At 34.6% G+C, this 70,655-nt stretch overlaps 4 protein-coding genes, 1 long non-coding RNA gene and 3 pseudogenes across 6 annotated transcripts; 6 read left to right on the top strand and 2 right to left on the bottom strand.

Annotated features, from left to right (window-relative positions):
• The first annotated feature begins 988 nt into the window (after window positions 1-988).
• Window positions 989-3,297, top strand: LOC130048695 (uncharacterized; annotated as a pseudogene).
• LOC130048185 (uncharacterized) lies at window positions 3,191-6,204 on the top strand. Its single transcript, XM_056144541.1, has 6 exons — window positions 3,191-3,282; window positions 3,442-3,629; window positions 4,098-4,355; window positions 4,514-4,685; window positions 4,831-4,979; window positions 5,547-6,204. Exons 2-6 carry the CDS (start codon window positions 3,464-3,466, stop codon window positions 5,726-5,728), a joined length of 927 nt encoding a protein of 308 aa, XP_056000516.1. The 5' UTR covers window positions 3,191-3,282; window positions 3,442-3,463; the 3' UTR covers window positions 5,729-6,204.
• A 303-nt stretch (window positions 6,205-6,507) lies between these two features.
• LOC130048186 (P2X purinoceptor 7-like) lies at window positions 6,508-7,829 on the bottom strand (annotated as a pseudogene).
• Window positions 7,830-16,401: 8,572 nt separating this feature from the next.
• LOC125662833 (uncharacterized) lies at window positions 16,402-19,210 on the top strand. The gene is made up of 2 exons (XR_008797026.1): window positions 16,402-17,037; window positions 18,193-19,210. It is a non-coding gene; the product is annotated as an uncharacterized LOC125662833 (long non-coding RNA).
• A 1,054-nt stretch (window positions 19,211-20,264) lies between these two features.
• Window positions 20,265-28,166, bottom strand: LOC130048694 (multiple epidermal growth factor-like domains protein 10). Its single transcript, XM_056145713.1, has 5 exons — window positions 28,076-28,166; window positions 27,314-27,502; window positions 24,454-24,702; window positions 22,720-22,935; window positions 20,265-20,329 (listed from the first exon to the last, which is right to left on the bottom strand). Exons 1-5 carry the CDS (start codon window positions 28,164-28,166, stop codon window positions 20,265-20,267), a joined length of 810 nt encoding a protein of 269 aa, XP_056001688.1.
• An 11,817-nt stretch (window positions 28,167-39,983) lies between these two features.
• LOC125656024 (uncharacterized) lies at window positions 39,984-57,566 on the top strand. Of its 2 annotated transcripts, XM_056144542.1 has the most exons (6): window positions 39,984-40,375; window positions 48,294-48,344; window positions 52,486-52,747; window positions 53,142-53,249; window positions 55,123-55,252; window positions 55,455-57,566. In XM_056144542.1, the coding sequence occupies exons 2-6, from the start codon at window positions 48,312-48,314 to the stop codon at window positions 55,681-55,683; spliced, it is 762 nt and encodes a 253-aa protein (XP_056000517.1). In that variant the 5' UTR covers window positions 39,984-40,375; window positions 48,294-48,311; the 3' UTR covers window positions 55,684-57,566. The 2 variants fall into 2 exon arrangements, with proteins under 2 accessions (XP_056000517.1, XP_056000518.1); XM_056144543.1 differs by having other exon boundaries at window positions 55,123-57,566.
• On the top strand, window positions 56,944-59,195 carry LOC130048693 (uncharacterized; annotated as a pseudogene).
• A 2,024-nt stretch (window positions 59,196-61,219) lies between these two features.
• On the top strand, window positions 61,220-70,448 carry LOC130048184 (G2/M phase-specific E3 ubiquitin-protein ligase-like). Its single transcript, XM_056144539.1, has 8 exons — window positions 61,220-61,278; window positions 62,228-62,290; window positions 62,405-62,457; window positions 64,009-64,301; window positions 65,052-65,233; window positions 65,792-65,964; window positions 68,302-68,519; window positions 69,675-70,448. The coding sequence occupies exons 1-8, from the start codon at window positions 61,276-61,278 to the stop codon at window positions 69,926-69,928; spliced, it is 1,239 nt and encodes a 412-aa protein (XP_056000514.1). The 5' UTR covers window positions 61,220-61,275; the 3' UTR covers window positions 69,929-70,448.
• Window positions 70,449-70,655: the final 207 nt, after the last annotated feature.

Here is a 70,655-nt window from a genome sequence, read left to right as displayed (position 1 = left end):
TTCTATTTAACGTCCTATTCGAGATTTTCTTCATTCATATAAAGGGGTCACCAGCTGTAGGTGAAGTGCCAGAAATGTTCACGTTTGCATCGTGCTCAGGGATTTGACAGTGAGGTCTCGATAACTTGTAAACACCTACATTTACTTGGTATTTTTGCCTTCAAGTTCTATTCGAAAGACGATGGCTTTCTTTTCTCATGCTAGACGCTTTATGAATGAGCAATTCAACGTCAGGCTTGATGTAATGTCAGACTCGAGAATAAAACCCGGTCACCGGATGGTGAAACTAGATGCAATAAACTAGACAACCTCGACTTCTAGTTTTCATATATATGTCTGTGATATTTGTTCATGAATCATAAAATCAACATAAGAAATCGTTAATTTGAATTATCATTGACATAAAAGTACTAGTATACCACTATTTCGTGACGTCATAATCGAATAAAACGTTATGATGCATGCATAATTCACTGCTTTAATGTAAACTAGAAATTAGACATTGCATATGTTTTAAAGTGTATATGAAGTCAAAATACAAGTGTATGTTTTTTGACGCAGTTTAATAAATAAAAACGATATGTCGAAAAATTACGTTGATTTTCTGTTTAGTAAGCGAGCTATAGGTCAAAAAGTGATCTTCGCTCGAATGCACACCTTTACGACATCTATAATGAGGCTGTTGCTGGTATTCCGGACGTGACGTCACAACACATGTTTGGCGCAATTCTGAGTTTGTTTATATCGTGGAGGTAATCGTGGAAGAATGACTGCTAAAGTATCTGGACGTATGTGTGTTGTTGCAGGCTGCAACAATAGACCATCAGACAGTGTTTCTGTGCACGTTTTCCCATAGGAAGAGCGACAGCGTGCTTCGTGGACTCGTTTCATAAAACCTACACGTGCTGAATGGAGTGGTCCGTCCAATTACACCGTGATTTGTTCCGCACATTTCAACCCCGATTGCTTTGAACCCCAGTATTCCTTGATGAGGGAGTTTGGTATGACGGCCAAGAGACGTTTGTGTGCAGGATCGGTACCGTCCATCTACCCCAAAAGAAAACGGGACAACCTCAACGAGGCATTCTTGTCGTCCCCAACCCCAGAGTGCTCGGTTGTAGCCAAACGAGAAAGAAACAGGGTTTTCTTTACTGATACAATTTTCAAACTATCAAAGATATCATTACAAGAGAAGCTTTACCATGATTAATCTTTAAATACAGGCCAATAGAAACTGGGGGCATCTTTTTTGCTATATAGCATTAAAGCAGTATATACATTATGATTACAATTGAAAACCATAATTAGAGTTAGACTTGCAACACATCATGGGAAAATTAGGAATATGAAGTACATTCTGGCAAATGTTCAGTATATATACATGTAATATTCCTCTGTCAAATTAATGGTATATTTACTATTGATTCCTAACATTTGTATTGTATATTTTAGGTTCTAGCTGAATTACTTGGTCCTGATCAAGCCACTGAGGAAAGCGAAAATGAGGGCATGGATACAGGATGTATGATGGTAGCCGCAGACACTCTGGGTCCATCTGGTCCAGATCCAGCTACATGTGTAAGTAATAACTAAAGGGATGGGGAGAGGGGTTAAAGTCAGTATTTTAAAATGAGTATGTGTTGATCTCTATATGATTTAATGAACAACACTACTATATACTAAATTGATATTTCCGATATCAGTTCATGTACATTTGGTACCATTACTCGATTAGGTATTGTGTGCATTTATGATCGGGTTCGGGATCTTACAATCTCGACACCATGAATACACAACCCAGACAAAGCAAGATGTTTGTGTTGAGGTGTATTTACTAAGGTTTATTTGCGTGCGTTGACAATTAGACATTGTCATTCATCTGCCTTATCACTCGTCTCATGAAATATATTTTCTTTTATCAGAATCAACATGAAGAAAAAAAAACAACCCACATCATGCCAGACAACAGGCCCTCGTACAAGAAGTGTCAGAGTGCAAGTATCTGCAAATTTGAAAGAGAAAGGTATGTTTCTGTTTTGATAGCGTTTGTTTTCAAGTTATTAAACTGGATCTTTATGTTTAAATTTTTAGCAGCAATTTTCATAAATATATTGTCAAATATAATACAGTACATTAAAAAAAATATGAATATGATTAATAAGAGGTGATCATTTAATTAAAAGATGCATGCAAATCTGATTATAAACCAATTAAAATGTTAGAGAATGTGTAGGTCACAGACAGTAAACTCATTCTCTCTGTTTTTTATCAAGGTGTTCAAGCAGAGCTACAACCAAGAATGAGGAGTATCGGAGTGCAGTTTAATGGGAGAGATGATATCCCAGACTCGTAATCAGCACAAGAACCTGCTTTGACACATGACTCCTCTAGTAGTGACCAATCTATGTCTACTCCTTGTGACAGTGAAGCTGCCTCCATGTATGAACCATCAGGCTCCAGTTCAGATGAATCACGGCTTGATATGGAGTGAGTTTAGTTATTTATTGATAGAGACAGGGCAATTACCATTACATTTAGGGCAAAGTTTTGGTAGTTAAATTTTTGCTTTAAATTTTGTGGTCAATATCCTCTCCTCATGAACACGTTTAGTTTAATTCTTTCAAATTCAAATTTTCAATGAGAGTATTTGATATTCTAAAATATTCTTAGTTTGTTAAATAATATACATATAATTTTAGAAAACGAAGCTAGAAATTGGTTTGAATGGAATATCTATGAAATTATTGAATATCTCGTGTGTTTTATTTATCTTAGGAGTGAAGTACCACACAACCCTTTAGAAGAAAGGAAGTTCATTGTGAACGAATCTCAGCTACTTGATCTGTTCAACTGCTGCAAGATGTGCCATCGGTTTGCCAGAGCAGATGTGCAGCAGGTAGTTGGGACCATGGTCCGGATTGTTACGGAGTGTATGTTTTGTGGATACTCCTGGCAGTGGTGCAGTCAGCCATCCATTGGAACCATACCAGCTGGGAACCTTGCCCTGTCTGCCAGCATCCTGTTGTCCTGCAGTGTATGGGGGTTGCCACCATTTCACGGACAACCTTCGCCACCCATCAGTCCTCCATTTTGTTCCCTTCCATTGCCCGTGTATGGAACAGCCAACAGATGGAGTATGTTAAACGATGTCAGCAGAAGGGACAGCCCCTTGTCATTGGTGGGGATGGTCGAGCTGATTATCCTGGTCACTCTGCCAAGTATGGCTCATACAGCACCATTGACTTAGAGGAAGGCATTGTCATCGACATACAGCTAGTTCAAGTAAGAGTGAAATAATGTATCACATTCCTATAATTCAAGTTTATGTATCATATATTTTGTGCAGTTCAGTTCTTAATAGTTTGTTAAAATGTACTTATTACAAATTTAACACACTTCTTTTATTGTTATTTGATTCATAAAGTTGATCTTGATTTACAGAGCAATGAAGTGAAGAACAGCAATGGCATGGGGAAAAAAGGGACTGGAACGGGCTCTTCAATGGCTACAAGTCCACGAGTTACAAGTTGGGACCATCGTCACAGACAGACATCTCGAAATCCAGAAATGGATCAGAGAGAACTTGCCCAACACTGTGCATTATTATGATGTCTGGCATGTAGCTAAAGGTATACCACAGTTATCATTATGATAATGAATTTGATATAATTATGTTCCCCAAACAAAGTTTGGGAACATATTGAATTTGATTTGATTTTGGCATTGTTTTTCACTTATTCAGTTTTACTTATATTGTTCAATTGTCCTGTGTTGGAGATAAAGATTGTAATTGTAATTAAAATATTTGTATAGCGCCCTATCATCATTTATTTAGTTCTCTAAAGTGCTTTACGATGTGCACATACATATGAATAAGATATGCATAGTGTCAGAATTAAAATGCATATTTATTGTTATTAATATATAGCGCCTACTGTAATGATATAATTAATGATATAATTGCCATTTGAAATAGCAACTGAAGTTGTTTTTTTTTAAATGGGGTTTAGCTGGAATTAAAATTCTCTGCTTTATTGTTTGTTCATTTATATAAAAAATTCAAGACATCTTTTCACATTTTAATTAAAATATTTCAGGCCTTAAGAAGAAAATTGTTGAATCATCCAAGCTTAAGGACTGTGCAGAGCTGGTCAAGTGGTGCAAGAGTCTGACCAACCACATGTACTGGGTTGCGGCCTCCACACCAGATGGGAATGGAGAGGTGATGTGGGCCAAATGGAAGTCAGTCCAAAACCACATCCACAATGTCCACACCGGCCACAACACTTTATTTCCAACATGTGCCCACAACACCCTTGAAGGCAATGAGGAGAAGAAGAAGTGGTTGAAAGCAGGTAAAATATTCTACTCATTTGATTTATACTTCCAATTGATAAAGAATACAAAGATATTCTATGGATTGATCCAAAGCTACCTATTCACTATGTAATATTACAACTGAGTAAATACGTTTTTAGCTTTTAAAATAATTTGTTTTCTTCTTTCTGGATAGGATCAAAAGCCAGTGAGAAGATGTCAGATATGATACTCTCCAAACAGATGAAGAAGGACATCCCAAAGCTTTCCCCCCTCTTCCAGACTTCCCAGATTGAGGCGTTCCACAGCACCATCAACCATTTTGCCCCAAAGATGGTTTCATTTTCATACCATGGCATGTATTGTAGGTGAGCATGCATAATAACAAATATCCATAATATTATTTGAAACAAGAAATGACCCCCCCCATTCCCCGCTATATTATTTTGTACCTGGTAAATCATAAAAATTATGATTAGATTTTTACTACCAAAAATATACATTATATTATAGGCTAATGATGGCTGCCATTCACTACAACGAGAATGCATCCAGGTCACAAGCTACTACTAGAGATGGTGACCTGCAGTACAAGATAAGTTTCCCAACATTTAAGCAGGGTGACTATAGTGTTCGGAAGGTTACAGTGGAGCCTGCATACGGTACCTATCACAATCAGTTTCTTATGGTCACTTAGGCCAATATATATATATGTTGGTTTCCACTTTCACCTCAACATTTTTAACGGTAGGTAGGTTGTTATCATATGTTGAATTATTCCTATGCCCCAGAGATTGAAGATCGATGAACCTTCGTGCATTGAAATTCAGTCAACTTCAGCCGGTGCTAGTAATATGCAATTCCGAGTTGCCCAATAGTTCTATCCCTTTGTGCAACTCTTACGCACAGTGAGATGCAAAAGCATGAACGTAGACTTAATACAAAATTTATGTTGTTAAGGTAAATTAGGGTTTTTGAAAGTTCAGGTAGGTAGTGCGTCCCAATATACTGTCATGGATAATCCGATGAATCCATCTTTAGGGTTGGCCAGGAAAGTGGAAACCAACATACATTTTTTTAGCCTTATCAAGACAAGTAGAAATGAAATCATGACTAACAATTGTTTACTGATACATAACAGTATTGTACAGTACAATGGAAAAAAATAACATCAAAAGCAAAATAACTTTAAATATGTAGAATGTTTCTGATCTTCTTTAACATTTCAGAATACACATCAACACTGATGAAGGAAACCCTAAAATCAGCTACTGCGACAATGCATGAACCCATTGCCTGCCTGCCATCAGTGAAGCCACCTCCTCTGTGCAGCGCATTCATGCACCCTGAAAAAGAAGAGGCAGTGTGTAATTTCAAGTCACGGTTTTGTAGGAAGGAGACAAGTGTGTGACAGTTTCGATCTGTAGTAACTAGTTGGACTTGATAGGAAATGACATTGTATATATTGCTATAGATAGATTTGTTGTAAACATTCCTAATATATATACAGTGCTTAGTTATTGTAAATTGATAAGTTAGCATATTGTGTATTTTACTCTAGTGACATTTTGTAGATACTTTGCTTGTATATAAACTCCTGTCCCCTCTTACCCTATCCCTTGACTCTTTAATGGGAACATGAAAGCAGGGTCCACATCCCATTCCATGGTTCAAATTTATTTTTGTAGACGATACTTTCCTTTTCATAACTTTACAGTGAAAATGTTTCCTTTTTCAGTTTGTCAATATTTTAGTAGCATCTTAAATGATGATTAATAACAGTAGGCGTAATTAGCTTTTCATATCCCAATCACATGTACTGTGAATTTTATTGTTTTTTCTCGAATAATGATTACTACAAAATTTAGTTTGTTTTGTTTTTTGCTGTTTTCCGCCACACTCAACAATATTTCGGTTATCTGGTGACGCCCAGGTTTTATTGAAGAGACCACCGACCTTCCGAAAGTAAACTGGGAAACTTTCTCACTTATCGGCGCGAGCAGGATTCGAACTCGCGCCGACTAGAGGCTGTGTGATTTTGAATGTGATGCTCTAACCACTCGGTCACGGAGACCTCCAAAATTGAGTAATTTCAAGGACATGGATTTTGATTTTTCAGTTGTATCAAAGTGTAAGTAGAGAACTAGGGCTGAATTTAAAATGAAAATGCATTTCTTGCACATACCTGCATTATTGTGGGTCCCTGAAACCCTCATAGTCCTCAGATGGAAATGCAGATCTTATCTTTTAAACAGCACAAGATGGTAAGGGGACTCTGACATTTTTCCCAAGGTAACCCCAGCACCAGGCACAAGTTGTCGATATGATGTATATCTGTTCCTTCCGTGAAAGTTTGTATACATTAGAAAACCACTTATTTGTATAAACACTTATGAATGTGTTCATGTACACCTTTGTTTCCTGACTATTTAAAATGAAGCAAAGGTAGGATGATTATAAAATGAAATACAGTAAAAGTTCTTACTCTTCAATGCTGGTCTGTAATTCTCCATACTGGGAGCGGTACTGATAGTAGGCAGTCTCAAGCACATACACATCTAGGCACACTGATGAGAATCCAGGATGCTGAGTGATGCACGAAAGCTTTCGGTCGGATGAATCCTTTTTGCTATTCACTCTGTCAATTTCACAACAACAGATGCTCTCCCTCTGTGTAGGCATTAGTACACAGTATCCACAAGTACACCTACAAATCATATAGTTATACACAAATTCCGTGTCTATGCAAGTCTAAATATTTATCTTTATTTACAAGATTCTATTATTAACGGTATTTAGTATTTTTGTTACTGTTGTTATGGACGTAACTCACAAATCTGAAGCCAATAAACAATATATATTAGAAAATATACGGCTTGGATACACGACTATCCGCTTGTCCATTAGATATATACTGTATACCCTAGAGAGAATGTTCTATCGTTAAAATGATTTAAGCAGTTAAAAACAGATAAAGAAACGAAGTTTTATATTCGTTTATTTAGAATGTACCACTTTTTGAAAACTAATAAAGTTTTGGGTAGAAAAAATTGTAAGCAGGCTATATCAAAGTCAATTTCAATAAACCAATCAGTTTTGTCCAGTCTCGGTTGATCTTCGTCGCTTACCCCAAGCGAGGAATCTTGCTCGCTTTCATTCGATTCAGAAGCCTCAGGTTCAAACTGGTAAGGAACAATGTCCTGCAGGTCTTCTCCGTCGCTATCGTCACAAGATGAGACTTCAAACGACATGTGAAGTCCGATGTCGGAGGAAGTTGACGATCTGCTATCTCTATGTCTTACGTTGGCCATTTTGAAACTGATGTGTTGTGACGTCACAGACCCCAATCGCTATATATAGTAAAACCGGAAGTGCCGCTGATTGGTTTTGAGCAGGTGCGAAAATCGGCAATTTTAACCGTGGATATCTCGCTTATAAAGGCACTTAGAAGCGTGAGACTTTCGAATCTCTATTTTATTAATAAAGATACATCAGTTCAGACTAACTTATATTTTGACTTCATGGACACTTTAAGCTTTTTAAATGTTTGCAATCTCCAGATTCATAAATTTTGTATACTATATACATATGACTTGATATAATTCCAAAAGACCATAATTACGCTAAATATAAACTCCTTTAGAAATGCTGTTTTCTTGAAGGTATCATTGGAACGTTAATTTAGAATTTAGTGATAAAAGTTTGCATTTTACTTTCTACTTTTTGTATTAATATACTTGATAGTTTATGATTGAAATAAGAATTCATTTCACATTGTGTGTAGTTATGAGTTTTATCTACAAAGCGATTTTATAAAAATGTACCTCAAAGGAACTACTAATAATGTTTATACTGTGAACACAAACATGATTATCGTGGTAAACGTGTGATATACGCTTTCGTACTTTGAATTGTCGAGGTAACAATTATCTCAATTTTGTATTTTTTTTTAATGGTAATTAGGTTTTTAACACGATTTTACGATTTTTCAATAGCCTCGTTTAAAGTTAGCACTTTGCAAATTTTATGTTAGTTATAAAAATCTAATCTAAAAATACTACCTGTCATTAGGTTAAGTGCTGTCTGGTGTGTTTGATACCAATCATTAGGCCATTGTCTATATGCTGATCGTAAGTACGGATTTCTGAGTTTACCATTTAAAGATATCGTGCTCAATGCTCATGGGGTTGTGATCGAGCACACATCCCATTAATGGTGTGTACAGTGGTCCGTATTTGCCCTACTCTTAATTTGGTATTCTATTTAGGAAATATGAGATTGATTACTGTTATCTTCACTTCTTTTATTGATCTTCAATATCCTTACCAAATTGTACTTACATTGTATTTGAAAATACATGTATATCTTCCTCTCGAATATTTAAAAAAAGCAACACACCCAAATGTTTGATGCTTACTCCTCCCAGGATACTGGTCCCACCTCTGGTACATACGTATATTCAGGTGTCCGTGTTTACCCAACTGTCTATTTTGTATTCTTTATAGGATTTATGAGATTGATCACTTTTCGTTATCTTTACCTTTCATTCACCAAAACAGACATACTGGTACTTTGATACACTACAGGAAATTGTTTAAAATCTTTAATATTAGTTGTAGAATTACTGTAAATGTGAGGACAAAGAGTTAATAGAATAAAGGTTGTTGTATTACACGTTAATCAGCTGTGTAAGTAGTAATGAAAAGAAAGTATATAATACCTATTGGTTTTAATTCAAACACCTTTGTTCTTCCACTTTGTGTTCGAGTTATGCTAATTCTATTTCCTTTCCTGTAGGTAGCAATAGCATATTCACATGTAATCAGTTGCTGAAACGGCGTAGGTTTCATGTCTTCAGATTGTCTAATATCCATACACTTCATTGGTAAACTCCCAATCAGTTCTACATAAATGCTGTAGGTACCTCTCCAAAAAAAAAAGAAGCACCATATATGGAAAGGTAAAAGTGGTAAAGTTGTATAAAATAACAATTCAGTGTGGAATCACAATTTTACCAGCACCAATGGAAAGAAAGATCCAATCGACTGTATAAACATTGTCTAAATCAAGAGACCAGGACTGATTAACTCCATCACTGGTTAGAGAGAAGGTCTCCATGTCGTCATCACAACCAAGATTGGCAGACAGAGAACCATTGGTTGATGTCTGCTGAGGCCGTGCACATACGGTATATGGCGATGTTTCTAGAGAACGAGTATAAGATTTAAAATACGTATATTGCGATAAGATGTGTACGTGTTAATGCATATTTCCCCCACCTCTGTACATTCAGTCAATGAAATATAATATGAACATAGAATTACAAGATTCAAATTCAATGTAATCAGGAAAAGGTATCTGTAAACCAGTTTATATGAGATATAAAATTTATGTCATTTACCGAAGATGAATTTACGAAATTATGAGAGAATTCTTACCTAAAATTTTAGATGAAAATATAGGAACAACTGCATATAGATATTTCATCAATACGATGTAGTGTTGATTAAAGTTCATAATTTCCATTGACAATCATATAGAACGAATTAATCGTGGTTCCGAGAGAATCACAAAATCCTTATGAGAGTATACATTAACGTTCTGGTATTAATCCTCCCTCCGTTCTCAACGACCTTTGTTGATACTTCCGTCCGCCTTTCTTTACCTAACGTGACAGGAAAATATGTTGTGTGTTAGTACTACTCTGTGAAAAATACTAACATCGTGTGATATACTATGTAGACAATTATGGATATGAATATAAAATTTGATCGGAAACTATCATACATTTTGGAATGTTCAGATATAAAAGTAAATTCACTGCAAACTTAGGGACAGTGAATGTAAAAGACATGGATTCTAGAAATTTATTAAATCTACGTTGAATTTTTCTCTGGGTCTCTAAACGATGCAATAAATTGTAAAGGAGAATGAGGATGATTACAATTTTACTTAAATTTGAAAAAAGACTCAAAACGCAATAAAAGTTATTTGAAGACAGCGTCTTCGTAAATACATACAATCATGGTCATGAATGTAAGCTTTCTCAACACATTTAAGAAATGAACATCACTTTTGAGCTGTTCATGGTGAGTACGAACGGGTTTGGATTTGAGGCAATTCTGTGAATTGCCTCAAATCCAAATCCGTTCATATTGACCATTGAAATATTCATTTACTAAAACACCGTTTGCTTACATTGCTTCTATTTTGTCGCATAAAACGAACTCCCACTAGCCTTTGTCACAGTAGTTATTGTGACATACGTCAACACATAGACATGGCGTCACAGTTCGTTTCACCCTGCCTTTTATCAACATTGTAAGGTGCACTGTATTTTGGAGGTAGGAGACCGCAATATTGGGATGATAATCCACTTAAGTTTACAATCTTCATCCAAAGGTTTGACTTGCGATATGTTTGTAACAGATGTTCTATTTTTTCAAATCATTAAGGTCTCTCAGTCACGTGCTTTAAGCTATTTCATAATCCGTTCATAGGCGATGTGACCGGATTGTGTCGCGCGCTGACATTGGTTGGTTCATAGAGGAACATGCGATTTGTAATATAGATATATGATTGTCACAGATTTAAGACATTTGAAGTTTCTGAAGAAAATGTTATATATATTTGAATGTTGTACGGATTTCGGTTTTGAAAACAAAAAGCATACGTCTATCTACGATTTTCATTATTGATTCCGGTCTACAAAATATGCAGAATTGAGGGTGTTGTATATTTTTGAAGCAGTACATGTCAGTTTGCAAATAAACACGACGGAAATCGTTATTTACATCAATTTTGAGGTATCCTGCAGTTTTTTCTCACCAACTTCAAAAGTTACAGTACGACCTCTTGATTTTGGAAAAATCATCGACAGTTTTGGATATTGAGCATTTTTCATTTTTAAATTCTTTCATGTATGAAACATTAGAGACATATACATGTACTGTATATAAGATACAGCTAATGACTTTTGTATTCATACTTTTGTTTACAGTCTATCCACATAATCACGTTATCTTTTCCTTTCATGCAACAAGGAATACACATAAAATTCTCAGTATACAAATTCTAAAAATGTTTGACTAAATGACGAATATTTTCCTTATCAAGATGCTAATTTAAATACAAAAAATGTAAATAAAGAGTTAATCATTTAATCGCTTTGGGAACTTTGGGACAGTTTTTTGTAAAGGGAGCTACCTGAATAAGGTAATAATTCTTATGTACGAAAAGCATTGCCATGTGAAGTTGGAATACAGCAAATGTTAAGTTTGATACCAATTTTGAAATAAGAATGATCTGGATACTGTAAACGTATTATATTTGGCGTGTACGATAGTTGGCGGAAATCGTTTGTTCAACAAGTTAGCGTATATTTGATTTAGCGCATTCCTGAATTACTTTAAACATCTAGATTTACGGATGGCATTTAGCGATGTACTTGATTTAGCGGAAGCTGCGTTCCGCCAAAGGCGCTAAATAGAATACACAGCCAAATGTAATACATTTACAGTAATCTACTGTTTAAAATATTTTCATTAAATTGATCAATTTTGTGATTTTAAGATTCACTATATCCTCTGAACATTGATTTCAGGACAACTCAAACTGGCTTGATTTTGTCTACATCATGTAAAACCTATTCGGTACCAATTTCTATGCATCAGATGCGGATTTCGACAAATAATGTCCCTTCAGAGATGCTGAAGCTGAAATTTTGGAAATTCGAAAGAACAATAAAGTTGTAAGAGCTAAAAGAAAAACTGGTGTGCCAAAATACTGAAGCCAAATTCATCCAAGGATGAGAGCTATGCATGAGGGAGATAATCCTTAATTTTGAAATGAATTTTTAAATTTTATCCCAGCAATTAGATAAACATCCGTATTTTCAAGCTAGTTACGAAGGACTTAGCTACTAGGCTGTAGAGACCCTCGGGAACTAACAGTCCACCAGGAGAGGCCTCGACACAGGGGTCGTAATGTAAAAATTATACGGTAATAATTTTGATGCACCAGATGCACATTTCGACAAATAATGTCTCTTCAGTGATGCTCAAGCCGAAATTTTGAAAATTAGAAATAACAATAAACTTGTAAGAGCTAATAGGAAATCTAGAGTGCAAAAAAAAAAAAAAAAAAAAAAAAAAAAAAAAAAAAAAACAACAACAACAAAACAAACAAACCTGGAGCCAGAACTTCCCAGTTTTCAATCCTCTGCATCACATCAATATCATAGGTTACATCTATGTTTTTCTCTAACTGCATGGCCAGTAGGTTCACAACCAATACTATGAGTTAGAAATGGTGAAAACATATTACATGCATGTGAATGAAAGTCAATTAGCTACTTTTGTCTTATATCCCCTTCATAGATACATGAGTGCAGATAATGTGGAAAAGAAATTGATATGTCATTTTTTGACGATTAAAAAGAATATTTCTGAATTCAATATAGCATTTACTTTAAAGTATATAAAATTATTGCATTTCTTGGACAATTCTGCATTGTTTTAATATGATATGTATCCATTATCAGCAAGAATATCAAAGTCCGATAGTTGGCTTGCTTTTGTAGGCAATCAATTTCATGCATAAAGCATGAAACTGAAATAATGCGGAACATCGGAAAGTGGGTTGCGAGATCGTCGAGGAAATCAAACAAGTTTAACTGAAAAGTATACATGAATTTCAATGAAATGTATACGATTCGTGAAAGCTTTAGGGGTTTCACCGTTAGATATACTTCATTTCCATAATTGTTTGGATGTACAAGAGAATAAAATGATATAATTTTGTGAAGTTGTAGCTTAACTACCAGGTTCAGTCGTTCAATAGTTGAGATATACAAAAGATATACAAAAACTCAAAATTCTACAAACTGCAGTAATGACAGTAATTAATAAATGTTTTAATTTGCATAACAACAAAAGCATTTAAGTAGCAGTCCACGTAAGAATCATGCAGAATGAAAAAAAAGTGCCACAGCTATAAATTTAAAATCTCTTGGAAAATGGCTAATTTTGAAGAAAATCATGTTTTGAACATGATCCAATAAAAAAATTCACCTTGAATCCTTCTTAAGATTTTTAATCGGCTGAAAGGATATTCGGTTTCAAAAATATTTTCCCGTTGTTTTCTTTATAAAGAGCACTAATGAAAATGGTCATAAAAATTAATTATCGGACACTCTGTCATTAAAGATTAATAGATACATAAAGTCAATAGTATGGACAGTAAAAGAAATAACAAACATCATTTGGAAACATGTTTACAAATTAGTTACAGATTTTTAAAAACTACGTACGATCTAGCAGATTGACGATTTTATTATCTCCCTTTGCTAACTCTTTAGAGTTAAAGATACGATTGTTTGGGGAAACATGACAACATGTCATACGAGTTGGCGGTTTGAAGACAGACGATGCCGTTTTGTAACATTCTTTATGGACAAATACTCCATGTGAAGAAGTTTCAAAGACAATTTATGTGAATGACTATAAGAAATCGGTAGCTAGATATTTATGCTCCTTAAACAAATCACATTGCGGGAAATCCATGACACAAGGCCCGCCTGCGCCTGTGTCTATTTTCACAATCACACGTTGGAACGGTTATTTCATATCATCAGAGTTCTTTGGAGTGGATGAGGAATACTACATGTGTTTTCCCAGATCACTCGGTCAGTTGTATTGGATATACGAACCGGATATGGGCACATATCATTAACATTTGGGATGAGCAACATCCTTGTGGAAAAATGCTATGGCCAGTATGGGTGGTGGTGCAGGTAAGTTTGTGTGAATAAATCATAAATATGTATTGGTTACTTAAGCTAATTTCACCATACTTTATTTTAATAATTATTTTGCTTTGTACCATAAATAAGCTGTCGACTAATGAATAAATAGTATCAGTTGGGGGGGGGGGAACTATGTAAAAATATTATACTTTAAAATGTAGGTCATTTTAGAAACACTTCTGTTTTCCCTCTGCCAACCAGTGGTTGAAAGTAACTTTTTCTTCCACAGGCTAAAATCAAAACACATCAGCTAAAATGAAACTAATGAATCATTGCTCTTTTTTCATGTTATTTCAATGAATGATTCAACAACCCCACCCCCACCCCATGATTACTGAACCTGGTGGGTCAACAGTTACACATTGTTTAGACAAGTCAATGACATATGCCATATGGTGATATGTTGGGGTATCTTGATCCTCATAACTCTTAATCTAACACATGTACCGCAGGTTCAAATTTCATAACACATCAGGGTTGTTACTAGGGCTTTTAAAGATAAGACCCAGACTCATGGTTTATGAGCAGCCTCAATCCCATGAAAATTCACAAGTCCCATGAATTTTCATGAGTCTTTTTGTATCTGATTTTTGAGAAAAGTACAAATGTTGATTCCACATAGTTGTTAATCATGATGTCATCACAGTGGAAATTCAAAATTAATGATTTTTGATTTTCTTAGCCATGGAATAATAATTAAAATAGGAAACACTATTTGTGACACCTGATTCTATATCAAAATCATTTTAATTTTCTTATAACCAGTATAGGTGCATTTTTTAAAATCCAATCACAACCCACATAGTTGAAAATACATATTAAAAGTGCTCTTCATTAGCTAATTTTTATCACATCAAATATGAAGACCTTAAGAATCTATTTTAGTTAATTTTGCATAAGATGAACAATTTCAAACATAATTTTTAATCAAATGAATATTTCTTATCAGCAAAAATGTATCGGATGTAATGATTTAGCACGGGTCTTTTAACCAAAAGTCTGTATAGCTTACCTGATCACCATTTTTCTGTGATCATAATGTCTGTTATACTTGTTGTCTACAGAATTTGGTAACTTGATTGAAAATTGAATTATTGACACCTCTGCAGGTATCGAGATCATTGCTATCACCACAAATTGATAGTTGGTAGTTCAGCTTCATTGAATGAAATATATTTACTTAAATTTCAGTATACAAGGAATCTATTCACTGAAATTCCAAGAAGATTCCATGATTTGCTTGCCATACAACAAACAACAGCATATGGACGTGATTCCTAGAATTAGAACTTGAATGGGTCAGACTTGAATGCATGCAAAGTCATATAGCAATATCAAACTAAAGGTATACATCATGATATCTGCTTTGCATGTATGAAAATGAAAAACCGTTGTCATTGTAAATATACACATGTATATATTTACATGTAATATATGTATTGTTCAGGTTGTTATATTGTCCTGTTTATGCGAGTTGGAATATTAATTAAGTTTGCACCCGTCAGTCACACCAATTGCTTGGTTGACAACAAACTTGGTATACTGATAAACCACAGAGCATATTATCCTATTTACCTCACCTGAGTTGAACATTTTAGTGAGCTTTTGTCTGTCTGTCCATCTGTTTGTAGACTTTTCAAAATTTAATCTTTTCTACAACCACTGAGCCATTGTCAGTCAATCTAGCAAAAATCATCCTTGAGAAAAGGGGATTCAAGCTTGTTCAAATTAAATGAAGGGTCATGCTCCCTTCAAAGGGGAGATAATCAAGAAATATGGCATATTTACATGACTAAGTAACATGTTATCTATGTCTCTGATCTCATATCTGATTTTATATCACATAGATGAAATTTAAAATGTTTACCTAAAGACCTTTCTTAACATAGTGTAGATTCAATCACCATAGGGGCTCTAAGTATACTGGACATTTTTTAAATAAATCTTCATAAAAGACAGGTATTACTAGTAGTCAGGTTCAACTCACAGATATTGCAAAATTTAAGTTTGTTCAAATTGTGGTCCTAGAAAGTAGAGTATGGCACAATAATTGACCTATTAAGTTTTATTTGGGTATATGTATGGAAGATCTTTAAAAATATTCATCTCAATAACAGATGACCATGATTAGACTAGCCATTTCAATATGCATGCATGAACAGGTTTTCAAATTTCTGTGTGTTCAATTCTGGGCCCTAGGGGTAGGTGTGAAACACAATTGGAGATTTATATTAGACTATTCATAAAATTGATTGAAACAAATGTTTAAGACAGTGTAAGTGTCACAGAGCCACACTAAATCCTATCATAATACCAACATTCCTAAGTTCATTTGAAGTTTTTTCCCTCAGTAAAATGAACCCTTGGTTTATGGTTACTCAATGAATCATAATTTACATTTATAGGACATATATGCTTGAAAGAAGATCTTTTAAAAAGATGTTTTTTCAATAACAGCAAGATCATGTTAGTCATATTGGTTTTGAGGCATCCCCATATGTGAATTCAAGTAGGCTATATCGCAACTTTTTGGGCTAGATTTGGGTCGCAATATAGGGTTAAAAATTTTCATGGGAATAAAGATTGGAAACAAATCTTTTAAAAATCACTACAGCAGGGTCAACATGACTCGGGTGAGCAATGCAACCCATGAGCCTCTTGATGGTATTTGAGGCCACAAAATCAAGACAAAGGTCAAATCAATAATGATATTAGAAATATTGTTCAATGTCTTTAGACCCCTTTGTTTGACAACAAATGATGAGTTGTAATTAATTTCGAAATATGTTATATATTTTCTTCTTCTTCAAAATAGGTGTTGTACTTCAGGAAAAGGGGAAGCGTATTTGTTGGAAGATGGATAAAGAAAAATTGGAGCATGCACTAGACTTCTTTAAATCCTGCTTTTTTATCAGGTACACAATAAATTATCAACAATGCCAAATTATGTCTTCATCCAATGGATATGATTAACATTCATTTAAATAACTCGCACTGCACTCTGAAAAAATACATCCCATGATTACCCAATGTAAAATGAATTTTTAATAGCAACTGACATACATTTATGGAAAATATCTGTTTCAATGAATAGGCATTTTTAACATTGTGCAATTTTTAGCTCACCTGAGCTGAAAGCTCAAGTGAGCTTTTCTGATCACATTTGTCCGTCGTCTGTCTGTCTGTTAAACTTTTCATATTTTCGACTTCTTCTCCAGAACCACAGGGCCAATTTCAACCAAACGTGGCCAAAAGCATCCTTGGGTGAAGGGCTTTCAAGTTTGTTCAAAGAAGGGCCATGTCCCTTTTAAAGGGGAGATAATCACAAAAATGTAAAAATAGGGTGGGGTCATTTAAAAATCTTCTTCTCAAGAACCACTGGGCCAGAAGAGCTGACATTTACCTGAAAACTTCCTGACATATTTCAGATTCAAGTTTATACAAATCATGGCCCCTGGTGGTAGGATGGGGCCACAAGGGGGGATCAAAGTTTTACATACAAATATATAGGGAAAAACTTTAAAAATCTTCTTCTCAAGAACCACTAAGCTGGAAAAGCTGATATTTACATGAAAGCTTCCTGACATAATGTAGATTCAAGTTTATTCAAATCATGGGCCCCGGGGGTTGGATGGGGCCACAAGGGGAATCAAAGTTTTACATACAGATATATAGTTAAAATCTTTTTCTAAATAACCACTGAATCAGAAAAGCTGATATATACAAGAAAACTTTCTGACATAGTGTAGATTCAAGTTTGTTCAAATCATGGCCCACCGGGGGGGGGGGGGTGTCAAGGTTTTACATACAAATATAGGAAAAATCTTTACAAATCTTCTTCTCAAGAACCATTGGGCCAAAGAAGTTGACATTCACATGAAAGCTTTCTGACATAGTGTAGATTCAAGTTTGCAAAGGGTAGTTTGGGCCATAATAGGGACTAAAGTTTTACATGCAAATATATATGGAAAGTCTTCAGATATGGGCCAAGGTGACTCAGGTGAGCGATGTGGCCCATGGGCCTCTTGTTTTTAAAAACAATGTCTCTGAACCAACAAAACTATTTTCAGGTAACATCATTGAGTACAAAAGAAATGTACCTTCACAGCAGACAACTTATAACCTTTCGACACAAAAATTGGGACTGCCTGCCATTCAACCATTGTACATATATGAATTTACCAGTCCTGTTGTGAAGAAACTTATTTCATCATCTTTCAAGGGCCATGTTATTTAGGATTTTAACTACTTGTCCTGCATCACAAGCTTAAAAAGACTTCACAATCTGGCTGCAGATGGAACTGCATGGTTTGAAATCCTCATAGGAATTCTGAGAAGCATGGAGGCCTATTAACCAGATAATGAGATTGTTATGAGATTGATCACTGTTCGTTATCTTCACCTTGGATAATGACAAGATTTCATAGCTTGAGGAGTACCAGGAAAATTTACTTGCAGCAAAATTGTACATAAATAGAGACTCACTCAAGCATGAATGTAGAATAATTATAAAGATACAGTAGAGAGAGAGAAAGAGAGAGAGAGAGAGAGAGAGAATTATATGGTGATATAATTAAACTCATTGTCTTCAATGGGTATGTCATGTCAGTAGAGAATCATGATTCATATGGTGATATTTTTCAATTATATACTCGTTTCAGTGCAATGGCATTGTACAAATAAATATTTTAAGTGTTGTTAGGGAAAGTGGTTGCTATGGTGATATGTGTAAACATATTGTCTTCCATGGGTCCGACATGTCAGTAAATAATTACATGTTGATATATTTGTATTATATTCTCATTTGAAGGCAATTGGAATTGTACAGTTTGAAATGTTTGCTTGTTGCTAGGGAAAATTGGTTGCTATGGTGATATAGTTAAACCTGATGTCTTAATTGGATTCAACATATCAGTAGAAAATCATATATTGGTATATTTGCATTAGGTTCTCATTCCAGTGCAATTTAATCATACAACTTTAAATTTTATGTGCGTTGCTAAGGAAAATCAGTTGCTACGGTGATATGGTTGAAGTCTGATTTCTCTAATTGGTCTGAAATGTCAATAAATTAAAGTGAACCCAGATGATTTGTATTTATTTTCAGTTAATGGAATCATTTTAATGCATATATTGCAGATATTCTTGTTTTATTGTGTTGGAAATGGGCCTGAAAGAGTTGCCTAGCAACCGTTACTATGTGCATTTCCGACTCTTTTGATTTTTATTTTGAGTACACTTAGTATTGATTGTTTAGAAAATATGTATCAAAATTTGGCACTTTTCGGATAACTAAAGTAATATGTATTTAAAATACCTTAAAATTGTCGAATTTACAGAAAATTGATAAATATTAAAACAATGCCTATGCCTAAGTCCTCTACAGATACCATATAATAGTATTTCATTAGTATTGTACATTTTTATATTGAAGTAACCTTTACCTCGCCTAAATAAATTATCATTATGTTTGAAAAATTATTATTTTCATTTTTATACAAATTTTAAGAAGTATGTATTTCTGCACTTTACAAAACCCAATACAGTGGTTGCTATGGAAACACAAATGCTTTAATTTCCATAGCAACAATTGATGCACAATTTTTTTACTCTGCATGTCTTCATATATCATTATTATGAAAAGTTATGGAAAGTTTCATGAAAATCCAAGATTATCAGTATGCCACCTTCTGCATGATTCTTACGTGGACTGCTACTTAAATATACTACCACGTTCCTTTCCTGAACTATATGACTAGAGAAATCTGGCACCCAAGATTAAATTTATCATTTCGATATCTGAAAATGAAGAAATATGCATGAAAAGATAAGGGACACTCATAAATACCATACAGAACAAAAAATTGAGTGGGACAAAAACCAACCACCAGAACAATCAGAGGTGGGATCAGTTGTCTATAGCTAGGACGAGTAAGCATCCCTGTTGACCACTCAAACCCGTCGTGTTTGATCAGATAAATAAAATAGAGCAATCCGTGGTCAAAATTACCATATAAAGCAATATCTTTGAAATAGTTTGACCAACATAAACCCAGTAGTTAAGTACATCGTTACTAACTTGAAAATACGAATGTATATGATATTTAATTGCTGTGATAAAATTTAGAAATTCATTTCAAAATTAAGGATCATCTACCTGAAGATAGCACTGATCCTTAGACGAATTTGACTCCAGTCTTCTGTACTCTGTTTTATTAAATGTTTTTATTTAAACATACATACAGTATATATATACATATATTCTGCCAAGAAACTTGTAGAAAATGTTTCTAAGAAGCTATCAAAGGTATATGTATATATTCTTTTCTGAGAGAGAGAGAGAGAGAGAGAGAGAGAGAGACAGAGAGAGAGAGAGAGAGAGAGAGAGAGAGAGAGAGAGAGAGAGATGCATTCAGTCATTATCTAATATATTAAATGTATTTATTTTTCATTTTTAGTTCTTACAAGTTTATTGTTATTTTGCATTTCTAATATTTCGGCTTGAGGATCACCGACAAATTATTTGTCTAAATGCGCATCTGGTACATCAAAATTGGTACCGTATAAATTTTACATACTGCTCCCCTGCTCTTTATCTCTTGAAAACGTATACATCATTTAAAAGTTATTTGAAAGGCAATTTCTCCATCGACGCCTTCCCATATGTATGTAGCAATATTTCAATATCACCTGCATATCATATTTATATATCTCAACTGATGTGATACGCAAAGGATAGTTCTGAGTATGATCAGAGTTTAAATCAATGCAAGCTACTGGCAACAAAGTTGATGTCACAGGGGTTTCAAGTCTCGTTTAAAATCAGCATTTCGTAAATTATATTGTCATTAGAATGCTTTAGATTACCAATACTACCTATCATTAGGTCGAATACTGTCTGACATGTTGCATACCGATTGCTAGACCACTCTCGTCAAACTGATTTTAACTACGTTTTACTCCATTTACCTGATTGAGACATAGGGCTTACCGTGTGTGTGACCGGTCGACAGGGAATGCTTACTCCTTGTAGGCATCCAATCCAACCTTTGGTATATCCAGGAGTGCGTATTTGCCCAATTCTTTATTTTGTATTCCTTACAGGAGTTATGATATTGGTCACTGTTCGTGATCTTCCTTTTTCATTTGGCATATATAGGAAGATGTAAAAATTTCACGGCTTGAGCTTTAATGTTCATTTTTTGAATAATTGTATCACATGCACGATGAGCGGGTGATCAGCGTAACATGAACTCTTGCTAGTTATACAAAATAATAAAGTACAAAAATAAATGTAAATAGGTTCATTATTTGAAAATAGTATCCTGTGCATGCGGAATGTTAGGTAACGGATTTAATTATAGTATTTATGAAAATTGTTTTAGACATACGGTGATTTTCTGAGAGGTATGAAAAGCACAGATGAGGTATGTGTCATTAAATTACACAGTGTATAGAATCAAAAAATCCAAACCAGTGTTACATTAGACATCTTGTTATGTCGTATCCAGTCACTCGCAAAAGCTCTTGTTTCGTTATGTGATGATTTTGAGTTTGAATCCCACCCGCTCCCAACTCGATATGTGAAAACGTAACGACCATTAATTCCTTCGCCAAACTATTTGCAATGACAATGAAAATCGTGAATTTACAGTTGACACTTCAAAGATAATATATATGTTAACATTATACACATCACGTAATGAATTAGTTGTAATTGATAATTTTGAAGAGGGTTTTAACCATGCAAAATTTTATAGACTGATTGTTTTTATATGGTATGATGTTAGATAATTTTGAGTATCATATAACGTAATATCTTATCATCCCGACGATTATCAAAATGCAAATTGGGTTATTTATATTTTTTCCATTTCAGAAAGTAGTTGTAGAAAATGATTACATACCTTCTTTCTAGAAATCTTACCGTTGTTGTAAGTCAGGAAAATGCAGGAAAAATAACGCGGGGCATTTTATATCACACGTTTTGTATACAATGCATCAATAAGAAACAGTAGATGCCCTAAAAAAAAGAAAGATAAAAATATAGAGTACTGCTAATACAGAGTATGCACTCGACATATATCATATTCATACGAATATTTTTAACTGTCTTTGTATGTTTTCTTCTCATCAACACGGATCATTTTTTGGATATGGGGACAATAAAATAAGCGTATGGATAGATGAGGGAAGTCAACATTTGGTTAATCCCAGAAACGAAATTGCACTGTCTGCACATATCTAAACCAAAGCTAACTACAACATCAAGGAACTTGAAAATAAACTCTTTTTTTCTCGATCCATTTCATGATAAGATGGGTCATTTAACATGTGTAAATTAGAACAGGGAATCAACCGGAGCATTGAACTCTGAGACACTTTCTTAAATTATAATTGAAAGAGCTGAAAATGTAAAATATCCCATTTTTAAAACTCGTCATTAGAAACTTGGCATTCCATATTTCTTAATAAATGCTATAGCCAAACATGAAAAGATTATTTGTTTACAAGAATTTGGACCATGGTGAAAATAATGAATGATATTGCAAATAAGGCTTTATAGAGTATGATAATATTTGAAATAGAAATCTTACTATCAATGTGGAATTGGTTTTTCTTCGTAATGCCGCTGGTACAGTTATTTTCCATTCCAAAACAATCGTCACTAGAGCAAATCTCGCTACATCTGTATTGACATGTCATTGTGTGTAAATGCTGATGCGCTGCACAGTACATACACACATGAATGTCATGGTTACACGTGACACAAGGTGATCCAAAGACTTTTGGGGTAAATCCAGAATGAAGTTCTGAAACAACATTTCAAATTTACATTAGTTTAGAATAAAGTGTATTTCATATTATATTCAATATCCTAGTAATCTAGTAGTTAACATGCACGCTTCGCAACCTGGAACTTTCTGGTTCGATTCTCCAAGCTGATGGTCGTGTCAACGCCATAAAGGGTTAAACTAGGTAGTGATTTATATCTTAATAGGAAGCCGGCATTGGTAGCGAAATTCATGAGTCTCTCAGACATAATTTCTAATTGCAAAGGTGTAATGGTTGCCATTTGGGCGATAAAGTACCCTCACAGTACCAGTCATTATCGTCTGGTATAAGACAATATTTGTGGCATTTCACCCTAATTATAACGTAACCTTAAGTTGACCCAAGGGAATTGAAGACTTGGAAGGTAAATTATAAAACAACTACAAAAAAAACCCCCAGCCTTTTCATTACTAGTTATCATCACTTAAGATCCTGCAATTCTGGTAATAAGCATAATGTGTAACTCAAATTGTAATTAAATTATTCTACATCAAGAACCCGAACTAGCGAAGACTAGATGAACAAGCGAACATTAGATTTGGATCGATAAAATTGTTTTTGAACATGGATGCAACGAATGTAAACAGAAATTGTGAATTTGATAAGAAAATATGATAGACATGTTCGTCAGTATCTTATCACTCAGAAACTTGAAAAGAATAAAAAAAAAATGGCTTTATGTTGCCTGCCTATTTATGCTTTATCCTGAAAATAGACACCCGTGATTCCTATTGTTATTTCTCTTACGTTGTTATCTATGGTTCCCCACATTTCCGAATGGACACAGAATGATGGTAAGTGCCTTTCGGTGTCCTCAGCATTTAATATATTAGCTGACGTACTGTTGACATGATAAAGCTATCTCGTATTGTTTGGTCACGTTAACCCTGTTCTTCTTCAAAGTCCATAAGAAGTCTTACAACACTCTTAGTCCTTTATATTCGGATTACATTGAATAATAAGGTCTTCACAGAGTGCCTTTAAAACCATGGGGAACTTATGTCAAAAGTGTACTGCTAAAACAATCATGTGTAGCCAAGGAACATTTGTTATGGATTCGTTGAGATGGTCCGTGTTTGCCCAGCTGTCTATTTTGTATTGCTTATAGGAGTTATGAGATTGAACACTGTTCGTTATCTTCAATTTTCATCATACAGGATATCAACACACGTTCTTACGAATCTGAAATCAACTAGTTGATATCAAATATTTGCATTGATAATGATGATCTATGTACAATTAAAAGAAAGAGTCAACTAGTTAAAATAGGTTTAGGATTAAAAGACACAGATGGTGACAGATTGTCAGCATGGTATCAACAATTCCATGGAAATGTAAAAGAAAAATAATCAGGAGAACATGGAGGACATGCTATGATCGGGGAGACTAAAAAACAAATACGAACCCGCTGCGAAAAAGGGAAGGTCAAATAAAGCAAAACGAGGATAGACGTCTTGAATAGTGTTTAGTAAAACATGAGATAAGATTTGGTGTACCATTTAATGTTGAAGGTGTAGTGATTTCATGATCACACTTCATTCCATAGTAACCCTCTATAAAGCTCTCACATGTCCCTGATGTCTGGTCACACGTAGCGTTGAGACAGTTTGCTGGACATTGGTGCTGACAGAAGTCACCACAGAACGGTCCATGACATTGGTTACAGACACCTGTTATAGGACTACAGGACACACACTCCTTCCTGCATTTAGCGCAGTTTGGTCCATAGCGACCTGCCGGACATACTGAAAAATATCAACACCAAAATAATTGTTGAGGAAAAGATTATTGTATTTTTTTTTTAAATATTTGCATTATTAACAATGTAACATTTTCTATGTGTTATAACACACTCTTGTTAGAAAAAAAATTTCTTTCGATATGTGTATTATATGTAATGCTTTATCTTTGTACTGCATGATATATATCTGCATGAATATTAGATGTAAATACATGATTTACTTATAGGATACAATTCAAACAGTCTCAATCCCCCGTCATCGATTCTTTTTATTAGAATGGTATCCCCCTTCATTTCTTTGTAACATTCCACGGCTTTGTATTGTTGCTTTATTCCACGGAGACTGAAATTCTGACACACGGTTGACGAACTCGCCATTGCATCATTTTCTTTTATATGTACTTCATAAACTCCTTATTAAAAGTAATGAAAACAACCCATAATTGCTGAATCCAAAATAACAATTCTTAATAACATATTGTTTTCTACAACCAATGTTTTACATTGATAATGGTTTGTACAATCAATGTTTTATATTGATAGTGTTTTCTACAATCAATGTTTTTATGATAAAAGTAATATCTTTAGAATAACGTTTTTGATGTACAAATTAATCAATACAGGAAATATTTCAGAATATTAGAAGTGCTAGAATTAAACAGTCTAACTTGAAGGGATGACGATCTTACAAATTATTATGTCTTGCAAATATCGGTTTAACGTAGTTTAAATGAAGTGTTCAACGTTCGAACTCAAATCATAACTACTTGATTTATTCACAAATCTTAAAAATATACCTCCTCTGGTTGATATAAAAATCCACTTAATCTCATATTTTCTGTCCAATTTCAGGAACCAAGATGCCTGGACATTTTCTGTTGATTGGTAAAAAGTGTTCATGTCGTTATCTAAAGCACCGAGAAATCCCGTCGAGAAATCGGTAAAATTCCGTAGAAATAATCGATTGATACCAGAAAGTCCTAACAAAGAAATTTGAAACAAAAGAAATTATTCTCATCTAACCATTACAAATGTTGAACAACAAATATGGAAAGTATTGTCTTTAGTGCATTACCAATGTTTATCTTGTAAAATGGTTAGAAATTGGAAGTAATTGAAACTTGATATTAAATATTACTTTTTGCAGTCTAGGACGGTATCATGCGGTAGCAAAACAAACCAATATAGCAGTTGCGAATTAAATCCAAAATACCGTTCTATTCTGAATTACACATTCCAGATTACGAAGTTTGGTTAACCCTTGGAACGTTCAGTATAATTGATGAAGGGTGAAAATATCGAATAGTGATCAATTTCATAAATCCCACAAGCAATACAAAATAGATAGTTGGGCATACACGGAACCCTGGATCAGAGGTGGGGTCAGGTACCTAGAATAAGCAAGCATCCCCTGTCGATCAGTCAAACCCGCAGTGATCCCTATAACTTGATCAGATAAACGGAGCTATCCGTAGTCAAAATCAGTGTGCTAAGAGCTATCTAACAATCGGTATGAAACACGTCAAACAATATTTGCCCCAATGATAGGTTGTATTGGCAAACTAGATCGTTATAATTACAATAAAATTTGCGAAATGCTGACTTTAAACGAGACTGAGACTCCTCATAGGCACCTGATCCCACCTCTAGTGTGTCCAGGGCTCCGTGTTTGCCCAACTATCTATTTTGTATTGCTTATAGGAGTTATGAGATTGATCACTCTTCGTTATCTTCACCTTTCATAGACGCTCATAAAGAGGGGTGGGATATAAACAGAAAAATTCTTGATCTGTGGATGTATGTTCGATAGCAGTTGAATTCATCATTTTATTCAAAATTAGCATTATACTGAAATGTAGTTTATGATCAAAGTCAGTGGACTTCACACAGTTTTAAAATCTTGAAAGGTTTGCAACAAGACTGGGGGATTTTTATTTCACATATAGTGACTTGGAAAGATTGAAAGTAGAAATAAGGAAAGTAGACCGGGCAGTCAAGAGCATACATTTCATGTTTGAATGCTTTTCAAGAGCTAAAAAACTATCAATACTTCATACGAGTGCTTAAATATTCAAATTAGGAATCTACCAAACTGAACTATTTTAATGTGATATGTGCTATTTTGCTTGTCATGGAAATTTAAAAAAACATCAATTAAATTTTTAAGTTTAATATTGTGTCATCAGGGTAACGACAAAAAGATTTTTTAAACAAAAAGCTGACGGAAATAAGTCCAACCCAATCCATCCCTTTTTAAATACTCTTTATATTGCGAGTTAATCAGCTGTTCAAGTAGGAATGAAAACAAAGTATATAATACCTATTGGTTTTAATTCAAACAATTTGATTGGTCCATTTTCTGTTCGAGTTATGCTAATTTTATTTCCTTTTCTATAGGCACCAATAGGATATTCACATGTAATCAGTTGCTGAAACGACGTAGGTTTCAGTTCATCAGATTGTATGATATCCATACACCACACAGGCGAAGTACCCCCTATCAGTTCTACATAGATACTGTAGGTTCCTGTCGAGAGAAGAAGTACCATAAATGAAAAACACAAGGTGGTAAAATTATATCAAATAGCATTTGAATATGCAATAACGTTTCATACCAGCACCAACGGAAAGAAAGATCCAATTAATCGTATAAATATTGTCTAATTCAAGAGACCAGGACTGATTAACTCCATCATTGGTTAGAGAGAAGGTCTCCATGTCGTCATCACAACCAAGATTGGCAGCAAAAGAACCATTAGTTGATGACTGCTGAGCCGGTGCAGAAACTGTATATGTCGATGTTTCTAGAGAATAAGTAAAAAGTAGAGAACACATTGTGATAGCAAGATTATGTGTTACATCCCAGGCCCAGGTGTGATCTGTAAACATCATAGTTACGGAGGGTCTCTACAGCCCAGTAGCTACATACTTCGTTACTAGCTTGAAAATACGGATGTATATTCAATTGCTGTGATAAAATTTAGAAATTCGTTTCAAAATTAAGGATTATCTCCCTCATGCATAGCTATAATCCTTAGACGAATTTGACTCCAGTCTTTGGCAGTCTGTGGTGTTTTTTTTTTTTTTTTTTTTTTTTTTTTTTTTGTTCTTTCAAGTTTATTGGTATCTCGGATTTCCAATATTTCAGCTTGAGCATCACCGAAGAGACATTATTTGTCGAAATGCGCATCTGGTGCATCGAAATTGGTACCCTGTAAGGTTTACATGTTATTATAGAATAAGTGTCCTATCAAAACAGTTTAGCTATTTGTACTAACTATCTAATGCTTTTAATTGTCGAAATCAAAATTTCCGAACGTTTGGCATGTAATGTAAAGTCATCGAGGAAATCATCTATACTAAGAGAGAATGGTTACCTGGACTTGTGGTTGTAAGTAGTGATGTTGCTGTATGGAAATATACGAATACGTAGTAGAGTTGAATAGAATTCATGATTTCTCCCGCCATGCGCAAACAACGGAGAGAGCTATGAAATAATTGCGATGACAGCGTCATTATGAACGAGCGATTGCACACTTCTCCCTTATATATTTTCGAGGAAATTATGTACATGTAAGTACTTTAATTCAACCAATTTGTCTCTTTACATTGACAGGGAAATATTATTTGTATATCCGTCCTACTCTTTTGCATCTACTAACACTGTGTGTCATGCAAAACAGACTTTGTACAAATATGGATATATCTAATTTCAACATGAAGTTCTCAGGCATACACATTTGGCTGTTTCATTGAAATATATTTCTCGATCGCCATCAACTTGGAAGAGGTATCTAATTAAAATCTTTACTACTAATATTGCCCAACTTCCATACTGTGTACACTCGGCTGAACTATATTTATGTTGTTATGAGTAGTTCGGGGTTTTTTGTTGTTGTGAATTTTGTCCCGAAACGATAAAAATGTATTTTATTTGCAAATAAGAGATGCTTTAGCTCAAATTTTGCTGTGATTTGGTGTATGATATGAATATCTAATAAAACATGCCTAAAAGCTTCGGATATAAACGTTCTAAGTTTATAGAAAAAAAATATTTGTGAAAATTGAAAACGTTATTTGTTGATATATTTCTTTAAATCTACGGATAAAATCTTCAAAAACATATAAGTTAGAAAAGGAATATATCGAAGAAATATATCATAAAAACGAAATTGAAACGAAATGACCAAAAGATATAATCACCATAATCAAACCAGAGAAAAAAGTACCGATCCCGATCAAAATTGATAGCAATTCCTAAAATAATCATATTGTTGTTAATTGTATGAATTGTTCATCAAGAATTAGTTTCCTTTATAAATTCATTTAATTTGTAAACCATTTTCTGATTACAATGTTCTCTACGACTACTTTTTTGATAATTCCAATCGGGCTTGATTCAGATTAGAAAAATCGTAATATTTCTGAATTTTGACATTTTTTATTTCAATTTCTTTTTAAAATATCTTTCTCTGATATATCGTTTTTCTAACTGGTATGTTTTTTGAAGATTTTATCCATAGAGTTAAAAAATATTAACAAGTAACGTTTTCAATTTTCATAAATATTTTTTTATTTAAAAAAAATTTCTAACGTCTATCTGAGTCGTTTAGGCATCTTGTCTTAGATATTCATATTATACACCCAATCACAGCAAAATTTGAACTCTAGAACATTCTATTTGCAAACATTTATTGTACCTTTTTTTAATCATTCCGGAATAGATCACACAAAAAATCATATAAAATACTTGAGAGCTTGTATCACCTTTTCAATTGTGAAATCATACTTCATAAGAGGTGTTTTAACGAGCCAGTAGATAAAGATTTAGTGTAATGAGCTTCCTAAAACAGGGAAAAACTTTATCGTGAGACAACACGGGTGTAACAAGGGATCTCGGGTTTTGCTGTCTCATCCGAAGGACCACCCTATTTAGTGGCCTCTTACAAAAACCGAAGGATGAATTGTTTATGCTTGAAGTTTTGTAAAAGTAAACCGAAGACTCTGCATATGTGGCATGCTGTTGACAGCAAACCGTTTTACCTTCATGCTTGAATACAATTACAATTTGTATCTTTGTATCATTGTTATACGGTTTCCCCTGATGACAGCAATGCTTTTATTTCCGATACACTACAGAAAGTATGTTCCATCTCAAGCTAAAATTAGAATGATGCAATCACTCGATCCCTCCTATCCGTTCATAACTTATCATCGAAATGCATGACCTTCTCCTTTTAAATTCTTACAACAGGTTAATTCATTCATTCATATAGAGGTCTGTGTTTGCTTATTAACTCTCTATTTTGTATTGCTTATAGGAGTTATGAGATTGATCACTGTTCGTTATCTTCGCCGTTCATTCACAAAATTTCACGATACTCAATAGATATATGATAAATATATAGTATCTAGATATTCTAACCACACATAGTATATAAATCTTTTTAACCACATTCATTTACATTATATGATTGTAATTACATGTCGAGTAACATCATATATTATGAACCTGCACTCGCTTAAACGGTAGCACCGTCAGCATTAAACGATGCTCCATTTTGACAGGATGCCTTATTGATTGTCTTGTCCTCTAATTATAGAATACATCACAATGGAGCAAAGGTTCTTGACATCTATTTATAGTCGTGAGTCACTGTAATCCCAAGTATCGATGGTTTCTCTGCACAAGTATATTGTCATTGATTTTCTTTAAAAAATATTTTAAAGGTTTGCATGAATGAATTGCTAAATAACACTTTATTGCAGATTGGGATAATGGTTTCTGCATAAAATACAGGTACAGAATACTAGACCATCCTCAAAAAGGAACGATAACTCTGAGTAGATAATAACGTCAGACGCGAACCGGTTTAAAACAGTGACATAAATATTTCAGTATACATTTGTCTAGAAGCGGACTTAAATAAGACATAATGATGTAGGATTCTAATAGTATTTCTCAGCTCATTTAATGATTTACAAAACGACGTTATACATTATACAGGGTTCTGTTTCACCGAAAAAAAAAAATAATTACTCAAACTTCACCTCCCAGAGTACCCTTACGCGCAAGCGCATTGAAGTTTAACCCACTTTTATTACATTCTCTCACCAGAGGGCGCGTTATGCAAGCTTAACTTACACTTCACTTTCACTTATACTTATAGTGCGAGTAGCGCACGGAACTCTGGGTAGAGAATGTTTTTATTTGTCAGCCCGAGGGCTGCATGACTAAATACACCGAGTGACAATTCAAAGATAATCAGAACAGAGATACATATCAAACTTCTAAAAGAAAACATAACAACAAATGTATGAATTTAAAATGTAATACGTATTGATACCACATTGGTATCACGTCACAGATTTAAACAGAATTAGTGTTTTGAAAGAAAATGGTATGCTTGTTTGAAATTCCAAAAGCATTTTGCTTTAAAATACACGGTGGCGAATCACGTGACTTTGGCATGACCTATTACTCGAACAAAAATGATGATGCTTATATCGCATGTAGAATTGCCATTTTAGTATATATTTGTTTCATCAAATGGTGATATAAGTTATGTGACAATTCGTTAGTGATAAGGTGTTACTTATTCGTTTGAATTTTACATTGTGTTGACTTCTATCGTCATGCCAAAGTCACGTGATTCGTCACCGTGAAGTACATGGAGTTCACATTTGCCTACATAACCATTTTATATCAAAGTGTGCCGCTGATACAGGTGTATGAAGTATGTAAGCTTGAGTGGTAGACACGTGTGTGATCTATATTTTTCGAAAATAGTACAGTATAATATGCTTCAGCTTCGTCAACTTTTAGCAAAAAATTAAGAAACTCGGAATCTTTATTAATTGTGTGACTTTCTCGAGAACACGAAATTTGTCAAATGTTAAATGGATGCACATTTTGAGATAGATAAGAAATGGGTTCGAAAAAATGATCTGCATTCTTGTTCACTACAAATTCTCCAAATTGGAGGCAGGGGATACCATTATCCAACTTCTCATGTGCAGTTATTTGATATATTGATGTACAGTGAGGGGGTTTTGAATCGTCAATCATCTGGTTCGTCAGGGAAATTATTCATAATCTTTTCCAATGGCATGCTTTATAATTAATAAAAGAATTGGCTTTATGGCCATGACCTGACCTAGGGTATGTTAAATTTACCTAGAGAAGCCACTGTGCTAAAATAAACTTAATATACAGCACAACCAGCCGCAAGACATCTGACCTACTACCCGAATTGAATAGTGACCTTAACCTAATATCTGAATAGACCAGTAGGTGTGTCGAAGCTTAACTGGCTGCCCTGTAATCCCTCATAGGCTGCTTAGCAGCTGCAATGACACGAGTGATACAAGTTTGATATTTATTAATTGGATCAGAAACAGGATGCACATTTTACATATATGGTGGAAAGGGTCGCATGCAAACTTTTTGTGGGGAACTGGGGAGGCGGCCAGTGTGCCAGTTTGACTACCAAAGTAGGGGCAACACAGGGGGCCCTATGTGGACATAGGTGCCCGAACATGAACGAGTCCCCACGTTCTAAGGGAGGTAGATATCTCTGCGCATCTCACCGGTCTTCTGCGTGCTACCTGGTTTAATTAGCAAGTGCGGAGCAAGCTTGTAGACCCTCCTACAGTTGTCGCAACATGCACCAGCCTGTAGCATCCCCTCCCTTAGTAGGAAGTGGATGTGGCCCCAGCTATGAACTAGCTGAGAGCCCCACGAATTAAACTTTAGCAACTTATGCAAGAAATTAGTATTTTCTATGAATATCCACTGACCCTTGACCTAGATTAATGGTCGTATGGAGGGTACACGTGAAATACCTGCCCCCTGCTTTAGTAGTAGGTGGGAGGAGAGCCGGTTTTGGCGCAGAATTAGTGATCAACTACCACAACGCACTCCCCAGTCCCGAACCCCCCTAGAAAGATGCGACAATTAAGAAAGAAAAATTGCCCAAATTAGTGCATGTAGTAGTTTGACAGCATCCTGGGGACAGCTGGCATCGATCTGAAAACAGGCATGTTATCGATGGTGACATGGAAAGGAATCTGGAAAATAAAGTACAAAGCAGCAGCACACGTAAACACAAATCAATTTGATGATACAAGAAAATGGGTTTGGGTGGGTGGGTATTTTTCACAATGTGTTGAATCTAAGGTTTGAGCAGAATGAAAAGTTAACTCGTTCCCCGTTAGGCGGAATTGTAAGAGGCAAGATAGTTCGAACCAGGTTTATTTCGTAAACGGTACGAACTGTATTAGCCAATCTTATTTAATTGTGGACTATTTGATATGTATCAAATAATCTTGATTAATACAATATTTCTGAACTAAAACGTGTAAATTGCTATACATGTAGCAAACAATAATATTTTAATGACACAGATAAAACAATATGCACAGAGTCGTCCATTTCTGCTTCATACTTAGATATTTTTATTGAAGATATATATCAACAGCAAACTAACAACTCAACTTTCTGATAAACGGGATGATTTCAGCTTCTCCGTCGTCATTTTCCCATATTTTTGTAGCAATATTTCATGATCACCTGCATATGGTGTTTACATCTCTCAACTGATTCGGTACGCAAGAGCTTGTTCTCCGTATGGTCAGTTTTAAATCGAGGCAGGCTACTGACAAACAATTTGATGGTGCAGGGCTTTCTACAGTCTCATTTTAAGCCAGTATTTGCAAATTTTCATGGTCGTTATAACGATCTAGTTTGCCAATACTATCCATCACTGGGTCAAATGCTGTCTGACGTGTTTCATACCGATTGTCAGGCCGTTCTTAGCACACTGATTTTGACTACGAATAACCCCGTTTGCCTGATCGGGATATGGGGTTCACGGCGGGTGTGAGCGGTCTACAAGGGATGCTTACTCTTCCTAGGCTAAACAATTTCTGTATGGTTGAATTGCATTTATTTGTACATCAAGTCCGTCAGGCAACAGGGGCTCATGCAATGATTTTGAAAAGGTGTTGCTAAAACGCGTAACGGAAAACAGAACGGAAGACGGAACGGAATGGAATTTAAAAATTAGAATGATAAATGTAGATATGATAACGCCAAAAATCAGGGGAAATCATTCATTTTGATAAAATTAAAAAAGAATTGGGAATTGTTTACTAGCGATAAAACAACTTTATCTTAAAATGTTGCATCATAAATTCATTTAGCGAATTATCTTGAAAATGTTTGTATAAGAATTTACAAAGCGTTTTACAAGATTTTTTACGGCAGTGACAGAGTTGTTAGCGAGCAATGAAAAGAACACATGTAGTCTATATACACCCCCGTGGCAAAATGTCATTAACGCACATGTATATGTATTCACACATTCACCATGTATGTGTGTACTTACAACAGGGAGTGTGATATGTATAAAACAACGATAACTCATGATCTCATTAAGTCAACAAGTGAAACATCTTGTGTATGCTTTATTAATTTTTTTATCTGACAGAGATTTCGTGACCTCAGCACTCCAATCCTAAATAGGGAGGACCTTTGGTAGTTCATTTCCAAACTAAACACTTGTATATCTTAACATTTAGATTAAAAAATGAGATGACTTTTAATTCCATTCAAGCATAAATTATGTGTTAGTCTTTTAGCAATTTCAAATATTAGGAAATAAATATGTTGATTCCTCTTACTTCAACCTAGTTTACTTTGGTTCTGTTTCAATCTTTCTTTCCTACTGCATCTCTTCAGTTTCAACACTAATCCGCAGGATATTGGTAAATGTACGAATTTTCACATAGATTCATCCCAAATGAGGCAAACCTTTTTCTCCACACCGAACTCATTCGCTTTGAAATTTAATGCGATGCGTAAGATTAATGTATATTGTACCAGGTTTAGAACTAAATTCAAATTTAGTTATCTTAATCAAAAATATATATCTAGTTCGATTAAAAGCACGTTCGATTTAAAATGACTATGTTTGGGGAAAATTGTTCAAAACATTATTTTATCTCTTACAGTGTTGTTTTCGGGGGGGGGGGGGGGGGGGGGGGGGGGGGGGGGGGGGGCTTTGTGCATTGGGTAGGCTCATAAATTCTTTTCTTAGGGTACATTGTATTAACCAGACTAAAGTAACATACTTTTAAAGGGGTTCGATTCACAGGCATTCGGAATAGCCCTTTTTTCATTGGTTGATAAAATTAAAAATAGTAAATATTATAATTAGCAGTAAATTAGCTGCAATAATGTAGTCCTATCCCAATTTTTTTTATTCTGATGTTTTCGGGATAAGGCTACAATTCCATAGGATCTCCGTAATGGTGCAAAATAATTTTATGAATAACCGATCATAAACTCTGTGTATTAGTCCCAAATGTTGTTTACACCAAAAGGAGTACCAACTTTGTGCTCGGGCATGTCTAATAAAAGTATTTTTCATTAAATATAATGTACAGCATGCGAAATTCTTCGTCTGCTCCGCCATGCTTGTTATCGCGAGATCTCGTAGGTGGATCTAATGAAAAACCTAAACATTGACAATCAGCGCGAATATGTAGTTACTCGAGCCACTTCGACAAAGAAAGGAAAATCATATTGTAGCAGAAAGAATTTTCACTCTACTGTTCGGTTTTTAACTTGATATTAAATTCAAACCTTTTCAATACCGACGAAATAGCTTTCGCCTCCATACTTGTCCATTGATGTAAATACTTCCGTATATGGCATATGCAAATGACTTGACAATTGGAAGTTGAAACTTCAGTACATCAAACATGTCGCACAAATATGAATAGAGAAATTGGAATTTATCGAAATTGTTGAAAACGGTAGAATAGAGCCTCACAAATATGAAGTTGCAGGTTGTAAATTTATATATTGACTAAGAAACATAGAATATCATTTTATTTACGTAAAGAAAGTCAGGAAATGTTTAGAATGAGCGCAAATGTTGCGGGAGTGAATCACTCCCGCATTTGCACCATTACGGAGATCCTAAGGAGTTGTAGCCCTCTCCCTAAAAAAAAATCAGAGAGGGCTACATTATTGCAGGTAGCAGTAAATATGTTCTAAAGGGTTATCCCGAAATTATGTCAACTTCCGTCCACTATTCAGCGATTTTTCGCATTTGAGTAGCAGTAGACAATATTTTTCGGTTGATTATAGCCGATAAATGGACTTTATTTCCAGTTCACCATGACGATGCGAGAGGTAAGACCTTGACAGAGTTGCTTCTAAACGATAGGGGTCTAATTATCATATTATATCGAACTTTTCGCCGAAATTTTCAAGCGATGCAGCTGATAAAACAGAAAACCAAGATGGCGGCGTGATATACATTGTGGATGCAAGGTGAAGATAACGAACAGTGATCAATCTCATAACTCCTATAAGCAATACAAAATAGATAGTTGGACAAACACGGACCCCTGGACACACCAGAGGTGGGATCAGGTGCCTAGGAGGAGTAAGCATCCCTTGTTTTGTGTTTTATGTTTACAGAAAGACATTTTTTATTATAGATATTTAAAACGTCGAGTGCCTGTGGTTCAATTATAATTCAAGTCTTTCTCAATGTAAAACTTATACGGTACCAATTTTGATGCACCAGATGCGCATTTCGACAAATAATGTCTCTTCAGTGATGCTCAACCGAAATGTTTGAAATCCGAAATAACTATGAAGTTTTAGATCTAAATATAGCAAAAAACAGCATGCCAAACAAGTGGAGCCAAATTAATTTTATCTTGTTGTTTTTTCTTCATTTGTGAAACAACATACTGTCACAATGTGGGGAGTGGGTGTGTGTGACAAAGCTGGAAAAAGGGATAATACCAACAGGCACTTACTTAATATTTTTATAAAAATTAATATACCAAATATTAAGCAAGCACCTGTACGTTAGTACATTCATCCACAAAATCCCCCGTTTTGAAATACATAATAATGCATTAGTATGAGGTATTAATATGAAATGGTGGATTCAGAGGATGACTTCCTGTTCTCTCTGTAATTTCTGCTTCCCATGTTCATAATAAACCTTTTGATTTTTATAAAATGCTGACCTCCTCATCACATTTCTGCATAAAATATTTTCCGTTCCTTTCCGTTTTCTGTTCCGCGTTTTAGCAACACCCATTTTGAAAGGGTACCATTGGTTTTGATTTTCAAAGGATTGGGGTGTCCACCCTCAAAATGCGTTATTTTTTCCTCTTTAGGAAAATTTTCTGACAATAGGAGGTGTTTCAACCCCCGGAATTCTCCCCTCTTGATCATCACTGTTGTTTTCACAGAGTGTTGCAGAAAGTTGCAGTTACATGTATTTCTTTATCCGATTTTCATTGAATTATTCCAAATACAATACATAGGGCTCGTTTAATTTATGGTGTCAATTAGTGGATAACCAAGTAAAAATGCACTGCTTTTAAATTTCTTCTTCCTGACTCCTGGATATTGAAGAACCACACTGATTACAAAGCAATACGATAAATTTCTTTAAAAATGTGAAACTTATGGTCCATGGGTCTTGGATTAAAGTGTTAAGAAGGGTTTTTCATGGTTTCTACAATGAAAATAAATTATATTTTACCGGTCGCGGTAACTCAGTGGTAGAGCATTCACTTCGTAAACAGGAGGTCGTGAGTTCGAGTCCCGCTCGTACCATGACAGTCAAACCTAATACTATAAGATAGTTAGTATTTGCTCCTTTGCCAAACGTTCGAGAATCACGGGTCTTTTTGGTATGGCTTTAAAAACGGAGATCCCGTTTCGCGGCAGGCGTTGGCATGGTAAAGAACCCTAACTGCTACGGCCGTAAGCGCTAAGCATAGGTCTAAAAGTTGTAGTACTTTACCTACAACTGCTGACTTCTCAAAATGAGTAACAATTTCTCGACGGGAGTTAAAACAACCTAACAACTATCTTTCAAAATCTCCTCGACTATCGAATATCTAAAAAGTATCAACCCGTGGGGATCCCGGGTTAGAATAGGTCTCCAGTACCCCTTGTTTATAGTAAGAGGCGATTAAATGGGACTGACCGCAAAAACCGAGGTCCTGTGTCACAGCAGGTTTGGCATGATAAATATCCCTCCTTGCTTTGTGACCATAAGCACCGAGCATAAGCTTACATTTTGCAGCCCTTCACCGGCAATAGAGACGTTTCCATATAGGTGAAAGATTTTCGAGAAGGACGTTAAACAATACAAACAATCTAATAAATATAACCAAGTAAATTGTTATGTTTTCTTCGATGTGATGAAGAACAAACAGAAAAGACAAGAAGCACGTTGAAATTTTCACATCTGTATTTCAGAACGGAAATCACAAAAACTGGCGCCTTGCACATACCGCACATACTCAATAACTAAGGGCGATAACTCAAAAATCGAAATTGGCAGATAATGTTACATAAATTACAAACGAATCCTTAGTGGAGAAACATATACCAAGTGACATAAAATATATGGTTACTGGGATGGATATCTGGTAGTCCTGCATGTCAAACAACTAACGAGAATTCATAGTAAAATTAAAAAAGGGATATCTTTATCAACTCGTGCCCCCAGGTCAGATAATCAGCCCCCCCCCCCCCCCCCCCCCCCCCCAGGATTTAACTATGTCCCTAGAATTAAAACAAAGTTGGACATAATTGCTTCATAGGTAGTGGAATTTCTTACATGAAAGAACTATTTATGACCAAATACTTTTGATTATACTCAAACCAAGATCATTTGACTGAGGACACACTCATTAAAATCAAATTTCCCTGGGTCAGAACTTCTTAGTGGAGGAATGTTTCAAGTTGATACTGGGCACATATAATGTTGAACTCATTTCACCAGCATCATACAGCTCTTGCTTGTCGCGTGACACACAGGTGACCAGTAAGGTCCATGGAGCTCTTATCAAAAACTGAATTGGAAGTTCGATTGTCAAAACATGAAATTGATATTCTATTCAAATACACTAAATGCTCTGTCATTTGACGTGCTCAAAGGAACATCACACTCAGATATGTAGCACCTCAAGGACGTGATACAAATACTTCCTACTTGAAATATTGAAAGGGGAAGATAAAATATGTTGCTTAATGTGTTTTACGAACACCCCCCCCCCCAGTTTATAGTGTACTCGTACCATTCTGTGGGGTCATCTATTATATGAGGTGATTAGATGTATTATATGAATTTATTAGATCTAAATGATTAGATGTATTATAGGAGGTGATTACATTTACATACAATCGGGAAGTCCTATCAATTGAAAATCTGAGTTGAAAGTTGGATTCATAGATAGCGACACAAATTGTGTCAGTCAAAATAACATGAAAATGAATGACAAACAAAATAGGATCAGCATAATGCATGTGTAGTAGTAGTCCGTCAAAGTGATTGTTATGTATTTATGTTGTTATCACTGGAATTATTTGTTTATCGTTTGGAAATGTAACCCCCTTGAACCGAGGGCCGTCAATTGCTGGAATAAACATTATACATGGTATAGATACATGATCACATTTACAGCAAATACAAACGCACGCTTTAATTTGATTTCTTTGTGCCTATTTGTCAGCGATATAACTCAACTTTTAAAAAAGAGCAGATGTTTAAATTGTTATCAGCTAGGTGGGTTTTTACAACTTACGAGGGCTTAGTTTAAAACCCGAGTTGGCCTCTCTCGCTCCACGACAACCCAATATTTACCTCAGTACTACGAACAATTCCGACACAATTTCATTTTTTTTTTTCAATCTAATATCATAAGAGGCATGGTTTGTGTGGATTACAAAGAACAGCGACATTTATAGATTCCTTTATCCGCATGTTTGTTTATTGTCCGTCTTTTGTCCGTCTGTATTACCTAGAACTATCATGGAACCCTATGAAACATGACTTTAAAATTTAACATGTGTGTTTCTTGCATGAAGGTTATCTAAACATAACTGATGATCCCTGGTACTCCCGTAAATGACTCATATTGTCCTTGGAATACTCTAGTTTGTAGATTAAAAACATACATGCAACCGAAATGTCGAAAATTACAATTTCTCTGCAGACATGTAGATCTCACGATTAAGATTTGAGGGTTTAAAGTTGATGCAGGTTGATGTGGCTTTTTCTTTGAAGTGTATAGGCACTTGGATGGGAGCTTCCAAACTGACAAGTAACCACATTAGTATCAATCAGTGCCATATCGTCATAACAACAGTCTATACAACCCTATCTGATTAAAAATAAACCTCGACATATTTGACCTTTCATGGAAATTCAACTTATTTTTTTCCCCTTTATTCTATATCTGTTTATTTATTTTCTCTTTCCTTTTTTTTTTTTTTTTTGAAAATTTATCCTAATGATCATTTGTTAAAGTGGTTCATTACCCCAAAATTTTATTTCACTCCTCGTGTACATAAACACCTCGTAGGAAACACGATTTCACCATCAACAGAGTGATAGAAGTTCTCAATCATTTCATTTGATGTTTTGTGATTGTACTTTTTAAAACTAATCTACTCTCCACAGGACAAATTAATCCACACGTTACCTCGGGTGTTGGTTTTTTTTTTTCGTTCCGCTTCATTTTCTGTTCCGCGCTTTAGCAATACCCTCTACTTCAAAACCTTTTCCGACCGCCGCCATTATCGGAATTTACACGCGCAGCTTGGGTCAGTGCCAATTAACAACGTAAGTATTTAAAAATAGGTATAGGCCCAATACCTACGTGGAACACTCGTTTTATAGGGGCAAATTTGAAATTGTTATAAATGGGAATTTGTGTAAAAGAGAAAGTACCGGCTACATGTGGCTCCAGACCACGCGATGTCGGATAGTCTTTGTATTTCCAATGTTTTGACCTTTGATATATGGATCTTGACCATTTGTAATAATGTCCCTGTGAATGCACTGGGCCATGCGTTATTAATAAGTATAGTACATCTACTAGACTAAGTATTTTAACGGCTGCAAATCCGACAGAAATGAAAGCAGAGTGGAAACAAAAGAAACGAATTTCAGTTTTGAAAATACGTGTGGATACTTCACGTCGGCATTCTTTTTATGAAGTGACCTTCTCTTCATGGTTTCACCATTGCTCTGTCGCACAAAAGCATACTTTACATTATAGAGCTTCATGTAATTCCCCCATTTCTATTTTTCATCCCACTACTCTGGTGTGTCTAGGGGTCCATGTGTTCCCAAATATCTATTTTGTATTGATTTTAGGAGTTATGATATTGATCACTGTTCGTTATCTTCACCTTTTATAAATATACATGTTCCCGTATGTACCGTCGATGTTTTATACGAAAATCATATAGCGTTTTGTATTCTCGACCTCTATAGATAAGGGATTCCAAATCGATAATGACAAAACATATAAATTCTGAATATTTTGTTATTTGATCAATGGTGACCTACAATCTTAAACAAACAACTCATGAAATGATACTGTATCCGTTTTTATGTTGCTATTTACATCAATTCATCTATCATTCAATTAGATGAAATGCCTTAGTAAAATATGTAAAGAGATCCATTTAAAAGGACCGATTGAAAAAGTAAGATACAAACAATTTAAAAAAAGATAATGCTAGGATCGTTTTATTTTTATTGCATAAAAGTCTTCCCCCTGTACGTATGGCTTAAAAGTTAAAAGCATATGTATTGTGCGTAATGATTTAAATATCAAACAGTATTTAAATTAAAATATTGTCATAATCATTATCATAGGCAAGGTCATAGTGAGCAGTTACTTTTACCACAAACACCTTTTTAACACTAGAAATTGTAAATACTCTGTAAATTCCTGTATTCAAAAGTGTTGGCATTTCATTTTAAATTTAAAGTAGGTTAGTTAGGATGGTGTGAGTAGAAAGTCTTTATGAAATAAAGATCACCCACCCCCTCCCTCCCCGATGCAGCAATGGATACCTTTCTGCAATATTGCTGCCAGCTAGTAAATATATAAATAAATAAAAACGAATAAAGATTTGAACACTGCTAAAAACGAAATGCTAAAATATGATAGTGCACATTCACCACAAGATTATTTACAGTCAATATTAATTAATTCACAAATTTTAAAAGATAGGGAAAGGAGTACATATAATTATATGTCGCACATAGTATAAAAAGTAGTGCTTTATGAAAATATTTGTTTGACTGATTTTTTTTTTTATCAAAGCATACTTAAGGTAATAAGCCAAACAGATAAGTAAAATTTTTCCTCAAGTTCGTTTTCTCTTAAAACTTTAATATTTTCATTTCAGGAACAAAACCTTTTATTGTGCATGTTATAAAGAAATCTACGGTACCCTAAATATTTTTCTCTACTTAGTTTTAAATAAAGGGTGTCTGACCCCAGTAAGACACGAACAAACTTCCGTGATAAGAGTGTGTCCTATTGAAAGATTATCTATAGAGATATCACAAACATTAATAATATTTATTTTACAGCTGACCTATTTGCGACTAAATCTCGACAACATTTGGTGTAATTGATATAATATTTGTGTACACCAAGATATACAATATAACATGCATTGTTCGTCGATGGCACATCTTCAACTTAAAATAGTTTCATGTCAAGATCTTGTAAAAGAAGATGCATTAATCAAATTTTGAGCAAAAATTAATATAATGAACAACATGATACAGAAATTGCTTATTTTAAAATGAAGAGAAATCAAACTAGGATTTTGGATATTTTGGACGTTTTAGAAATGTTTATGAAGAACAAAATAACACATTCGGCAAAAGACATCATGATATTTGACCTTTAACTTAAGATAGGACCTTGACTTTCATTTTCCTGTTAGAGCATCGACTAGCTACACACCAAAAGTTACCTGCTATACTTCCTAATAGACAGTTAAATCTCGCAAAGATAAAATGCATTCAAGATTTAGACTCCCCAAGATATTCGATGTCTCCCATATTTTTTAGAATATACGAAAATGCATCTCATGGCTTATATTACAAGCAGTTTGTTCAAAACTTCATTGAATATTAGTGTTATGGAAATTCCATTCATCAAATAAATGAATTTAAGAGATATAGGCGAAAACTAATTTTACAGGTGTTTGGTATTATGAGGGTTGTATTTGTAGCTGTACGTGTAACGTGTGACGTTTTTATTGTAAATTGGTAACGACTGTTACAAGCTATAGAAGTAATCCACCATAGGTAACGTTATAAAAATAGATATGTCTCGGTAACTTAAAATGGCTGCAGTGAATGTCTAAATAAAACTACCCTATCAAATCAGTGTCAGACTTACATGTGTAGGGCTATCTTCATATCGGTTTTGCAAATAATTTATTCAATTAAATTTTGTTCGTGCTAGAAATTTGTCTTTTGTAAGAATTTTATTCACTGGATGTAATGAAAAATTTGGTAGATTATTTGAACCAGAAAAAAGTTTATATTTTCTATATAGAAGTCAATCATTTATATTGAAAAAAGTATTGTCAAGGGCAATAACTTTTATGCTGGTGTATTTTCTATTGCATGTCATTTTTAAAAAAAAACAATGATAGCCACATTTGTTTTATATATATGTACCATTAGGATTTTTTTAGTCCGTTTTAATGAAGATGTTGTCATTTGAACGAGGTTTTATGCATTTTCTATGCTGATTAACGAAAATGGTGTGCTCATACAGTTGTGCATACCTTTAAGGAACTCTTCTAGTCAGTTATTGGTGATAGTGGCCTGCGTTGTTGCTCAGTGTACATAATTGTATAGTAGGAAAGGTTATTTATGTACGTGTAAATTACACAGGTGTTTCTTGTAACTTGCAACATACACGAGTCTGGGGGACAGAGACAATTGAGCAAATATATAAATTACAGAAGGATCAGTGATAATAAAGGAGTTTGTAGAAAGGAAATACGATCCATAAATAACGTAACACAGGGTGTCAATTTAGATATAGAATTCCCACTGGTAAAAACAATCAGCAATCAGCAATCCAGCAAAGGGCACGGCGTCCATGTTTCACAGGATGAAATAAAATTTGCATTTGTATGAAGAGCGTTTTGATTTTTACCAACTAATCAAAGGATATGCTTTTAAAATACCATGATGATTACGTAGTGAAAATTGACTGCTATCATTTTCATACGAAATTCCGATCAGAACAAAATGAAACGTAATGCGCCTTGTAACTTCATGAAATATTTACATGATTTTCATACTAAGTATTTTGTAATGAAGCCATCTGAACATGATGGGTCTTGTAATGCAATCAATCAATTAAATAATGGTTTCAGATTGAAAATGATAATCCAAGATATAAACTGTGATTCTGAACACGATTAGGAGAGGACCTGGAGTTACGGAAACTCATATTCGTATTTTAGATAAGGGTATTTATCACTTTTATGTGTATATAACATTGAACGTTTTTATGATTTAGATATTGTCCCTTCCTGTCTCCACAGTTCAGTGTAGTATAGGTACATGTATTACAACGTTTTCACGAGAATACTGCGCGATTATCACACGAGAAAAGCGAAACATTACTATAGATTTAAGATATAAGTTTCGGTTTTGATGCATGATGGTGTGAACTGTGATGCTTCACGCCGACACATTTCGTAAAAGTCCACATAAAATAAAAGTATACCTGCGTGATTACTTGACCAGATTCTGGTTTTCCATAGTACTAAAGCATAGCTTACCCCCCTTGACTTTTTTGTCTACCATTGTGACACTAATGTGATACATCTATAGAAATAAAGGGTTGTATTACATATCTAATGCATTTATTTTGATACTATTAATGAAATTCCATGGGTTTAAAAAAAATGTCATTCTCTAAAAGGTGAGAGGGGACAGTTTCTTTGGTTTTGAAACATGTAGATAGGGGGTATACACCAAAGTCAGATTATGACAGACTAATGAAAAATCATATTTCCCTTTTATGTCAATACTTGTATTTCATGTTAGTGTAGTTAATAAATTATGACCCTAGATTACATGTAATCTATAAATACTGGTGCTGGTGCACAAAACATGCTCTGAGCAGGTTCCCCTTTTTTGCTTTGATTTTTCCTCATTTGGGCTAATCCGCACCACCCCACACCATCACAGTACCAAACATGGAGATTTAGACACTGTGCATAATCAAGAACCCTATCAGCCCTTCTCAAAAATCTACCTTTCATATGGGGCCATTCACCTTCCCTCTCAGGTACAGACTTTTTGTTAGACTTTACATGTTTTCACCGGAATTTCTTCAGCAACTGACCACGTGTCTTACTTTCGTATTTGCACCCATCTATATGCTAGGAATCATGGTGACACCTACATGTTGTATATCAACATTTTTATTAAGCACTCAGCTGACATGCATCCTAAAATTATTGTAGACATTTTTACACATGTAATATCACTTCAAATATGGGGTATTTCCATTTTTTGAAAAAGTTGACCGGGCCTATAGTGCGAAACTGTCCCCTGCTACCGGGCCTATAGTGCGAAACTGTCCCCTGCTACCTTTACAGGGGTACAAATTCCTGCTGATTACGAACGCCGAGTACTCATCACGAGAACGGGTTCGAGGTGCAAGAACTTACACCACCTCTGTATGTAGTTTGGTCGAAGAACACGTTCGTGCGCACATGTTCTCGTCATTTACCACTCTAACACAAGAGTTCATAAGATATAATACTTTAGCTCATGACTTGGTCAATATATAAATTCTATTGACTTTATTGATAAAATTTTGAACTCATTTGATTCTAAGAACTGAGCACGAGAACACCGGGAACGTCGATCTCGAACGCACTTATGGACGGTTATAAAAGGGGTTACAGGATTAACTCGGGGATTAATGTATGCTTATGAAGATCATGAATGCAAAATAAAATACGGTGGTCTGATTTGTTAGCAAAATTGATGTGTTTGATTTGATTAAATACTATTGAATAAAATGAAGATCATTTCATATGATATACTGGATGGACTAGTCAAATGCTTTGCGGACTAGTGAACATCAATAGTCACTAGTCCGTACGGACTAGTGCTTGAAAAAATTAATTTCGAACCTCATGTATTTTCAAATCGGGATTTTGCGAGCGATGCTCTAACCACTACGCCACTGCATACAAACATTATGAATGCAAAATTGATTGTGTCACATCTGTTAGCCTATGGATGATGCGTGAGTCATTTTGGAATTGTGTTGATTTCAGGTAAAACTTAAATTGTAATTTTTAATAAATTGATTCAATCCGTTTTAGCTCATTTGAACCGAATGCAGTGAGCTATTCTGATCGACATCTGTCCGTCGTCGTTGTTGTCGTATCGTCATCGTAAACTTTTCACATTTTCATCTTCTCCTCCAGGCTGCCGTTTCACTACGTAAACGTAGAGTTAATCAATATTGATCTTAACTCCACGAGTGGTCTAGGGATATCGTAAGCGTTCCTACATGTACGTAAATGAGGAATATGGCTGTCATGCTGGCCCTGCCTGAGATCATTTTGTGGTAGTACATATATGTATTTACCTGACTCAGTTTGTTTATACTTTGTAGGAAGAAAACAATCACAATGACTTTCAGTCTGCTTTTGCACAAAAAATATTGTACAGTTCGAGTCCGAATCTTAAATTGATTAGAGTTATCCTTCTTTGTTACGCACAACTACAGAAATGCCAGTCTGACATAGTGCAAATTCAATTTTATCAAAATCATGGCTCCATGGGGTAAGGTGCGGCCACAATAATTCTTATGTCAAGAGTGGATTGACCATGTGACCTAAAATCAATAGGGGTCATCCACTCCTTATGCTGCACCAGTGTACCAAGTTTGGTGTCTATCAAGCAAATAATTCTTAAAATATAGCAGATAATATACTACTATGTCCAGTTCAACCATTGACCTTTGACCGTGTAACCTCAAAATCAATAGGGGTCATCTTCTCTTGAAGATATACCAGTGTACTAAGTTTGATGTCTGTCAAGCAAAGGGTTCTCAAAATATTGATTGGACAGTATATTCCAACGTCCAGTTTGAACCTTGACTTTTGACAATGTGACCTCAATATCAATAGAGGGCATTTTCTCCTGAAGATATACCAGTGTACCAAGTTTGATGTCTGTCAAGCAAAGGGTGCTCAAGATATTGAATGGACATTATATTCCAATGTCCAGTTTGACCCTTGACCTTTGACCTCAAAATTACTAGGGGTCATCTTCTCCTGAAGATGTACCAGTGTACCAAGTTTGATGTATGTCAAGCACAGGGTTCTCAACATATTGAACGGACAGTATATTCCTATGTCCAGTTTGACCCTTGACCTTTGACCATATGACCTCAAAATCAATAAGGGTAATCTTCTCCTGAAGATGTACCAGTGTATCAAGTTTGATGTCTGTCAAACAAAGGGTTCTATAGACATTGAGTGGTCAGTATATTCCTATGTCCAGTTTGACCCTTGACATTTGACCATGCGACCTCAAAATCAGTTGGGGCCATTTACTCTTTAGGATGTACCAGTGTACCAAGTTTGATGACTGTTAAGCAAAGGATTCTCAATATATTGAGTGGTTATTATATTTCTATGTCCAAAGTAAATTGATCCTTGACCTTTGATCTTTTGACTTAAAAAACAACAGGGGTCCTCTTCTACTCATAACCAACCCACATATGAAATGTCATTATAATCAAGTGAATGGTTCTTAAGATATTGAGCGGACAACATGTGGTCTACCGACCGACAGGTGCAAACCAATATGCCCTCCTTCTTTGAGGGGTGGGTGGGTGGGGGGGGGGGGGCGCATAATAAGGAGATGCATACATTAATATCTACCAAAACAGCCAGCATTTCCATCGAGGCCAAAACACGCTATGAATACGGTATCTGATATGCACATTTAAAAGAGCATCTCTTGTAATATTAGAAAAAAATTACCAAACCATTCTCAAAATGGTCCCTGAATTTCATCAAGGTATTCTAGATACACTTGTAAAACAGATTTACTTCGCTTTGGACATACTCAAATCCTGAGAAATACAATGATATAACTCAAGGATCTGATGATTAATGGATTGGTTGTATCTTGTTTAACGTCCCACTCGAGAATTTTTCAATCATGTGGGGACGTCACCACTACCGGTGAAGGGCTTCAAATTTAGGATATACTCGGCGCTTACGGCCATTGAGCAGTAAGGGTTCGTTAGCGTGTCACGTGACACGAGACATCCGTTTTTAAGGTAATCTCCTAGGACCCGTGACATTCACACCAGATGCCGAGTGTATGGCGATGGAACTGTCACTCCCTGTTTTTAACGACTTAGGTCTGTCGCGGCTGGGATTCGAACCCCAACCTTCCGCATGCGGGGTGAAAGCTTTACCTCTAAACCATCGTGACATGGTTCTGATCAACATTTTCCCCTTTTAAAATGTTGATTTACTGAAAAAATATCAATTCGTTTAAGATTTTTCACTTTCTTTGAATCAAACTAAAAATCTTTCAGGAAACTAAAAACGAAACGTCAATAAACGTTGACTTAGACACCTATGCTGTTGTTTTGCTTTATTTTACTTTAATTCCTCAGTGTCTATCTTATTCTCATCCATTATTTTCATTACAGGCCTTCACGTCAGTCACGATGCCTAACATCTGGAACACCTGTATAGAGGGGGTAATTATGAAACCATGTACATGTACAATACGAATACTCTAAATAGAATACTCATCTTTTTAATGAATTTTGCAGAAAAATATATAATCAATATTTTAGCTCACCTGAGCCTTATGATCAAGTCTTTTTGATCAAGACACTTGTATACCCATTATCTGTCTGCTGTTGTGCTGTTTTTATAATGCCTTTAAGCTTCCTGTTAGTTTCTGCCTATACGTGTATATATGGTGCCCTACTACATTCACATAGAGCACTTTTTGTGTTGTGTCTTTACATTTTCTTTACATTTATATGATGTCCACCAAATTATTCAGAGACACAAGGCTCGAAGCCGGTGCAGTGGCTTGCTAAGATACCTCGCTGACCATTACGGCATGGAAGTCCAACACTTATGGCGGACAAATATACATATTTACTCAAGTTTACCTCTGATTAATATAACCATAATAAAGTATTTGAAATTACAAAACTGATTCGTTATCATCCGTTTTTGATAGTTATGTACCAAATGCAAACAAACAAATTGATACAGTGTTTAAAACATATTTTGGTAGCACATTCGGAGTAATCGGGCTTTGCTTTATTAAGACATATTATATAGATTTATTTGGAAATGAAGATGATATTGCCATTTTCGTTTACTTTGTAAAAACAGTATTTAGGGTTTTGACAAATAGTACGATCTCCTTTGGGTCGTGTTCTATTTTTCAGAATTATGACTATAATTTTGGCATACTATACTCAAAATGTAACATCATTACATGATTGTCGTCGCTGTCGTTGAAAAGTTTTCACATTTGCAATTTATCGGGAACCGTGAGACTGACTTCTACCATTTCTCTATTCAAGCATCTTTAGTTACGTTTAAAACTGATTAACGTTTATTCAAATAATGGGTTACGTCCTGCTCTGATGTGAGATACTTGAAGTATACAGATGAGAACAAACATTTGCTTGACTGTAAGAGAGGTGATCAAAAAGTTCTAATAAATATATTACATGATACAAATCAAAGTGGGTTTAAGAGTTTATTCTTCTTCAAAGTAGGCCACTACAACTTTAATGTACTTCTGTCATTGATCTGCGCACACCCGGAGCATGTGACCCAAGCCATCATGTGACCTGTTCCGTAACACACTGTTAACAATAGTACCAACATCTTCTCTCTCAGCAGGTTATCTTTCAAAACTGGATATAGCCAGAAGTCAGAAATTGACAAATCTGGACTGTAAAGGGATGGGCTAGGATTTCTATACCCAGTGTTTCTATGATGTCCATCACAACCTGACTCTTATGGCTAGGTGCATTGTCCTGGTACAGAATGAATCCAGTTTGAATTAAATCTGGCGCTTTCTCTTTACATTAATTTGATTTAATGACAGGCGCATTGTAGTCTCCAGTAGCTGAAGATTTAGGGTGCCATTGTGATTAAGAGTAATTCCGCTGATATCGCAGAAAACAATGAACACGGCCTTCCCCACAGACTTCGTTACACGTGTATTTAATGGGGATGGAGAGGATGGATGCTCCCAAATTGAACTTTGTTATTTACTTTCTGGTTCATAGAAATGTACCCATGTTTGGTCACATGTTATAATTCTATTTATGAACTTTTGTTTCTTCTTTTGCATACATATTGACATAAAACTGGAAAACATTTACCCGCATGCTCTTTTACTTCGGCAGAAGGGGGCGAGGAATCATATACAATTCGCTGCATTCGAGGTTTACTGGTCAAAATCTCCTGTACATGTTAAGATCATTAACCTTCTCTCTAATAGTGACTCATCGATCTTTGATTACAAACTCTTCATCCTGAGACACATTCCTTTCCATACTAACATTCACTGGGCACCCAGAACCAATATCATCCTATACCCCTTCCCTTACTAAAGCGCTCCATACACTTATTTATTGATCTTATGGCAAGACCTTTATCGCCACAGACTTTATGTATATCATTGCATATATCCGTAAAGGATTTTCTCAAGTTTTACGTAAAACTTTGTAACCATTCTCTGCTCAAATACTTCTGAATCATTCATTTTTGTCACAGTCATCCGCAATTCACATTATCCTTAAACTTTGACGTCACAAATGTGACGAAAATTAATCTGCAATTCATGCTACATTTAATACATTCTTTCAACTACATGTGTGCCAAATTAGATTCATAACTGAACTGTGGTTTATATAGATATAAAGATAGTTCGCTAACTTCTTTTATCAATCCTGGTATATGTATACAGTATTATCTATGTGTATGTTCAAGTAAGTTCAAACCATGACCCACGACCATGTTGAACTCAGAGATGACCCAGAACGAACTCGTAAAGCGAACGCGGAATTTAAAATGACAAAGAATCAGTGTTTGGTATTTTTTGATAACCAGACCAGGAAGTGGAGTTAATCAATCAGAAGGCTGAGCTTTTCAATAAAGAACGCCCTCACATTCTTTACGTGTTGATTTTAGACATGACCAGGACGAGACAACAATACTGCAATACGGATTTAGATACCTTCTATGAGGTTGTTTCAAAAATATATTTTCAAAAACCACCACCACCAATTTGTTAGAGTCATTTGCAAACATAGAATCAGAAAGATATACCATACGTAGTCATAATTCTTTCGCCAAAATCTCGACATGAGCAACAAAGGCCAAGGATCTTTTGGATATGACTTTAAAAACATAGGTAATTCAACGTCTCTGAAGGTATTGGCACAAAAACAATTACCCCTCACTGCTATGGTATTGAGCTCATGCATAAGTCAACACATGTGGCATATCATCAATTGTAGGTGATGTTTCTGAGTGAAAACTGCTCAAAGGCAAGAAACAACCAACAAACCTCGTTTATATACAAGAACGATGAAATGTGAAATGTTAGCCGTGTATGGTTTAGTGCTAAATGTTATATGTACATGCTGTAATGTTTTGTCGTTATACTATGACACATTGTGTTTCTATGCTTTGTTGTAATTTCTACGCTTATAGTTTAGAGCTATGTTATGTATGCATGCTTTGTTGTAATCTTTACGCTCATGGTTTTGTGCTATATTTCACTATACTTGTTGTAATCTTTACGCTTCTGGTTTTAGAGCTATGCTATGCTTCGTTGTAAGTCTTACACTTATGGTTTAGAACTATATTATGTGTATGTTTTGATATTATGTCGTTAATGTGCTCATATGTTAGATTGTGTTCTTATATGTTGTAAATTTATTATTTTTGGTGACATTACTGTGTATGTTGTCATGTTCTGTTTATTCTGTAGTTATACAGATGTAATGTTATTTTGTATGTTGTCATGCTATGTTTATGCTACAGCTGTACAGCTATGACGTTAATATGCATGCACTACTGCACAACACTCATGACGTCCATGCATACTTGCCAGAATCTATGCCACTAGATTTTTTAAACAACCTTATTTCCACAAATGACTTTAAAACATAAGACGTCTGAATACATAAGGTAAGGACAAAGAAATCATGTGTTTGAAAAAGTTAGAAGAGTCAACTACGAGTTCCCTTCTCTAATAAAATCCCATATTAACCTCAATTCAAAATTGTGCAAGTCGTACCCCCTCCACTGTTGAAGGTGATGCCACGATAAGGATTAAACGTTTAACAATGGTAGGGATATTCACGATAGATCACAGAGGGGGTTATAATTTCATGTAGAAATAGTTTACCTCTGTCAAAATCTTCGTTTGGGATCAACTGGGGCAAAGGTTTGTTAAACTTATGTGTAAATGCCCAATGAAGTGTGCAATCACGGTTGTTTAAAATTGAGTCATCCGGAAAAGGATGGGGGACACTAGTTTAAATCGTATTGCATGAAATATATAATATTATTTTTTATGATTAGAAGACTGAATTGATATGCAAACAATCTTCTGTAATATTGGTTTCATTTTCGTTTTAACCTATCGATACATAAAAGTGCCAAAGCAGTTGATGTATAGAATGTACAAGTAAGTGCTCAGATGAACATTTTGTCTCATGTGGCCCTTGTTTGAATATTTCCAAACTGGGTAGTGTCAATCATAGCAAAACCCTTCTCAGCAACACTTTAATACATCGTAAGTACACATACAAGAATATAGAATTTACAATAACTGAGTTCTTTTTGTAGGTTATGTTAGCTCTCATAATCACCTTCCAAGGGAATTTCGTACACAATATAGAACTGCCGGTATCGGCGTGCAAAGAATCAATATCTACAGTACAATCAGTTTATGCCTGTCCAGTGAACAAAAAGGGTTATGATGCAGCTTCAATGAGGAAATCTTGCCAAAACATCCATAATATGTGTAAATCATTTGAGTATCACTGCGTCCTCAATGAGTGGCTGAATGGAACAGTTGAAGTCTGTGCAACATCAATATACATTCAATGTACAGTTCTACCTTAAGGACGTATGATACAAACAAAAATGAATACACATATAGATTGATATATATGTTTTAGATGAGTTTGGTTGTAATAAGTGCATGTGTAAAATTACTAGAACAAACAAGGAACTTTTAAATTTGTATGATGTTCAAAATTGTAAATATAATATAATTTCCCCCTTCCTGTATAACTATATGCTTTTCCCCGTCATGGGAATAAATTCCATTCCATACTTTAAAAATCTATTTTAATCATTTTTTATTTTTGTTTGTATCAAGTGTCGATAAATGTTATTTTTATTGTTATCAAAGTTTTCTATTTCTCCAATTTTCATACCAATATAGATTTAACAAATGAATATCAGAAATATTTTGTAATATTTGTGTCTCTTTGCAGCAAGAAAATGTGCCATGTTTATTGCAGAGTTACAGAGTATCCGTGTTAGTTATTCAACAAATTGCAAGACATGTCCAATTGTTTACAATTCGTCTGAAATTTATAAATGTATGTTCTGCTATCTGTAAGTTTTATTACGATACAATAATATATCTGAACTCAAAGATTCATAAACGCAGGAATTTTACTCAAAAGATGGTTTTTCAAAAAAAGACATTGACATTGAATGCAGAGATATACATGTATTTGGCCGCAAATATTGATAGTAATGTCATACTCCTATTTCACATTCACTGAATCTTTTCTCTGATATTTCTTTTGAAATCGACGTTGTTTTCATACTCAACAATGAATGCATGTTTATTGCAAACTAGTTCGATCCGATATTTTTAGTATCACAAGTCTGCGTAATAATTACTAAATATGGAGCGTCACCAAGGTCAAAGTGTATATTGGCTGCTCAACGATATATCTTAGTACTTAGATCAAGCTTACATCTAAAAAATACATAAAGATATAGATATGAAGAATATAATGCCCTTCTTTGCTGTTTTACCGGGCGATGAAATTAGCAATCATAATCTGCTAACGCAGTTATGATTTTTTTCTGCAATGCTGAACATGTTCTACCAGATAAAACAGTAATGCATCTCATTGTTTTAATAAAGATAGGTATGTATACGTAGTAGTCATTAGTTATATTGATATACAAAACCAAAATAACTTATAGGAAGTTTTGGGAGGTCAACGTTTATAATGTTAGACATCGTTTGGAAGCAGGGATAAGATTCGTACAAATAACTAGCGTGTAACACGAATCTATCGGTAAATTCGATTTTTTTTGTAATAACAAATCTACAGCCACACGATTAGCTATGAGTAGTTGTGTAACACAATTTTGCGTTCTGTTCGAAATTCCCCTACGTTAAGAGCTCTGCTACTTCGTCCCCACCACCCATTTTAAACGTGCATGTAGATATAAGCACTGTATTTTAGAAGAATGAGAACAGAAAGTCCCAGTCAATAATGAGATAAATCCTAAAATATATTTTGTATAACTTGAGCAGAACCCAGGACACACTGTTTCTGTATCGCCGCGTCACCATTATATCAGGGTGGATGGTTAGTGCCATATTTGAAAAGTCTCTGTTCGTCTGAAGTGGATGTATAAGCAATAATGAACCATTTAAATGTTTTAGGCTTCACATGATTTGATTACTTGTTTGCCCCACTTGTTATCCCAGTGAAGTAAAATGAATACTATAATCTTTATGTTAAAAATATATGTTTTCTATTGGTACATGCAGTAGTGATCATAGATACTGACAATAACATCTTATTTGAATGCAGTTAACTGAAATGCCAAAATATATTTCACTATCGTTTGCAACGCGGTTTAAAAGTATGGAGGGTTGGGGATCATTCAGTATGCCATCCCGATTACTGATATGCTTCTAAGTGTTTGAAATTAACAGTATTTGCATCGTCCTATGTGATATATTTAGTCTATACCGATCGCAGTGACCTGGCATGGGTAGCTCACATTAGGGATTTCGAGTTCTTAACATAAGTAGTGACTGTTTCTTCCGGGAGGTTCCGAATTCTTAAGATAGGTAGTGGATGTTTCTTCGCCAAGTACTTGGTATCAGAAGTCTTTCGGTTATGATCTTAAAACAGAGTTGCAGTGTCAGCATAGGCATGAGCACAATACGAAACAATCACCGTAATCTGGCGATGTCTCCAAAGGAGTGACAAATTCTAAAATGAAACTTAAAACAACAAAAATATGCTATTTTATTTATTGATCTCGCAGGTTTGTTAATTATACAAGTCTTTCTTTGGTTGTGACACAATGTGCATATCAAGGTGCTGTACCCTTTTACATCATTTATGTCCCACCAAACAAACGAAATCCGCTTTATGTTGTACTGCATGCTTTTTTACAATAACGTAACATGTATTGATTTCGTCTGAAATGCAGATCCTGAATGCTATGATGAATTAAGAGGATCGTTAACCTCAGTGCACCCATCGACTACGATGACGACAGAGATGACACTCTACCCCAACACTACATCTCACCTTAACGTCACACAGACCCCAACTACAGGGTAAAGTTTAGTTATAGGAAAACACAAAATGTATAATAAAACATGCAGGGCAATCGGCAAAGTTATTAACAGTAATGTGAATAGAAGATTGGAGCAAAATTTGACATCAAACAATATTATTGATAATAGTGAAATTGGATTTAATAAATCCATCGAACATCTTACCACATGTTTATTTTAAAAATATATATATCATTTATAGATATTGTAACACAAAAGAAGGTAAGGTTTATATATGTTTCGTATATATCCAAAAAGCTTTTGATGCTGTTATGCATGCCGGATTCAAGCTGAAATTGCTAGACATAGGAGTATTTTACAAAATTACTAAGAAAATGTATGAAGTCAGTAACTCTGATGTGCACTGTAAAAATCAAAGTACTAAATCTATGCCTACAGCGATCTTTCGAGATACTTCAATCAATGTGTAGATCTTATTATTCTGAATAACGAGCATGTGCTTGGTATATGCTGACGATTTTGTTATATTATTAACGTCTGTAAAAAAAAAAAAACTTCAAGACAAACTTGACAAGCTTTAAAAATACTGCTCTGACTGATGTCTAACGGTCAATCCTTCTATGATAAAAACACTAATTTTCAACAAAGCTGGAAAAAATATAAAAAAATATTTTTATGCAACAACATAGCTCTTGATTCAGTTTTAAATTATCAATATCTTGCGATCGGTCGTTATTTTTCAGCATCTTGTTCTTTCACTTTAGTACAATATGAATTATATAGAAAAAAAATTGAAAGCATTTTAAAAAAATAAATAGAGTTTATAAAGCTTAATCCAGGTATAAAAACAACTGTTCATTTCTTTGATCACACAATTGTATCCATTTTGATAAATACGGTTGAATTTTGGAGTACTTTTAATCCACAATCTAGTAAGCTTGATAAAGATATGGAATGCCGAAAGTGCCGAACATAGGGCTAAATTTTGCAGCTCTTCACCGGGAACGGTGGTGTTTAAAGTATACATTTCTTGGGATGACAACTTCTGGTACGAGGTGGAACCATGAATACTATTGTAATATTATAAAGTAATTTACGTACTCTTAATGATTAACAATGTTGACAGCATAATCTGAAGACACTTTTTTAGACCACGTTGTAAGTCCTTGGGACTAAAAAGTTCATGCTAATATCCGTTAAAGGCAGATGCACGGATACACTAAGAGACTAAAAACCCTTCAGAACGCCATAAAAATAAACAGTAATCAAAATAGTAAATACATGCATTTAGATCACATACATATGGTGTCCGGATAGGGCCATTTGCAAAAGCGTGACTGCGCGTTAGTCACAACACGCCATCACGCCAACAAGCAACGCACCTTCGCGCTCTCACACCAACAAGCAACGCACCTTCGCGCAGACAAGCAACGCGCCTTCGCGCTCTCACGCCAACAAGCAACACGCCTTCGCGCTCTCACGCCAACAAGCAACACGCCTTCGCGCAGACAAGCAACGCGCCTTCGCGCTCTCACGCCAACAAGCAACGCACCTTCGCGCTCTCACGCCAACAAGCAACGCGCCTTCGCGCAGACAAGCAACGCGCCTTCGCGCTCTCACGCCAACAAGCAACGCGCTTTCGCGCTCTCACGCCAACACACAGACACGATAAAAATTCAATAGGAAGTTGCAACAGGAAATTGAGTACTGCGCATGTTAGGGGTTCAACAATGGAAGAAGTATTAAGGGACTTAGGTCTTGAGTCCTGTATCCCGGCATTTCAAGAACAAAAGGTACCGGATTTATCACTGTTTGTTAAATAATTTTATTTTATATTCAAGCTTGATGCAGTGGCGTATGTTGAGCGACATATATCAAAAGTATACGGAAAAAAGAATAGAAAAAAACCCCGCTACTTTGCATGCAAAAGCACAAAATTTGAATTAGAGTAATCATATAGTACACTGTTATAATGAATTTCATAGCTTAACTTCACCCTTTAATAAAATTACGGGAGTGAGGTACATAAGGTATATCAACTTCGGTCTGCATTAAGTAAGTAATTTATTTCCAATTTTGGGCCTACAAAGTTCAGATTTACAAAATCACGAAAGAGTGATTATCTGGAGAAAATATTAGATATATAAAGAAATATTAATATTAAAAAATTGGCTATGTACAATATGTACCATCGTTTATTAATGTAAAAAAAAAAGGGGGGGGGGCAAACCTTTAAGGTTGTTCCACCCTCATGTGACTTATCAATATTAATGGTTGAAAGTAGAAGAACTGTATTGATTTCCACTGATTCAGAAATATATGTAGTTTAATTTAATTGATAACCCCCCCCCCCCCCAAAAAAAACACCCTATGTTGCCACCTTGTTTAATTAAGATGTCAGACACACAAATAACAGAAGTATAGGTCAACATGAGAAAATCACACATGTTGGTAAAATAGAATACTAAAAATAATACAAATGATAATGTCAGCAGTTTATAAAAACTGCTTATTCATAAATATGTATAAATCTATTGTGGATTTTTGGGGAACATTGTATGATGGACATACAGTAGAGGAAATACCAGTGTAGGAGTTATTGCCCTCAACAGCATTTTTTCTTATCATAAATACTTGATTGTCTTTGAAAAATATGAACCTTTTTACTATCAATAGTTTACCAGATTTTTTATTTTATGCAGTGAATAAAATTACTTTTAATGTTAAAGAAAGAAAAAGGGGGCATCCTGTCCCTGTTTATATTTTATGGCCAGGTGATTCTTTTGATGAGATGGCAAAAACCGGAGTGCATGCTGCATTCCACAGAGCGAGCATCTGTGTTCACTCTCCTATTTAACAATAGCTTTGACAACATAGCTTTTTATTGTGCAATAGGCAAGCGGTTATGGGGGCTTGCTCTGCTGAATTCACCAATACAATATAACATGATGATAAGAGGCTCCTCCCTGTTCCAAGGCCCGAAGTGTGAATGACTTGGATATTGTATAGACTTGATCAATTTGTCAAATTTTGATTTTTACAGCAAGAAATACATGTCCTGTATTACTAAGGATTACAAGCCAATTATGGGTCCATATGTCTAAATAAAATAGTGATTAATATGTCTAAATGATAACACCCCCCCCCACCCACCCCCACCCCCCCCCCCACCCCAGTACATAGCATTTTGGATTAAAATAAAAAAAACAACAACTTTTTTTAGGTTGGGCTGAATGAGGTCTCTATTTTAAAAAATGAGGAGTTGGATTCACTTGGTATCAAAAACATTGGAGACAAAGCTCGTCTCAGAAATAGGTGTAGATCTCTTCAGCAGTGTAAGTATTGTGAATTTCATTGAGTCTGTGTCAAGATTTTAACAATTATAGATATTGTTTGCGACAAATAACCATGGGTTCCATATCAATTTCACTGTAAATTAATATATACTCCAGTTTGACAACGAACTGATTAACTAATTTCATAATTACAGTGCCAGATTCTCCAGCAATACAAAAACTGAAAGACCTTAGTTCTCATAGAACCTTTAACACTAAGCGAAATCGTAACATACGCCGTCCACTTTCGATAACAAGACGTGTACATTGTGGCTGGATGCACAAGAAGAAGAACATGGGAGTATTTTCAAGAGTTGTAGGAACAAAAAATCTAATTGACATAGACAAGAAAGCTACACTACAGGAGGTCAAAGATATATTTTTGAATCTGTATTTTCCTGATGATGAAAATAAAAATCCAAGGTGTTTCATTGAATGAAGTTGAACATTATATAGGAAACTATGCAGGGGCTCCCCTAAGTAACATTTTGAAGAATGGAAAAGAATTTTCATTGGAAAATTACTATGAAGAAATCAGGACCTCTCCTATAAGATTATACCTATTCACGTGTCAAAAGGATCCAGGCGGGATCAATAATGATGACTTGCTAAGCATCCATAAAAGAACATCAACACCAGTAAGTTGACAAAAAATTCTCATGCATATAATAGACTGCATATGATGACTACATCTATATGTATAAATGTTGGTGCTTTATTCTATTATTCTGCCTAAACCAATTAAATTGGATAAGACAGTTGATAATTTAAGATATTGTATGTTGCCATGACTAATTATGCTTTGAATTCACACCCTATATGAGCATGAAATTAAAAGCACACACACACATATATATGCTACTTTGTATTTAATATAATGAATTTTGTCACACATGTGTATGATTGTATATTAATTGTTTTGAAGGAAAATGATGAAGAACCTTTGCCAAAATTGAAATTGAAGAAAAGAAGTAGGAAATCTACTCCAAAAGTACATGTATATGAATTGTTAATATTTTCTAAAATAATTTCCTTTAAAGTAATTTGCTGGTTATTTAGGAACAAGCCAATGAAATAACAGGTTTGAAATATATATATTTTATGCAAGTTTTGACTGTGAATGTAAAATGTTACTTTACATAAGTTTTAGTGTCTTTTTCAAGTAATTTTCAATTTACACTTCTACTATCTACATCAATAGAATACAGATCAGCCAAGAACTGCCAGTGAGCCAATGGTAAGATATCTTCTCATGGAAATTTATAGTTGCAAGGTCAGATCCAGGTCATTTTTCCAAGGAGATGGGAGGGGTTCAGAGTTTTAGCTAACCTGAGATGAAGGTTCAAGTGAATTAACTTAATTTCCTGGATTTGACATTAACTTTGTTATTTGCTTGGGAAATTATGTAAAAGCTAAACTCCCCGGCCCACATGCATCTATATCCAATCGGGCTCTTGAGTGCACATGTGGTTACACTGTATGAAGAATGGTTGTCGTATTGACATATTTTAATGAACAAAAATCTCAGATTTGATTAATGTGCATTTTAATGAATCAAACTTAACGGGTATGCATTGTAATTTGAAACAAAACATTACAGTTACATTCGCAATCGGTATATAATTTGTTATCGTAAAAGCAAATATTTTGACCACGACCTATCTAATTCACTAAGAATAGAGATTATGTCATAAGGTTTACAAGTTTTTGCCCTATATTATTGGCATTTTTCAGCTTATAGCCTTAGTAAAACCTTTCTTAGGGTTTTAGAATAAGGCTATTTTTCAACACAACCAGGTATAGTACTAGTACACAGACATTTGACACAGCAGGAGCCGCCATCATGTACTAGACTCAGTACGTATCACTGGCACTTGTTTCATACATGGGTCAAGGACGGGGTGACCCATGTATGAAATAAGTGCCAGTGCTCAGTATGTTGGATGTGCCTATAATTAGTGTCAAACCTTGATTTCTAATCGAAAATTGTCTGTTAATTGTTTAATTTTGTTGTCATTATAAACTTTTCACATTTTCATCTTCTTCTCCCTGAACCACTGGGTCAGCTTCAACCAAAGTTGGCAAAAAGGACCTTTGGTTGAAGGAGTTATATGAATTTATTCAAATGAAAGCTCACTTCTACTGGGGAGATAATAATTGAATGGTTACCTTTGATTATTGTTTTGTTAGTTAAAAAACAGTAATATTTATATACATTTATGGCATACATGGGATGTAAACATGAACTTTTAAAAGGATTCAAGCTTTTGTTATATTTTTTATCAACGCATCCTGAGTTATAATAGTGATGGAGATAATTCCCCAGGGCAAGTCCTTAGGGGAATGCGACTTGTCTAGAACCATGCAATTGATCAATGCATGTCTACTTTAAAATATTCCAACGTATCAATGATCACTTTTCAGCTTCAGTACACTGAATACATGTTTATTAATTGCATTGGCCATTAAAATCTCTTGTGTTGGTCAGCTAGGTTATATTTAATGGGTTTAAAGTCAATATCATATATTATTATGGCAGTTTTAAAGGAAGATAATTTAGCTTCATGATTGCATGTATACAATTTCTTTTAAAAATTAGCTATGTTGTCAGCATATATATACATGTATATGTAATTTCTTTTTGATAATTTACATGTACAGGTAGGAGAACTCCAGACCAGTTGTAGTAGTGACCAATTTACACTACCTGATTTACCTACCACTGAAATGGTAATGTATCTTTTTAAACTGGCATTTATATTTTTCATCATATATACAAGTTAATTCATTGCCATTAAAGTAATACAGCATGGATTAAATTAAATCTGAACATATATTATTTCTGGCCCCATATGCCTATGTGTGTGTGCAACTGATCGCTTTACCTGTTGATGATCCTTATTCATCACAGTTCTATATATATATATATATATATTCAACTTCAACTCCTCTTATCCTCTAATTACTGAGGAAGTCTTGAACAACATCAAGTGTGTAGTATTTGTGCAAGGAATGGAACAAATTGTTAAAATAAATAATAGATTTACCTATACTTTCCACAGGGTATACATAATTTGATGCTATCATAATCTTTGATATCATGTATCTTTACTTTAACATGTAATATTGCAGACAAACTGTATGAGTGAAGAGTTTGATAGGCAAATCGGTTGTATATTTCTTGCCAGGTCTGGTTATATGGGCTAGGGCAGTGCATATTACAGTAGCATTCTGTTAGGTGCCATTAAATGCATTTATTCTTTTAAATTTTCTTTTATAACTTGAAAGCATATAACATAATAAAAGCTACAATATATAAGTTAACATGTACGTAATAACATAAGTAAAAAGCAATTTTAAGTCCTCAAGAAGGGTGAATTGGACTGTTAATACATGAATATCACCTTGATTTAAGTATAGATGATCCCACACACAAAAGCATTTATTTTCTAAAGTTCTGCTTTTGTCAACTTAAAGATGTAGGCTTTGTTTAGGTATATAAATGCTGTCATGGCCATGATCATTTCCACACCCTTTGCAACCCTGCACTGAACTCAGTTGACCATTAAGGAGCATGTGCCTCTTGTTTTTGTTATTTACAACACACTGATATTTATTTATCACCAGCTTGTATAATTCCAACACTAATCAATGCTTACATTATTTTAAAAACAAACAGGATGAAGAATTGCAGCCCTGCAGTAGTCACCATGGACTACTGTCGGATACAGGGACCCCAACAGTAAGATCAGCTACATTGTAGCTTCTTGTTATTTACATACAGGGATTAATTAGTCTTCTATTCATACATTATAATTCAGTTCATTCAATTTTATGAATTGAAACATTTTTATAGGTAATTTTCAATTGGACTGCCAGGACCAAGAGTGCCTCTAGTAACCAGAAAGAGTAAGATATCTTTCTTTGAAAATTGAAGTGTTAATTTCTTGTAATTATAGAGATCTCAAAAAGACCTAATTATTCAATCAAATTAAAAGATATCAATATTATATGAATTACGTAATATATATATATATATATATATATATATATATATATATATATATATTTGTCTTTGCATAGATGTGTACTTGTATTTTTAAAAAGCTTATCACACATGTAGCATGAAAGAGAGATCATGATCTTTAATTGTACGTATCATTATCTTGATCATAGGTCATTCAATTTCAATTTGGCATTTTAAAAGAAGTAAATTTAGCTTTTACCTCACAGTTTTCTACACATAAAGTACATACTAATTATTTACCCTTAATTATACAGTCCTGTGGGGATCTGGGTTTGTGGCAAATATATATGATAAAGATCCCTCCCTGCTCAATGGCCATAAGCGCCGAGTATAGGCCTAAATTTTGCAGCCCTTCACTGGCAATGGTGACGTCTCCATATTAGTGAAATATTCTTGAGAGCCTGAGCATTACAAGTTGTTTTTGTTTTGATTTTAGGTCACCTGAGTCACTCAGGGTTCAAGCCCTAGGACTGGGCCAATATGGCCATATATTGAAAATGTATTAAATGATAGAAAATCTTCTTCTCTACTGTAGCTTTCATATGTATATGTATATGAGAAAAACTAAATGCATGGTTATGATGATGTTTATGAAGCTCTCTACTAAATTGTGAAATGCATAGCTCCTAGGTCAGGGGTTCAGGCCCTTGGGCAAGGCCAATATGGCACCACATAATAAAAAAGAATTTTCCCTCTCTACTTTCACAGTCATGGAAGATAAATTGAAGGCATGGTTATGATGTTCATATAAATGTCCTCTTTTTAAATTGTGAAATTCATGGCTCCGGCTTTTTTTTTTTTTTTGAGGGGGGGTGTTAAAATGATTTAGGCCTATACAGTGGCGGATTAAGAGGGGGCACAGCCGGCGCACCCCCCCCCCCTCTAAAATTTTAAAATTTAAAGTAAATTGCGGTATCTTGTTTCGGAAAATGTACTAAACGATAAAAGAAGCAATAATTTCTTTCACCTTCGGAAAAATAAATGACAAAATCCTTTGATTTCTTGAATTACTTTTTTGGGAGAACCTAATTTTTTCCCCAAAACCCCTTAAAATTTGGGTTATTTTATTAATTTCACCTTATTAAAATGATAGAAAATAGTACAAATGACGTAATAGGAGAAATATTTCAAGCCCCATAAAATCTGTAAAATCCAGGAGCTTTCGCCCACTGCCTCATAAAGTGGCGCCCCCCGTAACCACAATTCCTGGATCCTCCCCTGCTATATGTTTCAAACTTCTATTTTGCCTTCATCTGTAAATGAATAGGAATTGTGTGCATAGTTTTATATATCATAAAGATGTGCACAGACGACTCCATATTGAGACTTAAATGCAATATGAAACTCCCTGTATGGGCTATGATACTCAGGTGACCGTTAATGCCCGTGGGTCTCTTGTTTCTTAGTTATACTAATTTTTTATTTTGTTTTAGCAGAAACATTACTGCTCTTGAGATTCTAAAAGAACTGCAGCAAAAGATTCAGCCAAATGGGAAAAAAAATACAATAAATGTGGACAGAAACAACATTTTAGATTGTAAAAATTCATTTAGAAGAGAGAAATTCAAGGAGAATCAACCTTTGTTTGTGCGGTTTTCTGGAGAAAAAGGGATAGATGATGGAGGCCCTTCCAGAGAATTTATGAGAATGATGATTAGATCTATTGCTCAGTCATCCATATTTGAGGGAAAAGAAACAAACCAAATGCTGTCGCAAAATCTGATGGGTAAATTATGCATGTATTTGAAAAATGATATGAAATAATTAAAAACTACGATAAATACTAAAAATCTATGGAGCACCAATTAAGATCTCTTCAAATACTTTAGTAATCAATTATATCTTTAATTCTGAATTATTGCGAGCTTTAATTGAATTAACGATCTCTTCAAATGAATTAATGATATCAACAATTGAATTGATGTATGCTAAAATTCAATTGAATAGAACAATAATTGATATAATGCGCACATTATTTCATTTGATGAGAGCAATAATTGATTTAATGCACGCATTCATTCAATTAAAGAGAGCAGTAATTGAATTGATGATATCTTCAAATAATTGAAGATATGTTCAATTATTTGAATTTATGTTAATTTGGCACTCCATAATAACCACTGCACCAGAAATGCCAATATTGATAGTATTCAATTGGCATCCTTATCATATACGGAGTATATTCTGAATTGTTTAAACCATTAATTGACTGCCAACCAAGACCAATAGGGTAGCCACAGAATGGATATAATGGATCTATTCAAATATATTTAATTATGATATAACTAGTAAAACATACTTGGTTTTATATTTTAATCCAATGAAAGGTTTCTTAAATGTAAAATGAGTAAAGCAGCAAGAAATTCAATTTTCAACACATTTTACATGTAGCAACTTTTTTTTAGGTGCTCAGGTTAGAAAGTTAACTGACCTTATAGGCAAGTTATGTTTAAAGTTGAGCCCTTTTTCTTTTTAGCGGAGAAGGATGGTGATTATGAAACTTATGGCAAGATTATTGCATACTGTTTGGTGAATGGTGGACCAGCACCGACATTCATGTCAGAGTTTCTGTACGGACTATTGGCCTATGGTCCGGAGTTTGCTGACCCCACTATTGAAGATATTGTTGACGATGAATACAAAGAGCAAGTGCAAAAGGTTTTTTGGGGGAAAATTAATTAAACCAACAAAATAAATAAAAATAGATTGATTCTCAACCCATATGTGCACATAATTAGGTACAGGGGTTAAGAATTAAATCAATTGAAATGGCATACTATATATTCTTTAAGTTTTGGCTGGGAAGTTGCCACTTAATTGAATGTTCACTTTTAGTACAAGTAAGGTAGCAAACGTGATAAATATATATATATATATATATATATATATATATATCTTTCTCTGAAAAAACATTTGAAATTCATGTCAGTTACATGTAGCTAGTACATGTATTACTTATTTATATTTTTGTCCCCCACTGAAACACTGGTGTTGTGCGTCCGTCGCACTTGACTTTGTGGATGCAATTTCTTGGAAACCATCAAATTAAGTACATGTCATTAATCACATTGCACTGCCATTTTAATGCATCAAATTTTACAGGAGTTATGAAACTTTTGTGCTTAAACTTTTTTGTGGCAGTTGGGGGGGGGGGGGATGTGGCTATGGCATATTTACAATCTTGTTTTCCTAGCATGTAGCTTAATCTTCTTTCAGATTGAAATGTCTACAGATATAGAATCCTTTTTTGATGCAGTTGATCCTATAAAGCCACTTTTAGACTACATAGGTGGCCTATCACTGGCTGTGAATCCCAAGAAGAAAAATGAACTGGTACATACTCTTTGCCGTCACATTGTTGTCACCAGAGTTGAGAAGTCTCTTCTTCAGTGAGTACAATTGTATGAAACCCAAATTGAATCTATTGCAATTACATGGTTGTTGTGTGTTAACAACTGAACATTTGTATTAACTTCTTGATAACTATAGTCATTCCAATTCTTTTCAAATGGTAAGAATCTTCAAGACAAAGGGGACATGAATTGTAAATTTCAGTACTCCTGCACCCCAAGGCCTTAGGGACAGGGCAAGAACTGCCCAAAATTTTCCAAACTCTTTTCTACAACTGCATACTAGTATCATTAAATAAAGCTTAATGCATAGCGATATAGAACAGAAAGGTCTTTAACAAAATTGTAAATTTTAGGAGCTGGGGATGAGGTTCTGACTCCAGGGCAGGGCCAAACTTGGTAAACATAGTGTGTATGTGCCAAACATGTAAATGATATCTACTTTAATGCTATTGAAACTAAATGAATATTTAGAAGGAGTTGGTTATCCTTTACCAAAATTGTAAATTTCATTATCTTAGGGGTAAGGATTTGGTTTCAGGGTGGAGCCAAAATTATTATAGTCATTATTGTATTTAACATTTGAAGGACTTCTTTAAGTTTGGTGATACAGTATAAAACTAAATGCATATTTAGGAATAACAGGAAAAGATGTACCAAAATAATAAAAAAAAATATTGAATTTCATAACCCCAGGGTTTGGACTTTAGGATATGTCCAAATAAGTCATATCATTTAATAATGTTAATACATATGTTGTATAAAGCCTTTCATCAGTATATGTGCATTTGATGCTGAATACTAGAATTTAGCTTAATATATAGATATCCAGAACAGGAATTTTTTTATAGATTTCACAGCCCTTGGGAATAGTGATACTTTTAGTTAGTACTCAGGTGACTGATAAGGCCTGTTGGCCTCTTGTTAAAAAGCTCTTAAGGAAAGTCCGTGCTTTTACGTATCCGGTTTTAAATTTTAAACACCGACTAGAAAGTTCTAGTTATAACTTCTTTGTCTGATGTTTGTAGTTTACGAGAACTGTACGAGTCAAATTTAGCATTCAAATGTGAATCTTAGATATCTTTAACATAAATTATTATAGTATCAAGTCCTCACTAGCTCCAATGGTACAAAGCAATGTAATATCTACATTGATCTCTAAAAGGCTCATAGCTTGCAATCTAAGCCTGAACAAGTTAAAAATCATACATAGGCGTGACCCTCACAGTGGAATTCAAACTGTTTTTAGTGAGTTTGTGTTTGGTTCAAAGAAACCCAGAATTATAAATCCTCAGAAAATCATCAGCAAAGTTGTTGAATATTTGAACTCTTCTTCACAAGTACTTTCAAGAAACAAAATTATTTGTACATGAGCTGTAGTTGCTAGAATCTACACATATGTTACATTATATTTATTTTTTCTATAAGTATGAGATAGCATGTAGGTATTTTTAAGTATGATATGATTGATAGCCAAACAAAAAAAGAATAACACACACACCAAAAAAAATGTGAGAAAAAGGAAGGGGAGGGGGTGCCCCCCCTATCTCCCTCCTTGTGTTCTAATTGTCTGGTAGGACAAAATTTTCAGTATGTTTTACATATATATATATATTGTCATATTCTGTTAATCTTGATTTTAAGATTGTATTTGCTGTTACAATTTACTATTTTCAAAGTGTGCAAAGAATAATTGTAAAACTTATATTCAAAAATGGGGGTTTGCGTTTTCAAGAGACCATTTTGCAAAATATCTCTGGTCAACTATGGTAAAATATGTTTTTTTGTTAACCTTAGATATAATTCTAAATATTTTTAAAGAAAAACTGGCATGTAAACAATTTAGAATTTGAGAATTTTTCAAAATTGCGATATTCTGTGATTTTTTTCTGAAGGATGTGAGCAGATTAAACAGCAATTGTGTATGTTTTCAATTGAATATCTTTAAAAATTCTCTCAATAAATGAATAGCTATTGGTTTTTATATATTATAGCTTAATATGATGTGCTTTGGTGCATATTTTTAATAAAACATGAGATCATGCATTCTTGTGTTAAAATTTGGCTTTTGCATTTGGGGGTATATATGCTCTGTAGCACATAGTATAAAAATAAACCCGCAAAGGTATGTCTAATATGGGTTTTTTAGTTAGTTTATGAGTTGTTAAAGTTATTTAAATGGAAAAAAATTTGATTGACAGAAATTTCTAATAGGATTTACCTACCTTAATTAAAAGAACGTATAATAATATATGAATAACATTGTCGGAAAAATTACTACCAAGTTATATTAGGAAGATATTGTCATAAATCATACCAAATGTCAATTTGAATGTTGAGCATGCCTATATTTTCATAATCTGCTTTGATAAATAGGTTTACCAATGGTTTAAGATGTTTGGGAGTGCTAGATATGATCCGAAAATATCCAGATGCAATGAAAGAATTGTTTGTCTACACAAGTGACACTGTGTTGGATGCCATTGAAATGGACAATCTATTTCAAGTTACTTTCTCAGAAGAAGGTAGCAATAAGTACATCAATGAATTAAAGGTCCAGACATTTTGGCGGGATTATCTGGTTGACCTAGAAGGTATTAAATTGAAACATCTCTGCATGTAAAAATATCAGTTTTAAATTAATTCGAACACTTACTAAGTATGTAAAATTTTGATTTTCAAAATATAATTGCATGTTGATGTAGATAAATGACATATGTAATCATCTGTGATGTTTGTGTACTTTAGTTGCATCATTTTGAGGTGACCTGAATCCCTCTATTAATTGCTATTGCATGGGGCCCCATCCATGCAGCTTCTGTCGTATGCCATTTGTTGTGTACATGCATGTATTAACATTATGGAACATATTCATCTTCTTCTCAAGAACTACTGGACCAATATCTGTACCAAAATTACCGTGTAGGAGAAAAGGAACATAAATTGTAAATTTCATGACCCCTGGGGCAGGGGCGTTGCAATTTTAATCAATATATTAAAATTGCATGATTTCTTTTTTTAAAATCATGTTTCTCCTCTCCTGGGAATAGAGGAGACAAACCGAGTATTTAGTAGCTGAAGATCAATGATGCCATGACTACAAAAATTGTAAATTTCATGACCCCTGGGGCAGGACTGGGCTGTGAGGTGGAGTGGGGGCTAAATGCTTACATTGTGAAAGTCTGTAAAACATATTATTATTTTTTATAGTTAGTTTAAATTGAATGATCAATTTTAGAGAATTACATGTATATATTAAGGAATATAATTTTTAAAATATCTATCTTCAAATCATTCGGTGTCTACCAGAGTAATGTCTTTTGGGAAATACATCGGTGTGTGTGTGTGTGTGCAAATTCATCCCCAGTTGACTGTGGGCTTCCTGTTACCATATAGCAAGTTTTTTCTGTGGGTCTAAAATCTGCTGATTTGCTGGCTCAAATGTATGCTAATAATTTTAGCGTAATAAATTTTGGCGAACAAGGGAGAGTCATCTCTCTTGCAAATACTGATGTCGCATTTGTATCCATATTTGGCAAGTGAAATTTTGGCGGAAAGCTATCTAACCTCTAAAATAAGCCAAATTTTCACCCTTCGGAAAAAGCCCACTATACGGTATTTCTATGTTTTTGTAGGTACAATATATGTGAAATTAATATCATATTGTACTTGAATACCCAAACACATGTATAAGACTATATATTACATGTATATATACCTATGCAGTATAGAAATGTATTGATTTGTAGATACACCAGACAAGTTCAAGTCCCTGCTTGCATTCATCACTGGACTGGATTCCATTCCTCCTTTAGGGTTTTCACCCCCACTGACCTATAAGTTCAGGCATCCAGAGTCGGATGAAAATTTTACTCTTTTGGCAACTCCCTATGCAAATACTTGTACAAATACCTTAAGCATTCCTGTTACAGACACATACAAAGCTTTCAAAGATGTGATGGACAACGCTTTGGAATTGGGATGTTTGTTTACTGATCATTGAGTGTCATTTTGATCGTCACCTTTAAGTGTTTCATTATTTTTATACGCCGTCTTTAGACGGGACGTATTATCGTACAGCGATATCTGTACGCCTGTCCGTTCGGGGTTTTCTGTTTCTATAATTTCATTTCTCTGTCACATATCAAGCTGAAACAATGCTATGTAGGTTCTTTGTGGATCACTCTAGATGATCCATTTCAACCTATCTTGCAGGAGTTTTGCCCCTTTATTTGAAAATTATTGTTAAATGGAGGGTACATAATTTGTCTATCTCCTCCCACAATTATCAAGTGAGGACCACCTTGTTTTACAGAGTGTTTGTATGGATATTGAAAATGTGCATGTGACAAGGATTTATTTTCTTCAATTCTGAAGAAAATTACAGGTTGTTGAACTTAGTCAGTTTTGAGAAACTATTGCAAAGAGAGTACATGCTTTGTTTAGTGAATTCGATCCTCCCACAGTTTTCAAGTGAGATTCTTCTTATTTCACAGAGAATTTGTATAGGTATAGAAGATGTGCACGTGACAAGGATTTTGATTTTCTTCAATTTTTAAGAAAATTACAGGTTGTTCAGCTTACTCTGTTTTACGAAAATATTGCAAAGAGAGTATATGATTTGTCTTTTAGTTCCTTCTACAGTTTTCAGATGAGATTCTTCTTATTTTACAGAGTATTATTAGGGGTATGGAAGATGTGAAAGTGGCAGGATTTTGATTTTCTTCAAT

The sequence above is a fragment of the Ostrea edulis genome, chromosome 7 (genome assembly GCF_947568905.1).
Source record: "Ostrea edulis chromosome 7, xbOstEdul1.1, whole genome shotgun sequence".
Lineage (NCBI taxonomy): Eukaryota > Metazoa > Mollusca > Bivalvia > Ostreida > Ostreidae > Ostrea > Ostrea edulis.
Note: the sequence above shows the minus strand (reverse complement) of the source record. Positions and strands in the feature narration are given on the sequence as shown.

What these genes read in the sequence shown, in the direction of transcription:
- LOC130048185 (XM_056144541.1), top strand. Translation starts at nt 3,464, where the DNA reads ATGGCATGGGGAAAAAAGGGACTGGAACGGGCTCTTCAATGGCTACAA. An exon ending in TGTCTGGCATGTAGCTAAAG is followed by an intron (nt 3,630 to 4,097) that starts GTATACCACAGT and finishes AAAATATTTCAG; the next exon opens with GCCTTAAGAAGAAAATTGTT. An exon ending in GAAGAAGTGGTTGAAAGCAG is followed by an intron (nt 4,356 to 4,513) that starts GTAAAATATTCT and finishes CTTTCTGGATAG; the next exon opens with GATCAAAAGCCAGTGAGAAG.
- LOC130048694 (XM_056145713.1), bottom strand. Translation starts at nt 28,166, where the DNA reads ATGGCGGGAGAAATCATGAATTCTATTCAACTCTACTACGTATTCGTA. An exon ending in CTTTCTTTCCGTTGGTGCTG is followed by an intron (nt 24,703 to 27,313) that starts GTATGAAACGTT and finishes GATATTTTTCAG; the next exon opens with TATGTCCGGCAGGTCGCTAT. An exon ending in TACACCTTCAACATTAAATG is followed by an intron (nt 22,936 to 24,453) that starts GTACACCAAATC and finishes ATGTTGTTTCAG; the next exon opens with AACTTCATTCTGGATTTACC.
- LOC130048184 (XM_056144539.1), top strand. An exon ending in GCCTCTAGTAACCAGAAAGA is followed by an intron (nt 62,458 to 64,008) that starts GTAAGATATCTT and finishes ATTTTGTTTTAG; the next exon opens with CAGAAACATTACTGCTCTTG. An exon ending in ACAAAGAGCAAGTGCAAAAG is followed by an intron (nt 65,234 to 65,791) that starts GTTTTTTGGGGG and finishes ATCTTCTTTCAG; the next exon opens with ATTGAAATGTCTACAGATAT.
- LOC125656024 (XM_056144542.1), top strand. Translation starts at nt 48,312, where the DNA reads ATGCCTAACATCTGGAACACCTGTATAGAGGGG. An exon ending in GGAACACCTGTATAGAGGGG is followed by an intron (nt 48,345 to 52,485) that starts GTAATTATGAAA and finishes TTCTTTTTGTAG; the next exon opens with GTTATGTTAGCTCTCATAAT. An exon ending in TTCGTCTGAAATTTATAAAT is followed by an intron (nt 53,250 to 55,122) that starts GTATGTTCTGCT and finishes TCTGAAATGCAG; the next exon opens with ATCCTGAATGCTATGATGAA.